Source organism: Antechinus flavipes, chromosome 3 (genome assembly GCF_016432865.1).
Source record: "Antechinus flavipes isolate AdamAnt ecotype Samford, QLD, Australia chromosome 3, AdamAnt_v2, whole genome shotgun sequence".
Classification (NCBI taxonomy): domain Eukaryota; kingdom Metazoa; phylum Chordata; class Mammalia; order Dasyuromorphia; family Dasyuridae; genus Antechinus; species Antechinus flavipes.
The window spans coordinates 554,563,774-554,635,862 of record NC_067400.1 but is presented as its reverse complement, the minus strand read 5'-3'; the positions used below and the strand labels follow the sequence as shown (position 1 = coordinate 554,635,862).

The following is a 72,089-nucleotide window of genomic DNA, read 5'->3' as shown; positions in this document are numbered from 1 at the left end:
TTTTATTCTACTACAACATGCCATTTTTATCTCATCTAATCTCAACTTGACATAGGAGGTGACTTTGCAAGGAGCAATTTGAGCAAAGCCCCACGAAGCTGTGCGGTTTTCAGGCTGTAGATGACAGGGTTGAGCACGGGTGGAAGGATTAAATAGACGTTGGACATCATTGTTTGTACAATTTTAGGAGCTGACTGGCCAAAGCGATGCACCAGGGACAGGATAATCATGGGAATGTAGAAGATGGCAACAGCTCCAATATGGGACACACAAGTGCTAAAGGCCTTGTGCTGCTCTGTGGGTGATGCAATACTGAGGACAGAACGGATGATCATGATGTAGGAGATGATAATACATGGTATATCTATCCCTGAAGTCAAGATGAGACCAGTTAGACCCCAGAAGCTGTTAGGTCTGGTATCTGAACATGATAATTTGAGCACATCAGGATGGTAACAGTAGGAATGGGAAAGCACATTCATTTTACAGAATGACAGGCGTTTCAGTAACAAAAGTGTGGGCACCAATAGCACTATCATTCTCAGGAGTATCACCAGAACAATCTGAAGGATTCTGGCATTAGTGAGAATGGTGTTGTATCTCAAAGGGTCACAGATAGCCACAAAACGATCAAAAGCCATGGCCACCAGGATACCAGTTTCTATGACTGTGAATCCATGTAGAAAGAACATTTGGACAATGCAACCATCTAAGGTGATTTCTCTCAAGTCAAACCAAAGAACAATCAATGTTGTTGACATTGTGGAAATAATTAAGCCCAGGTCAGTAGCGGATAACATAGAAAGGAAATAGTACATGGGCTCATGAAGACTCTGCTCTGTAATGATGACAAACAGGATCATGCTGTTTCCTGAAAGAGCAAGAGCATAGAGACAGCAGAAAGGGATGGAGATCCAGACATGGGCTGCTTCAAGTCCCGGGATGCCAACAAGGTGGAAGGTTGTAAATGGAGATGTCATGTTGCTTAAAGTCACCATTGTAGGTTAGGAAGACAGCATTTATTTTCATAGAGTTCAAGTTCTGCAGGAACACAAGAGAAATTCCTTCACAATGTTTAAAAATGATATCTTGGATTTTCCCTTCAAAATTACTCCCTTCAATAAGCCAACCCATAGTCTTCTTGCTTTAACAATAAAATAAATCTAAAGCTGAAGGTGTACTTCACTTATCATGCTAAAGCAATGATTCCTTGATGAAAGAGTGAATGACTGATTAAATTATTAAGTGTTGATATAAAGATAAAATTCTGTATTATTTGTTACTGTTGTTTTCTGTAAGTATTAAATCAAGTAGAAATGAAGTTGATTGCACTATTCACCTACTTTTGTCTCCACTCTTTATAAAAGAATGTATTCTTTTGTATATGTATATTCGCATTTACATCATGTGGTCATTTGGAAAACTAGAGATTTTTTACAAGGTTGAATGTGCCTAAATCAGTCACATTTGATTTTTGGATTAAAAGTATATATATTTTTGTTACTGTAAACCTTAGGGTAGAATAAAGCTTCAGGTTTGAGTGTTTACAGGAAATTAATCCTTGAGAAAGTAGTACAAGTATTAGCTTTAGTAGTATGTCCTATAGCAAGTAAGCTAAAAATGCATATACTTACAATTACCTACAGAGATTAAATCAAAGTAATTCATTCAGTGATTTAGGCTATATGAGATATGTACAGCTTCAAAATCTCAATAGGAGTATAAACTTAAAGGAGAGATCTGAGCATGGAACTTTTTTACATTAAAAATGGATGTGGTTACTACTAGGCTCATATCCCAAAAAGATATTAAAGAAGGGAAAGGGACCCGTATGGCAGAAATATTTGTGGCAGCCCTTTTCATAGTGGCTAGAAACTGGAAATTGGATGGATGCCCATCAGTTGACGAATGGCTGAATAAATTGTGGTGTATGAATGTTATGGAATATTATTTTTCTGTAAGAAATGACCAGAAGAATGAATACAAAGAGGATTGGACAGACATACATGAATTGATGCTGAGTGAAATGAGCAGAACCAGGAGATTATACACTTAAACAACAATACTATATGATGATCAATTCTGATAAACGTGACTCTCTTCAACAATGAGAGGATCCAAATCATTTCCAATTGATCTGTAATGAACAGAACCAGCTGCATCCAGAGAAAGAACACTGGGAAATGAGTATGGACCACAACGTAACAGTTCCACTCTTTCTTTTATTGTTTGCATTTTTGCTTTTTCTTCTCAGGTTATTTTTACCCTCTTTCTAAATCCGATCTTTCTTGTACAACAAGATAACTATATAGATATGTATACATATGTTGTATTTAACATATGCTTTTAACATATTTAACACGAATGGGACTACCTGCCATCTGGGGAGAGAGTGGTGGGAAGGAGGGGAAAAGTTGAAACAAAAGTTTTTGCAAGGGTCAATGTTGAAAAATTACCCATGAATATGCTTTGTATATAAAAAGCTACAATAAAAAAAATTTAAAAAAAAAAAAGAATGGATGTGGTTGAGAAGACGTAATTGCTACCCAAATTAGGAAAGAAAGGACACTGAGATGTACTGGGGAAAATCCTGAGTCAATTGTCAATACCAGACTGATTGGGGGAGAGGTTGACTTTCCCTATCGGGTCAAAATCTGAGTAAGGTTTTAAATATGGACTTCTTGGGCTTTGTGGGACCCACAACATTCTCAAGTGCTGCAAAACTCAATTAAAATTTGACTGGGAAACATTTCTAAATATAGATAATGTTAATGTGGTTTTCTATGTTATTGTGCAGCCTACAGGGATATTTATATACATTCTAGTGGTCTCTTTTTCTATTATGATTCAACAATCTTCTAAGACATCCTTGAAAAAATATCATCCATTTCCTAATTTAAGATTTATAGCTAAAGAATAGTCTGAAGACAGTTATGGAGATGGGAAGGTATAGAATGAGCTAAAGGACTGAGAGTGGCATAACTTGGCTGAAGTTTAGTATACTTTGGAGTAGTATGAGGAAAGGTAGATAATCTTAGCTAGTTCCATACAGTGAAGATTCTCTGGTACTAAGCACAAGAATTTAATATTCACTCAGGAAACAAAAGAAAAACACAAAATATTATTTTAATAAAAGAATATTTTCAATAGATCTTTCTATAACCAAGATGAGATTATAAGGTAGAATATGTTTAAGAAGAGAAATAATAGAGGAAACCAGTATTAGAATGACAGAGATAAGACTAAAGTGTGACAGTGAGATTTGAAAACTTTGGTTCAATACAAGAGATATATTGTATATAAGGGGAAAAATTAGACTTTGCCAATGACAATAAAAGAAAGAAAGAGCTACATAAAAACCACCAAGGTTTTGGTCACAAGAAACTTGGTGTGTAATGCTACTGGAATAAATGGGGCAGGCAGATGAAGGTAACTCATTTGGGGGGATGTGGACACTCAAAAATTATAAGCTCAGCTACAAGTAATAAGTATGAAAGGCTGGTGGGACATCCAGGCTTAAATGTCTGAAAATCAGGTATTCACAATTGTAAAGGGCTGAATCTCTGAGCAGATGCACTTGGATAACCTAGCACTTAAGGCTAATTACTTATTGGACAATACTCTATTAGTGTTTGCTTGGAAAATGGCCTGCCCCACCATTCTGTGTGAGCTCTATCTGTTGGTATATAGAGAGATTAGGAGGAGGGATTTGAGGTTGGAGTAAGAAAGCAGGTGACTCCTGGTCAGATTCGGGTGGTCATTCCTCTCATGTCCACAAAGAATAAAGATCAAGGAGTTTTGCTTATCCTGACTCTGGTTAATTCTAAAGTATCCAAGGTGCTAACACGGTCATCACACATAATCTATCTTTCAGAAGGCAATTCAAGGTTTCAGATAGAGATATTAAAATTAAAGATAGGAGAGAAAATGAATGTCTAAAAATAAAGTACAAAACTAAAAGATAAGAGACATGATGATGTAATCATTGAAATCTCCACTCTACTTCAAAATGTTTGGAAGAGTAAGAGAATATTCATTTTTAAAAATGACCTATAAAAGGATGACATCTTAGGAAGAGAGGATTTAATTATCATCTTCTTCCAGTTGGCTTTCAAATATTCATATGTCACCTTGATATCTCACCTGAACTCTAGTTCTGCCACACTAATTAAAATCCTAAGTAATCTTATCCTAAGTAATCCTTACTGCAAGGATCCATCTCTGAGGATCCTTGAGCTCATGTTGGATACAAGGAAAGTGCAACATCTTTTCCCACAGACATAAGTCCTTGTCTCCCAGACACATAGCACATAACAATAACCAAAGTTCAGAAGAACAGGTGTATACATAGTAACTGCCAATATTAGGAAAGTACAGCACCCAGTCAAAATAATTATATATCAACAAGAAATTATGCTATCCTTGCACAATTGCTTTTCCCATTTGAAAGAACAAGTTTTCTCTGTGATATATGGGTCTTATTTGCTTGAATAAATTAGTAAAGTCTAGTATTGCATTTGATTCACCTAAGCTAAGCTTTTTCTTAATCTACTTGTTTTTCTTCACTGTCTCTCCCTGCACCCCATGCTAGTTGATGGCAACTGGATAATTATATTTGGGTACTCTTAATAGTATCTCAAGATCAATTACTTCATTGCTTTCCACTTCTTTTCCCAAGCCATCAGTTCTCCATATATTTTCATGTTTATCTTGTCCTCCCAGCTACTGACGTTCATAAAGTAGGTTTCATCCTTAAATCTTCCCTCTCCCTTACATTTCACATCCATTTATTTTCCCAAGTTCTGAAAATCTTTTCATGCACACTTTAGTACTTATTTCCTTTTCTTTATTCATGCTTATTTTATTTCACACTTATTTCTATCACCTTAACTATGTTAATAACCTTAGTAGTATTCATATCTTCAATCTTTTTTCAATGCAAATGACTTCAAAAACCTCCAAATTCCTTCCTATTTTTCCTAGGAAAAGATATCAACTACCAAATTTGTATGACAATACCTCCATGACTGATCTTCTGATCTCATTCCACAATACTATCCTTCATGTATTCTATATCCCAACTTTATTTGGTTATTAACTCTTTGCTAAACTCAACAGGCCCACATCAACTTCCATGTATCTGTACAAATTGTCTTTTGTCATTGGAATGTACTATAATCTCACTTCTGTGACTTTTTAATCTTCTTTTAAGATACAAAACATTCCCTGATATCCCCTTTGTAGGTGGACTCTCGGGGTTGTGCAAAATTATTTGTTTTCTCACTGACACCACCTGAGGAGAGCATAAATTCTTTGAAGCTGAGCACTACATCATTTATTTCCCCCATTTATCCACAGGTGATTTGTATATTTGTCTTTGCTTAGTAAATATTTGTTGATTGAAATGTTTCACAGAATCAAAATCCTCACAATGCAAATGGATTTTATAATTGAGCATTAATGATATCTTTTGAGAGAGAAGTTTTGGATTAATGGGAAATGAAAAGCAAACTTCAATGGAATACAATGTGCATGGATGATGAAGAAATAGAAGTAATAGTGATTTTGATGAAGTTAAAGAAGAAAAGGCCCTTTTTTTCTGGAAGAAAAGTTAATAGCTCCTAAATATTTTTGTTGAGACTCTGAATGATTATCACCTGTACAATAATTATCACCTGTACCACAATACCCTGAAACTGTTCTGCTTTCTCTTACATATGTGGATCAAGGAAAGGACATTACATTGGAAATACAGAAGGAACATAACAAATTTTGAAGTCTCTAATCATCTCATTCCATATTCTGAAAATATGAGCGATTCATTACTGTATACTGAATAAAATTCTACTTTCTTTTGTTGCATTAAAAACTTTCCAATTTCTTAACTCACCTTAAGAGTTCCCATTTCTCAATACATATCATTGGCACTGGTCTAACAGGATTGACTTTTATCTTCTTAATATGTAATATACTTTTCTGCTTTCATGCCTTTCCCTATCCAATCCATTTCTCCTCTAATGACTTTTTCTAATGTGACCTTCAGAATCCAATCTATTCTTTTGAGTTGATGAAATATTATTCTTTCTAGGAAGATTTATCTAATATTTCTATTGTGTTTTCTTGCTCTTCTATAATGTCAAAATGCTTTATCATTTTCTTAAATTATGGTTGTGGCAGCTAGGTAGTATACACAGTGGGCAGAATCTCATGTCTACAGTCAAAAATGCTCATCTTCCTGAGTTCAAATCTGGCCTGAAACTCTTACTAGCTATGTGATTGTGGGAAAGTAATTTTTCCCTATTTGCCTCAGTTTCCTCATTCATAAAAAATGAGCTGGAGAGGGAAATGACAAACTGTTCTAGTACCTTTGCCAAAAAAAAATCTTTAAATGGAATCACAAAGAATCCAACACAACTGAAATAACTAAGCAACAGCAATAAATTGTAAAATCTTGGGGGTTTGGGATTATACTAGGCATCTTTCTTCCTTGTTAGATAATCACAGAGTTTATACTTAGCTTTGTTCTTGTTGTTTTTCTTCAGTCATTCAGTGATGTACAACTCTTCCTGATCTCATGGGTACTCCATTAGTTGTTTTTTTGGTTTGTTTGTTTTTGTTTTTTTTTTTTGTAAAAATACCAGAGTTGTTTACTGTTTCTTTCCCTGGTGTCTCCCCATTTTACAAAAAAAGAAACTGAGGATCATAGGAGTAAAGCCCAGGATCACATGGCTATCAAGTATTTGAGGCTAGATTTGAACTCAGATCTTCTCAACTCTGGACCTAGCACTCTATGCATGGCACCATTCCACTTAGCTTATCACTGCCAAATTTATTGAGTTAATTAATGAAGACAAAGTGAAAATGAATAAGAAACAAATAAAGGAGACAGATGAGTACTTTCTAGTTTAGTGATTTTAAGTGTTGTTGACAAGTATATAGTTTGAAATTGGGTTTTGGGGGAATAGACCTGGCATTAAATCATTCATGTCCTTTGTTCTAGTTTTACCTGAATAAGCATATATCCCAAAGAAGTCCAAAACAGAAAGAAAAATCTTATATATGACAAAGCACTCTTAAAAGTACTAGCAAAAAAAAAAGCTAGCTAAAAAATGAGTGTCCTTTCAGTAATATCTCAATAAATTTGGATATGTGAATGCAATAAAATATTATAACACATAACTAAAACAAGTATGAAGAAATGTAGAAAGTTTTACATAGATGAAAATAAGTAGCAATAGGAAAGCCATATATCACAAAAATTGTTTATAGAATAGTACAGTGACTATTGTAATATAAATTTAAAAGTGTACTAAAAGGAAGTCAAATAATGAGTTATCATAATGACTAATTTTGGATCCAAAAACAAATAATGAAACATACCTTCTTCCTTTGTATAAACAATTGGGAAACACAGATGAAAAACATAATGTATAATACTGTGAAATATGATTCATCATGTGGTTTGTTTCTCTTAATTGTTTTAATTTGTTACAAAGGAAAGAACAAGAAAGCAGAGGAGGTAAAAATATATAAAACAGTATCAGCAAAACTGATTTTTTAAGAATAAATTAATAGATGTCAACAATAAAAGCTAAGAAATAAAGGAGAATGTCCCAAACATAAAAGGCAATATCTAAAACTATGTAGAAGTACATTATCTTAACATTGTCTTAGTTCCCTATTTCTAATCCTATCACCCATATTGTTTTTGGTCAATTGTTTTTCTTATGCTCAGTTTGACATTCCTTTCCTCTGTTCGTTTTACAAATGAGGAAACTGACATAAATAGTGTTAAGTGACTTGCCCAGGTCACATGGCTAATAAGTATCTGACACCAGATTAGAACTCAAGAAGAATCATCTTCCTCACTTTACACTTGGCATTCTGTCCAGTTCCCTACCTAGCTGCCCCTAGTATTACCCATGCCTATTTGTTCATTCATGTTGCACAGTGATCTAAACCTAAATAGCTCCTTAAAGTAAGTAATCATGCCAAATAATTTTAAGGGTCTCAGTTAAGGCAACTACATGGATTCCTTTTTCTCCTCAAAAAGGTTTAAATTTACATTGAGAAGAATTGGATTTGAGAAGAATTAAGATATTAAATTTAAAAAAAAAACAACTTTACAGAGGCTTAACAATCTTAACAATTGAAGGTAGGGTCTTCCCATCCTCTTTCCTTGTTTCTGAATTTCTTCTACTTCTATTTTACTTATATGGTGATGATGTTCCTTCCCACTGCCCCACCTCTTTTATGGTCCCTAATTCAACTTAATTCCACAGACATATACTCAGTGACCAGTAAATATATATTTTCCCTGAGTCTGACATTGTGGAACAAACCTTGTTTCTACTCTCTGCTAGCTCAGATCCCATATAGAGAAACATACCTATAGCAACAAGAAAGCAAAATAGAGTCCAATGTGATTAAAAAAAAAAGCACATGAGTTAGTCATAGATAAAGATCTAGATGAGTATCCAAAAAAGTCTGAACTCAAGACCTATTTCTGAAAAATGTTCCTGTGTCACTCTGGTCACAAGTTGTTTATCATTATTACCAACTTTCTAAGACTTTAAGTTATATATAGGGCACATATTACTTTCATTTGTAGAGAATTTCTTCATTTGAAATTTCCATATACAGCACTAATGAAATCATAAGTACAGTTCTATTTCTGTTTCCTATATAATAGAGCAATTGTATCAATCTCAAGTATCAAAAGTCATGATAGAAAAAGTCAAACAAAATCCCTTCATCTTACCAGGCTCATGTGCAAGGAAGAAATGACTGCCTTTATTCACCACTAGAAAGAACATGCTCCTTTAATTGTGAATTTTAAGCCTATATATAAAAGTGGGACTGAATGATGTAGTCACCCCACAGATATGATTGTCCCTTAGAGAACTGCCAATTAACAACAGATCTAATCTTTGGCTTTCTATGGGGATGATTTTCTTTGCTGACATGGGCATAAAAATACAGCAATGTTGCCGATGTACTATCATATCATGCCTAATTAACTGAGGTGTCAAAGGAGTTTAAAAGTAAATCAAACCGAATTATATCACCAACTTTTTCTGAGTAGATATGGTGGTATGGAGGCTAGAGTTGTAGTGCAGGATTAGAGAAACTGGAAGTATACTAGTATAACTGGATTAGAGAATGCAAGGAAAACAGCAAAAAAAAAAAAAAAAAGAAAAAAGAAAAAAGCTATTAAGGGGCCATGTTATAAAATGATTTGCATATCAGAAAAATTTGCTATTGAACAGGAGAGTGAATTTAAGAAAGGCACATTGGTAGCTGAGTGGAGAATGGATTAGGGTGGGAAGAAATTTAAGCCTAGGAGACTAGATGGAAGATTATTGCAGTAATATAGATGACAGTTTTGGAGGCCTGAATGAGTGTTGTTCCTGTCTGAATAAAGAAAAAGTAATAAAGGTGATTTTATATACATACATACTTATGTATTATATATGTGTGTGTTGTGAAGAATGAAACAATACAATATGGCAAGGAATTAAACACGTGGGATGAGTACCAACTAGTAAGGAATAATGGATTATATCAAAGTTTTAAGTTTTTGGAGGGTGGTGGTGTGTTCAAAAGCAATGAGGAAGAAAAAAGGAAGAATTGGAGGGCAGAGTGAAAATAATGGGTTCTGTTTTGTACATGTTGAATTTGGGATACTCAAGGAATATCCAATTAAGAGAATCAAAAGGCAATTTGCATTGTCAGACCGGAGATAATGTTGCGATTATCAGTTCAAGAGAAAGGTTAAGGCTAAATATATACATGTAATAATTATCTGCAGAAAGATGATAATTGAATTCAAATTTCAAGAGATAGCATCACTCCAATAATATTTAATGAAAATGAACTGGGAACCTCAATTAGTCTTCCTTTCTTAATGTTCTCCTGTTTCTTATTTTTAATAGCGTTTGGAAGTAAAATATCTAGCAGATTTCTATTTAGATTTCATCACCATTTTCTTGGATAGTATCATCTCTAGATTTTCATGATACCCCAGATCATGTCCACAAAGTGTTAGTGTTCCCTAAGCTTTATTCTGGGTTCTCCTCTCAATTTCTCTTGTGCTATCTCCCTTAGAAATCATCAGCTCTCATGGATTCAATTATCTCTCTGCTAAGTATTCCCAGATCTATTAATTCCCCCTTAATCTTTCTCCTAAAGATTATTCTGACCCTGTCCAAATGCTTCTACAATGTTTAGAAATGAATTTTGGCTATGTATCTCAAACCCACCGAAACAGAACTCATTATCTTTTACTTCCCAACCCTGCCTTCTTATCAACTCTATTATTACATTTAAAATATCTTGAACCTGCCAGTCATTCACAATTACAATGTACTAACAGAAATCATATAATTATTTCAATAGATTCAGAAAATGCTTGGGACAAAAAACAGCATCAATTCCTATGAAAAACAGAGACCATAGGAATTAATGGCATTTTCCTTAAAATGATAAGTATCATCTATCTAAAACCATCAGCAAATATATATATATAATGGGGATAAGATAGAAGTACTCTCAAAAGATCAAGGATGAAACAAGGATGTCTGATTTCATCAGTATTATTCAATATTGTATTTAAAATATTAGCTTCACCAATAATAGAAGAAAAAGAAATTGAAGAAATTAGAGTCGGCAATGAGGAAACAGTCTTTGCAGATGATATTATGGTATACTTAAAGAATCCTAGAGAATCAACTAAAAAATCTCTTGAAACAATAAAAACTTTTGCAAAGTAACAAGATATAAAATAAACCCATAACAATCAGCATTTCTATACCAACAAAGACCAGCAGCAAGACATATAAAGAGAAATCACATTTAAAATAAGTATAGACAATACAAAATATTTGAGAGTCTATCTGCCAAGACAAATATAGGAACTGTATTGACACAATTATAAAACACTTTTTGCACAAATAGAGTTATAACTAAACAATTAGAAACATACCAATCATTCATGAGTAGGTGGAGCTAATATAATATAAATGATAGTTCTACCTAAATTAATGTCCTTATTCAATGTCATATCAAACTGCCAAAAATTAATTTTATAGAGCTAGGAAAAAATATCAAAATTAATTTTGAAAAACAAAAGATCAGGAATATCAAGAGAATTCACAAAAAAATGCAAAGTAAGATGGCCTAGCCACACCAGACCTAAAGTGGTAATTATCAAAAATTTGGTACTGGCTTAGAAATGAAATGCTGGCTCAGTGAACTAGATTAGAAACACAAGACACTATAGTCAATGACTATAATAATCTATTATTTAATATACCCAAAGACTCCAACTTCCAAAAATTGCTGAGAAAACTGAAAAATAGTATGGCTAGAACCAGGCATAGACCAAAATCTCACCCCCTATATCAAAAATAAGATTTAAATGGGTTCATGATTTAGACAGAAAGGATGATGCTATAAGTAAATTAGGAGAAGAAGGGAAAGTTTGTCTGTCAGATCTTTGGAGAAGGGAGGAATTTATGACCAAACAAGAGAGAACATTAAGAAAGGCAAAATAGTAATATTTTTACATTAAATTTAAAAAAAGTTTTTACACAAAGCCAACCATTCAAAATTAAAAGGGAAGCAAAAAGCTGGGGAACATTTTACAACCACTTTTTCTATTAAAGGCCTCATTTGTCAAATATATAAGAACACAAGTTATGCCCCAAATGATAAATGGGCAAAGGATATGAACAGACAATTTTCAGTTGAAGAAATTAAAGCCATTTATCGTCACATGAAAAAAAATGCTCTAAATCATTGTTGATTAGAGAAATACAAATTACACTACTCTGACATACCACTTTACACCTCTCAAATTGACTAAGATGACAGGAAAAGACAATGAGTGTTGGAGGGGAAAAACTGGAACATTACCAATGTAGAGAGAAATTTAGAACTATTTCCCAAAGTTTATAAAACTGTGCATACCCTTTGATCCAGCAGTGTCACTATCGAGTCTGTATCTCTAAGAGATCATAAAAGAGAAAAGGACCCATATATGCAAAAAATGTTTGTAGCAGCCCTTTTTATGGTGGCAAGGAATTGGAAATTGAGTAGATACTCATAACTAGAGGAATGGCTAGATAAGTCGTAGCATTTGAATGTAATGGAATATTATCGTTGTACAAGAAATGATGAGTAGGCAGATTTCAGAAAAGCCTGGAAAGATTTATGTAAACTGATGCTGAGTTAAGTGATCAGAACCAGGAAAACATTGTACAACATAATAATAGCAAGATTGTGTGATGATCAATTATAAAAGACTTAACTCTTCACAGTTCTACAGTGATTCCAATAGATATAGGATGGAAAATGCTATCTGAAGGAAGAGAAAAAGCAATAAAAACTTAATATAGTTTGAAGCATGCTATTTTCACTTTATTATTGTTTTTTTCCTTGTGGTTTTGCCTTTTTATTTTGATTTTTTTCATAACATGACTAATAGGGAAATATATTTAAAATGATTATACATTTATAGATGTTGGAATCCTTACAAAGTGTTAACTCATTAGAGTTGATAGAGACAATAATTATCTAATTTAGCATGGTTCAGTATGATTGAAATGATCTTACAAGGAGATATTATGGGCCAGAACTTGAAACAAGGTACTAAGTGGAATTGAGGAGACAGTGGTTAAATCTACTTTAGCATTGATTTAATCCTACAACAAATAATGGTTTCCCAGTGATATAATGATTGGTGTGTACTCAGTGAACAGCATATAAGCAAGAAGCATCTGGAAGCAGGTTTCTTGGAGGGCTTCTGGAGGCAGCCCTGTGTAATCATACCAAATGCAGCCAGGAGTTAAAGTCCAAATCCTTTATTTTCTCTTTCCAAGTCTTGTCTCCTTCCTTGGGCCTGGTTAACTTTAATAGAGGCCTCTCTCTCTCCTTGGTTTTGAGAGCTTAAACTGCCTTCTCTGGCTTGTGAATCTCCTCGACTGAATCCCGGCTGAGGCTCAGAGCTTCCAGTGGGCTTGTCTTCTAGTGTCTTGTTTGCTAACTTGGGGAGAGAGCAGGTAAGAGAATGAAAGATAAAAAATTGGGGGAACTCAAAATCTCACAAAAGGGAAGGTTGAAAAGTAGCTTTACATGTAATTAGATTCTAAGACCTAAATCAAAGCTGTTTCCTCCCTATAGACTTTACTATATACTAGAAATCAACCAGATTTCCATACCACAATATACCTAGGGTATAGAGACTCCAGTATAGGAGATGATAATGAAAAATTGGTGAAAGAGAGAGAAACATACACACAGAGAGAGACAGACAAAGAGAGACAGATAGAAAGAGAAAGACAGAGATACAGAGAGAGAGAGAGAGAGAGAGAGAGAGAGAGAGAGAGAGAGAGAGAGGCGCCAAGACATTAGTAATTCAAGAATACATGTAAGAGGAAAAAAAGCTCCCCCCCAAAGAGTGTTTACATTGGCAGTTATTATGAAATTAAATAAACAGTGAGATTCATAGCTATAAAAGGAAAAATGTGTAAAAATTCAAAGGAAAATCATAAATCAAGTCAAGTCAAATTAAATCAATATGCACTATTAAGTGCTTACCAGATGCCAGGGACTGTGGTAAGTTATGATAATATTAAAAGTTGTCTTTTGTTCTTAAAGAGAATCAAAACAAAATCCTTATATTAGAATCATGTAAGAGTGTATTTAACTGTAATTAATTAGATCAGTGTGACCTTAGAATGTTCTGCCACAGATCAGACACAAGTAGTTCGTGTGAACATTTGGGGAAATTCTCAAATTTACACATCTCTAATTTTTTTTGAGCTACTTCAATTTTGTTTTGCTCATAAAACACAGTGTCTTCTTTAATGCTGGTCCATCATGCTGGGTGGTCCCAGCCAGTGTCTTTACCAATGTCTCCCACATCATGCAATCATTTCCAAAGTACTTCAGAGAGACCTTGCAAGTGTCCTATCATTTAACTTTAATCAAGTATACATTTGGCATTTTCACAATGTGGCCAATTCATAGGAGTCTGAATGCTTGTCAGTTTCATGTGAAAAAAGGACCTTAGTATCTGGTATCTTATTCTGCCAGGAATTTAAAGCAATTCAAATGGAAAAGATTTTGTTTCTTGATATGGCTCTAGTATACTGTTCAGGTTTCACAAGCATACAACTATGAAGTCAACACAATGGATCTGTAGACCTTAAAAAAATTGGTATACAGCCTAATACCTCTTTTTTCACACACTTTCCTTCAGGGTCTTCAAAGCACTAAGCTAACTCTGACAATATGTGCATCAACTTCATTATCAGTGATCCCTGGCTAGTGATCACATCAGTGATGTCTGCCTATGCATGCCAACTTATTCACAGTATTCAAAAATTCTAAGAGAATTCATTAGCATTTTGATGATGTGATCAGCAATTGTGTCATTTACAATTATCTTTTCACGGTTGTTTTCCTTCTCAAAGTTGCAGTCATTGTAAAAATTGTTTCATTGATTCTGTTCATGTCACCAAAGACACAATTTTTGAAATACCACACAAATTCTGAATCAACTGATTTTGAAGTTAAATTACAAATGATTTAAAGATTATAGGTCTACCAAAAGAACATTTTTTTCAAAATGCCATACTGCAAGAAATGATCAAAGAAAGCCCATCTGTAAATTCTGAATATAGAAACAAAGTTCTAATTTGTTACATTTACAGATTATCACTAGAGGAAAAATACCATTCATGAAACTGAAAGGGAGGCTAAATTTCACAATTTCAGTAACGATTAATTTTTCTAAAAACAGGGAAAGAGAAAGCCTATAAGTATAAAAGAGTATCAATTCAAAAGAAAAACCTAGAATCAGTCTGTAGCAACAAGAAAATCAGAGAAATGAATAGAATATAACACTCACCAAAAGCAAAAGAATTAAAAGTACAATCTCAAATAACATCAGTCAAAGCACCATCAATCTTTTTTTTTAAAGATGTTTAAAGGTCTTTAAAATATGGTTGTGAGTTACATCTTTAAACAAATTGAGTAAAGTATTGTACTTGCATTTATACTAGCAAAATGGAAAAAAGTAACTATGCATGCAAAAGATCTAGAAAGAAAATAATTTGACACTTATTTATAACTCAGCTCATTAAACTGTCTTCTTTCCCCAACATTACTGAAACTACTTTTTTCTTTTTTTAATCAAAACATATGCATAGAAAATTTTGAACATTCCTTCATATATATATATATATATATATATATATATATCTTTTTATTTATAAGTAATAGCATGGGTAATTTTACAGCATTGACAATTGTCAAACCTTTTGTTCCAATTTTTCCCCTCTTTCCCCCCACCCCCTCCCCCAGATGGCAGGTTGACCAATACATGTTAAATATCAACATTTATTCTTGCAAAAACTTGTGTTCCAAATTTTTTTCCTCCCTCCCTTATCCCTACCCTCACTTAGAAGGCAAGTAATCCAATATATGTCAAAAATGCAATTCTTCTGTGAGTATTTCCACAATTATCATGCTGCACAAGAAAAATCAGATCAAAAAGGGAAAAAAATGAGAAAGAAAACAAAATGCAAGCAAGCAACACACAAAAAAAGTGAAAGTATTCTGTTGTGATCCACAGCCCTCACAGTAGTATTTCTGGGTGCAAATGGCTCCCTTTATTAAAAGATCATTGGAACTGGCCTGAATTATCTCACTGTTGAGAAGAGTTACTTCCAGCATAATTGATCATCATATAATCTTGTTGTTGTGTACAATATTCTCTTGGTTCTACTCACTTCATTTAGCATCAGTTCATATAAGTTTCTCTAGACCTCTCTGTAATCATCCTGCTGATTATTTCTTAGAGAACAATAATATTCCATAAAATGCATATACTTTGACTTAGTCAGCCATTCTCTAGTTGATGAGAATCCATTTAGTGAAACTACTTTTTCTAAGGCCAATAAAATTATTTTCTTTTTAACACAAAACCCAATGGCATTTTCTCAGAATGTATTTCTCTTAATCTCTTTATTGCTTTTAATACTGTTGATTAACTTTATTCCTTTTGTTTGAATTTTTAAAAATTTATTTAATATTTTCTCCCAGTTACATTCAAAACAATTTTTTTTACATTTGTTAAGCTTTTTGAGTTTTAGTTTCTTTCCCTCATTCCCATCCGCAATTGAGAAACCACTTGTGAAGTTATGCAAAACATTTCCATGAAAGTCAAGTTGTAAAAAACAAATATAGATCTCCCATCCAAATGAAAATAAAAACCCTCAAGAAAAATTAACTTTAAAAAATGAGAGAAAGAGAGAATGCTTCAATCTGTATTTGGACACAATCATTTCTTTCTCTGGGAATGGATGGAATTTTTTATCATAAATTCTTCAGATTTCTTTCTCTAGGAATGGATAGGATTTTTTATTATAAATCCTTCAGATTCGTGGATGATTTTACTACTGAGAATAGCAAAGTCATTCATGCTGATCATCCCAGAACATTGTTAATATTTTGTATACATTATATTTCCCTTTGCTTGAATTCATGAAGGACATTATAAGTTTTTTTTTTTTCCCTGAGAGCATCGTGCTCATCATTTTCTATAAAACATTAACACACAAGTTTATTGAGCCATTCCCCAATTGATGGGCATCCCTTCAATTTCTTTTTTTCCCCTGAAATAGAGTTGCTAAGAATATTATTTTTGTACATTTTTTGAATCTCTTTTGGTACTGATGCCAAGTACTGATATTGGTAGGTCAAAGAATATGCATAAATTTATAGCCCTTTGAACACAGATCATATCTTTTGATCATTTATCAATTGGGGAATAGTTCTTATTTTTTATAAATTGGACTCAGTTCCCTCAATGTTTGAGAAATGAGGGTTTATCAAAGAAACTTGCTTCAAAATTCCTTTTATAACTGCTATTGCTAACTATGTTCCCCCCCATTTGTATATCCTCCCCCCTCTCTCCTCTTTCACTCTGTTCCTCCTCAAAAGTGTTTTGGTACTGACCACTCCTTCTAGCAATATAGCCTCTCTTTTATCACTCTCCCCACTTCCCATATTCTATTCCACTCCTATTTTCCTGCAGGATAAATTTCTATATTTTTCTGAGCCAAATCTCTCTGAGCCAATTCTGATAACAGTAAGATTCACTCTCACTCTCTTCTACTTTTCTTCCTCTCAATTGTAAAACCTTTTTCTTGCCTCTTTTTTTATGGTAGATAATTTGTACCATTTCACTTCTCCCTCTTAGTTTCTCCTAGTACATTCCTCACTCACTCCTTAATTTTATCATTTTAAAAAAGATATCATCCCTTCATATTCATGTGCCCTCTGTCTATATATGCTTCCTCTAACTGTCATAATAATGAGAAAGTTCCAATGGTATCAAGTACCATCCTCCCATGGACTATCTTTCTTCCTGAATCCTTAATTTTCTTGCCTCTCTGATGACTCCACCATTTCATATACTAAATAACTTTTCTTTTCCCATGCCAGAAACGTAAACATCTGAGATTATTTCCTTGTCCCTCATATCTGTCCTCTAAACACATTTCCCATAGTCAATCATAACAACAGCTATACAAGTAAAAAGGAGAAAAAAAATTTGTATATGAAGTCACCAGAGAATGTATTTCCAGGGACAGAGAGGCTTAAAATGACACTGATTCATAGAGTTCTCTCATAGGAATAGATTTCTCTGTAGACTACTTCAACATACTCAAAAATAATGGCTCCATATAAAAATTCTTCCATTAATTAGCCAGTACTCCTCCTCCAAGCTGTTTTGCTATTTGGCTAGATCTTTTTCCTTTATCTTGAGATCTTTCTGAAGCAGGAAGTTATTTACAGATGCAGGCCTGTATTTTTATTTATGTGTCCTACAATGTTTCAGATGAGCTTAAATTACAACAAAAGAAATTTAAGTTAGATATAAGAAAAAAATTGTTGGCAGTGAATATTGAGACACTGGTTGTTTTTATTTTTAAGCAGTCCTCCATTTCTCACTGACTACTTTCCAAATAATCTAAAGGTGAGTAATTAGTCCCTTCTCTAATAATATCCTTTCATTTTGTAATTCTCTAATGTATAGGGCAATTATTATAATGGTGTATTGATAAATCTATTGCTGATTGATATATGAGATAAAAGAATTTTCCTTTAAGCAGCAAATTATCAAATTTTGAATGATTCTTTAATAATTTTCTTGTCACTCATCTCCATGACTTTATCATTAACAGATAAAAACCCTTTTCCTGGTCTCTATACCCTAATCTGTGGATGCATTTGGAATTACATGAACTTCCATGTGAATATTTAGAAAGGAGAAGTTAAGTCTTGTAGTAGATACAATTCTGGGCTAGAAGTAAAAAAAAACAAAAAAAAAAACCTCAGCTCAAATGTAGCTCAGACATTTTAGCAACAGAGTGGGGCAAGTTAGTTAGCCTCTTTTTGCCTCAGTTTCCTCAACCGTCAAATGGGAATAAAAGTAATACTTGCTTCTCAGAGTTATTATAAAGATCAAATAAGGTAATATTTGGAAAATGCCTAGCACTGTGCCTAACACATAATAAGCATTATGTAAAAGATATTATCATTCTTTATTATTATTACAAGTAAAGTCCAATGGAAAAAGCAAAAAGAATAAAGAAAATTTTAGTATCAGCATGCTTGGTTTTGCCTGATACCTAGTTTTTAAATCAAGCCAAAATCTCAGTTCCTGAATCCTGTTATATATTCCTATAAGTTTTACTTTTGTGGTGCTGAATTCAAATTATAAAGGATCATGAAATAATTGCTGTCTTCTCAAAAAATTCAAAAATTCATAGGATCTATGTTATGGCAATGCTTATTTTATTCCATAAATTAAAAATGAAAAAAATTTAAAACTAAGAAACTGTATGGTCTAAGGGGATTAGACCATATCTATCTTTATTATTATTATTATTATTATTATTATTATTATATTATATAATTATTATTAAAATCCCCTTACTTTACAGATTATAGTACTGAGACCTAATGATGTTAATTTACTTACTCATGGTCACAGACAACAGAGGTATGATTTGAATCTAAATCCTTTGATTAAGGTCAGTATTCTTTCCACTATATCATGCTTCTTTTCAAATTATGAGATAATAGATGTAAAATGCTTGATGAAGTTTTTGGCATAATAGGCACTTAAAAATGCTTATTTACTTTTCTTTTTCTGAACTTTAATTGGTAGAGGGAAATGTCCTGCTAGATTCTCCACATGTTGGTGAAACCACAGGTCCTGCCAAAAATAATACATTAGATCATTACAATTATGATTTACATTAAGTTACCTCTTTCCTCACAGCCACTTCCTAACAATTAGAACTATTGAATGGGATATGGAACACTTTACAAAAAGTGAATTCTAGATTTGTCTGTTGGAGGTCACTTATCAGTCAGTCAGACAATTTATTACTACATGCTAAACATTCTGTCTTATCAGGAATATTATAATGGGGATTTATATGTAAAAAAGTGGTGGATCTAGGCAAACAATGGGAATTCTTCTAATTTCCAGAATGTTTGATTTTTTAATTATTGCAAAGGTTTATTGAAGGGGTCACTGATACTGTAGGGATAGACACAGAGTGGAATAATTAACAATATTTTAAACAAGAAGTATTTATTGAAGATCACATGATTTGTAGTTTGGTATAAAGTGATTGGGGTGTGGAGAAAAGAGATTTAACTTTGGTCACAATAAGAAAGATAATCTGCTTCTCTTTTGCTTTAGAGTGAACAACGCACTACTATCCACAGTCTCAGTATTACAGAATTAGAGGAATGGAGAAATCACTGAATATGTTACTTCATTCAATATTCTATAAAGTATCCCCTGTAATACAAATAGTGTGATTCTAAGTCTGCAGATCTCAAAGAGTGCTCCAGGAATGCCTAGGAATCTCTGAGGTCCTTTCAGAGTCAATGAAGTCAAATATATTTTCATAATGATACAAAATATTTTAAATTTGAATACCATAAATATTGATAGATATAACTCACATAAATAAAAACTTTTAAGCTTGTCCTCAATAATTTTTAAGAGTGAAAAGTACTCCTGGGACCATGAAATTTGAAAACTGCTGCTCTAATTAAATAGACTTGCTTTTTCTTTTCTTACCAAATGTCCCAGAATGCACCTATTCAAATGAGTATTGCTCTTTATAGTTACCCCTTTGGGATGCCTGAGAAAATGAAAAAGGAATTTAGTCTGGAATCACAGAAAAAACAGAATTTTAGTCATGGCTCTTTTAACTTATAAGTTGTAAGTCAATTACCTAGTTATTTAGCATCCCTAGGTTTCTTCTTTTATAAAATGGAGTCAATAAATTTTCAGTAACTATCCAATAGCATTACTTTGAGGATCAAATGAGATAAACCATGTGAAGGGCTATGAAAATATTAGAATACTTTAAAAATATCAATCATAATTGTCATTTTTTATAGTAATGGAGAATAAGACATATGGAACTGATCTTGGAGTCAAAAATCCCTGAGTTTTATATTTATCAGTTGTGGAGACATGTGCAAACTCCTTAAATTCTTTATCATTCAAGGTACCTCTATAAATTTATAAACATATTGACAAAGAATCAATATGAATAGGTGAAAGCAATTCCCACAAATATCTTCCTCCAAAAATGAAGTGACAGGTACTGATAAAACTTTTTTTAAATCAATATAATCATCACTGTTATTTATTTGATCATTTATTCATCCTTTTATTTATGATCTGTTTATTTCAGTGATAATGCCAATACTTAACCATTTTGGGATGTGCTCTCAGACCATGCAACAATTTTTTTTTTTAATATCATGAAAGCTGTTGAATAAGGTGAGTGAAGAAGCTGGATAACATCTTTTAGGCAATGACAAGATGTTACAATACACAAGATATAAGAAGATTGGTTTTTTTATATAGTTCATAACTATACTCTGAAGATTATTTTTATTCTTTTGTTGATGATCAATGACAATGTCATTGGATATTAAGAGAATGTCTTTAAAAGATAATATTCACTTGCATGATAAGTTTTGAGACATTTCAAACAAAATAATTCTTGTTGCATTACAATCAATAAATAGTCTCTTGAAACATGTTAAACATTAGGAGTACTAGAAATAATATTGCTAATAATATGTATATATGTATATATACATGTAAATAATAATATGTATGTATATATATAATATACAAATATAAATCATATATAATTATTAATGTACATATTTTCAGATAAACCTACATACATTATTAATATGAAGAGCGGAAAATAAAGATATATAAGTACAGGGAGTTAGAGGAAGGAGGGAGAAAAGGACAGAAAAACAGAGGGAAGAAGAAAGAGGAAGAAGGAGAGGAACGAGGCCACCAAAAATGTCTTATGGGTTTTAAGGGCAATCCTGTAACCAATCAAATGATATAATGTGAGTGTGTTGTTGTTTTAACATCTGGATGTTAAAAAGTTTTTCTTTCAGAATTGTTTTAATGAACTAATGACTTAATTATAAACTATAAAGTACTATCTAAATTCCAGGTATTATCATGATTTTCATGATTTTCTTTACTTAGCTGAACATATGTATCTTTTCAGATCTATTTCATAATTAGCACAAATTTGAAGACAACATCTTTGAAGTTTCTGACAATGTTATAGTAAAGGAAATAATTTTCTTCCTTTAGAGGGTATTGATGGGATATAAAAAATTGTGGAACTGATTCTCCGTCTATTGAATAAGTCCTTGATATTTAGCAAAGTCAATTCTGCTCCTGCTTTCCTCATTTCTAAACAAGAGATAATATAAGAATATAAAAATAAATCCAATTTCATTTCTGAAACACCTACAATGTTTCATTCACTCTGTCAAGTTCTGGGGGCAGAAGTAAAAAGAATGAAACAATTCCTGCTACCTAGGAACTTATATTCTGATAGGGGAGACAATTTATACACATTATACAATACAGTCTAAATATATGTAATATACACATTAAAATAAATAAAAATATATACAAAGTAGTTCAATTTAAAGTAATTTGATAGGAAAGCTTCACCAGTTGTGAGAATAAAAAAGGGCTTCCTTCAGAAGATGGTGTAGAAATGCATCTTACAGGAAGAAAAGAACTCTACAAAGAAGAGATAAGGAGAGATTTATTCTAGTTTGTTAGATGGCCAGTGCAAAGGCATGGAGATAGTAAATATAGAGTCTTGTATATAAGAAATGTAGAGGATGCTAGGTTTACTGGATCCTAGAGTAAGTAGGGTGCTACTAACACCAAGAATTCATATAGAATCTGCAAACACATCACACATTATCTCAAATGTTCTACTTTTATTTGAATACCAGCTCTTTGAAGTAAGTCATTAAAATATGGAATTATTTTCAGATGAGCAAAGGTTCACAAAGGTGAGATGTCTTATCTAAAAATAAAGAGCTGGCATGTGGAAGAAATGCCATACAATCCTGACATCAACTTCAGTGAAACTATACTTTAGTCCATCAAGAGAATAAGCATGTACTCCTTAACATTTCAATATTTAGGCCCAAGATGCCCCATTCCAGAAGATAGTGTGGATGGAATATTCCGGGATATACTCTTAAATCATGTTTCCTACTTCAGTGAGGAGCCAGATAAAAATAAGTAAATTTCTCATCATCTTTGTCTCACCAGATTATGGTTCCTGGGAATAAAATTAATTCCTGCCTTTTCCTAAAAGCACAGCTTATTAAAATTAATAACACACAAAAGGGAAGAAAAAAGAGAAATTGCATTTGAATATTAATGCTTAATAGTTAACATTTTTTTTTAGTGCTTTCACTGTGCCAGGTACTGTGCTAAGTGCTTTACTGAGGCAAATAAAGGTTAAATGGCCTGCTAAGGGTTATATAGCTCATCGGAATCCACATTTGATCTCAGATCTTTCTGACTCCAGACCCTGTGCTCTAATCATAGTACCACCCATTTGTCCCTCAAAATATTGAGGGACAAAAATATTGAGAAACTGCTACATGGAACCTTCTAAGGCAGAGAAGGTAATATTAAAGAATTAGGAATACTCCATTAAACTGAGGGATTTTATACTCTAATTAGTGCTGCTTGGTCATTTAGTCACATTGGACTCTTCACAACCCTATATGGAGTTTTCTTGTCATAATAGAGTGGTTTGCTATTTGTGTTTTCAGATCTTTTGTTAGAACTTTCCCTATGATGGGTTTATTTTTAGAAACCTTGCATGACATAGTTCACTGTTTCATTGAGCTATACAAGTCCCTCTACCATGACAATCAATGATAGAAGAGGTTCATATTCTAGCTAACATGAATTAAATATTTTATTTTAGGATATTAACCTCTTGTAAGGAAAAAAAAATCTTCATCCCATCATGCCCGCTTTACCTAACAGCACATCACTACCATCTTTGACCTTCTTTCTGACCGGTGTTCCTGGATTAGAATATGCTCATACTTGGATCTCTATCCCTTTTTTCTGTCTGTACATAACAGCCCTCTCTGGAAACGGTATGATCCTGTTTGTCATCATCACTGAATCAAGCCTTCATGAGCCCATGTACTATTTCCTCTCTATGCTCTCCACCACTGATCTAGGTTTATGCATTTCCACACTCGTGACTATGCTGCGAATATTCTGGTTCAATGCCAGAGAAATCAGTTTTAATGCTTGCCTAGCTCAGATGTTCTTTATTCATTTATTCACTATTATGGAGTCTTCAGTACTCTTAGCTATGGCCTTTGATCGATTTGTGGCCATCTCCAACCCCTTGAGATATGCGACTATCCTCACAAACTCCAGAATCACCCAAATTGGAATTGCAATTGTCACAGTTGCAACAGCAATCTTAATACCCCTTATCCTGCTACTTAGACGCCTCTCTTTCTGTCACAGTCATGTGCTTCGTCATTCTTATTGCTTCCATCCAGATGTGATGAAACTCTCCTGTTCAGACACCAAGATCAATAGTGCATTTGGGCTAACTGCAACAATCTTAGTTGCTGGAGTGGATTCCACATTAATCCTACTCTCCTATATACTGATCATCCGCTCAATCCTCAACATTGCATCCCCAGAGGAACGCAAGAAAGCCTTCAGCACCTGCATCTCCCACATCACTGCTGTTGCTATTTTCTATATTCCATTGGTCAGCCTGTCTTTTGTCCATAGATTTGGGAAACAAGCTCCTCCCTACCTGCCTACACTCATTGCCAATATTTATCTTCTTATTCCCCCAGTGATGAACCCAATAATTTATAGTGTAAAGACTAAAGAGATCCGTAAAGCTTTACTCAAAATTCTTTGTCCCAAGGCAGTCTGAGTCTAACCATCACCAACTCCAGGCATAGAAAAATATCACCCAATAAGATTTTTATTTTTATGGCATAATTTTATAATTTAAAATAAACTTACAAATTATATAATCAACCAAACCCCCATTCAAGAACAATCTGCAATATCCACATCAGAAGATTATCTTTTCTCCTTTTGAACTTTGCCAATCCAAATAGCAACATCTTCTATGAAGTCTCATCAAATTGAAGATAGTTCTAGTTGTTACAAATATGATAAATTTGTCATTTTCTCCAATTATAACTATCTCTACCTTCAACAGCAGGATAATGTCTAGATTTATTTGTGTTGAATCTTAATTTAATATGAAAACAATGTATAATTGAATTTTTTTCCTCTTGTGATATGGGAGCAACCTACTAGTGACTGCTGGAGGTCTAACTCGGACCTGTACAATGGATTTCTTCATGTGAGAGGATGATGATGATACAAGATTATAGAAGGAGACTGAGAGGCAGTTACTGTTCTCTGACCTTTCTCCTGAGAAGCAATTGTGTTGTATGATCTCTCTCCTTTTCCCTCTGCTTCCAATTTATTTCATTCCCAGTCCACAAGTAACACCTGTGTCAGTAAAGGCTGCTTTGCAACGCTTTCAGATGTTATGATTCACAGCTGTAGAGGATCTCAGAGAACTGACCTGCCCTTCACCCAGGCATTGTCATTAACATTTTCCTCTGAACTTTTAGTTCCTTCTTATTTGAGAAGAAAACATCTCATATTCTTTCCAGAAGAATATTAATGATCACACTGATCTCTGTAAAGTACAAATGGTAATAAATCATTTCAATTTTTACTTAACATATTTTAATCCATCAATGAATGCATTGTTCTCCTGAAATAATTGCTTACTTTTGAATTCTGCAAACTCATGATCAAGACTTTTGTTTGTTACATCCCTAAGTACAAAGTACCATGATACACACCTATTTGACTAAATATTATATATACCAATATTTACCATCTTCTGAAAAGATTTTCTTCAAATAACTTTTAAAAGCCTAATCTGTGATAGATAACTTAATTATATTTTTCCCATTTAAATCTTTTTTTATTTGCTAAGGCATAAAATTTCTAGTTTTAGAAACTCAGAAATAAATGCACTTTAGAAGTTATTTAATCCAACATCCCCCTTAATTCAGAGTTCCTTAATTTTTCATACTCATCAAATCAAAGCCTCTCTGATCATTTTGTTACTCATATGGTTTTTCCTTATCAAGTATCTTGATATTTGATAAGCCTTATAGTTGCCATTCTATGTATTCTATATTCAAAATCAAACCTAAGAAAAGTAATCAACCTGTGTCACCTTGACTTTATCACCTATCATTGAATTGTCAGCCTCATACAAGACTGTTTCTACTCCTACAACTTGAATAAAACTGATCTCTCCAATATAAGCAATGATCAGTTTTTATAAATCTAAAAATATTTTTTCATTCCTGTTTCTTTTTGACTTATCTATTGAGTTCCCTCTTTTCTTATTTCCTTGCTAAAATTTTGTGAAAATGATCCTGCCCTACAATTTTATTGAACTATCATCCATAACCAATTCTTGGTTGTAGTCCAGGAATCTCTTATTGTTCTCATTATTTCCCACATGTTCAAGCATCCTCTATATGTAGATTACTTCCAAATCCACATATCTAGCACTCATTTCTCTACTGAACTCCTGTCTCATATCTCCAACTGTCTCATTAGATGTCGACACCTGAATCACTCTTTGGCAACTCAAATACATCCAAAACTTACTTAATCTTCTTTCCCTTTAAATTATTCCTTTATCCTAGCTTTTATATTTTTGTCAAAAACAAACAATTCTTTCAGGTAGCTAGATTTGAAACCTAAAATGTATCATCCTTACTCATTACTCATATTAATTATTCAATCAATAAATATTTATTAAGAGCTTGCTATATACCAGGCATTGTGCTACCTAAGTACAAGCGATAGGAAAAGAAAAAAAAGTGTAGTCTCCATCTTTAAAGACTCTATAATCTAATGGGAGCAACAATATACAAATATATACAAAATATATGATATGTGGAAAAATAGGAAATAATTAATACAAGGAACACACTAGAATTAAGAGGAATTGAGGAAGAATTCTATTGAAAGATGGAATTTTCTTTAAGACTTAAAGAAATACAGGGAGATTCACAGTCAGAGGGTAAGAAGTAGAGCATCGCAGACATGGGAAACAGCCAAAGAACATTCCCAGAGTCAAAAAATGTAATGTCTTGTTCATGGAACAGCCAATAGTTCAGTATCACAGGATCAGAACTGGGAAGTGAGGTAAAAGTAGACTGGAAAGGTAGAAGGTAGGAAAAAAATGTAGTCTCCATCTTTAAAGACTATAATCTAATGGGAGCAACAATATACAAATATATACAAAATATATGATATGTGGATAAATAGTAAATAATTAAAACAAGAAAAACACTAGAATTAAGAGGAATTGAGGAAAAATTCTATTGAAAGATATATTTTATTAAACAATTTTTAATTCTAATTCCCTTTTCTTCATTCACATTGTAACCACTTTAGTCTAGCACTTCTCCCTAAACTTCAATCCCTTTAACCAGAGGTATCAAACATCTCTGGCCAGCAGCACTTCTGTGTACAATCTGAATCAGATTAAATGTGATATTTAACAAAACAAAATAGAATAGAATATGTATAACATTAATAGGTGGTTTTTCTAAGACAATATGTAGCCCAGATGAATCTTTATGCACAGTTTAGCTTCTGAGTTTGACATCAATGTCCTAGACTAATGTAATAGTTTCACAACTAGTATCCTTTTCTCAAGTCTCTGTTCTTTTTAACTCATGCTCCACAGAGTTGCTAAGTTGATATTTCAAAGACCTAGATCTGACTATGTCACTTTACTGCTCAAGAAGCTTTGTTTGCTACTTATTGACTGGAATTATGTAGAAGCTCCTCTGTTGATCTTCAAAGTCCTTCAGAAGTCTTCAGAGATAATCTTTCAGACTGACACCATTCCTCCTTTTTTATGTTCTCTGCTTTCTAACCAAAAAACATATTTGTTTTTTCCCACATATGGTATAATCTCTCTTACCTCTATATCTCTTCAGAGTCCCATTCTCTTTTCCATACTCCACTTCTCACTCCTCTACTTCTGCCACTCTTCTCTGTTTGTAATGCCTTGCCTCCAAAAATCTATCTCAAAACCTTATTTTAATGTTCAATTCATCTGCTACCTCCTGCAAGAGACCCTTCCTCATTCCCCTAGTTTTTAGCATCTCCTTCCTGGTAAAATATTTTATGCTTGAACATATCATATTCATTCATCTGGGATCATATTTTATCTTCTGCCAAGGAAATAATTTTTTAAGGTTAGCAACTATTTTGTTTGTGAATCATATCTTCAAAATCAAACATAACTATCACCTTAGGGCACTCACAAATTCTTGTAAAATCAAAAGCAGGGAGGTACACCTAAGTATTTAATATGTATCTCAACAGAAGGAAAAAAAGTTTTATAGTGCATAAACTTTATTTTGATCCTTATTTCCTATATCACTTTCTTAAGTCTAGACAATCAAGAGTCTAAAAAAAACTCTGATTTGTTTTAAGTGTTTAAGTATTTATGAGTAAATATTGCCCTGCAATTTAAACAATTACCTCTTCTTAATCATTATGAGAAAGCTCCAGATTTCTCAGAGATTTGAGTAAATAGTATAGTCTTCATTCTTACACTCTTTTTTAAATTATTATTTTTATAGCTTTTTTTATTTACAAGATATATGCATAGGTAATTTTTCAGCATTGACTGTTGCAAATCCTTTTGTTCCAACTTTTTCCCCCATTCCCTCCCACCCCTTCCTCCAGATGGCAGGTTGACCAATACATGTTAAATATATTAAAGTATAAATTAAACATTTGTATAAATTAAACGAAGTATAAACAATATATGTATACATGTCCAAACAGTTAATTTGCTGTATAAAAAGAGTCGGACTTTGAAATAGTGTACAATTAGCCTGTGAAGGAAATCAAAAATGCAGTCAGACAAAAATAGCGGGATTGGGAATTCTATGTAGTGGTTCATAGTCATCTCCCAGAGTTCTTTCGCTGGATGTAGCTGGTTCAGTTCATTACTGCTCTATTGGAACCACTCTTACACTCTTGAAGTTTATGTATAAATCATCAATCCACATTATAGGCTTTGAACTCTTTTCTAAGTTGCAGTCATGGATTTCCAACTGCTGACTTGAATTCACTACTGAGATGTCCCATGGATACTTTTCATTAGATATATTTAAAATTAACTTGTCCATACAATAAATCCCCTGGTTTTGGTATTCATATCAGAGTCCCATCAATCTGACAGTTATCTGAGCTGGAATTTTTACTCCATTTTCTATTTCTTCTCCTGCTTCAAAGCATCATTGAGTCTTTCTTCCCAATATTTCTCACATAAATATTTTTCTTTTTATTATCACTGTCAGCAACTTAGTACAAATCTTTATCACAACTAATCTGGGTTATTCTAACAGCCTTCATACAGTTCTTCTTCCTGGACTGAAATTTATCTTCCTTCTATTTCAGGAAAGTTCAAATGTAGTAGTCTCACTTAACCTGATTGACTTGGGTAATTCATTTAATTTCTATTTTCCTCAATCCCTTCAACTGTAAAATTGGGATAATAATAGAACCCGTCTTCAACAAGAATTGTGAAGATGAAGAGGATAATATTGTAAAGCATTTAGTAAAGTGTTTGCAGTTAATAGGCACTTTGTTGTTGTTATGATTGTGATGATAATATACATACTTACTAGATTAATCTTCCTGGTGCACAGTACTTTTCACATCACTCAATTACTCAAAAAATAAATAAACCTTTCTAATTGATTGTTATGTGAAAGCTTGTTATATGGAAATGAGATAAGTTTTATACAAATTGTTTTCAAAGATTAGAAACAAGATTATAGTAGTCTATAGCACACCAACTTAGAGTTGGAAGGGATATTATTTATGGGGACAACTAAGGCTCAGAGAGTTTAAGTGATTTGTCCCTGGCCAAATGATCAGAGCAAGGATGTGAAACTAATTCCTATGAGTTCAAACTAACTACAGCCAAATTTCCGACTGAGTCCAAGGCTTTATCCACCATGCTATTTTAATTGTTTTGGAGAGATTATGTAAAGGACAGTTTCTTGAGAAACTTGAGGTATATATAAAATGGTGGAGAGTGTGTTGAGAAAAGCCAGAAAAACACTTACATAATAACAACTTTATAAATATATACAACTTTGAATGATACTAGATCTGTAATGTGCAATGACCAACTTTGATTCCAGAAGACCAATGTTATTCATGTTATCCAATTCCTGAGAGAGAACTAATGGAATCATGAGGAATGAGACAATTTTTTTTAATGGATATGGTCAATGCAGAAAAGTGTTTTGATCAATTATATATATTTTTGGATTTTTCTTTTCTCTTCCCAATGTGGGAGAGAGAGTTAGGAGGAAGAAAAAAATGAGTTTGTTTAATAATAATAATTGTTGCCTTAGAAATTAATGGATTCTTCATGAAAATTTATCATTCAGAGACTGGATAAGCATTTATGAAGAATTTGATAAGATTCATTGATGGGCTCTAAAGTATAATTGAACTCTGAGGTTTTATGGCCCTAAATAGTGTTTATTACCCACCCCACCTCCAAATTGAATATGATGGGGACAATCTGCCCTAAAGAGCTAAAAAGTATTTGACCTTTGTGCCTAATCATTCCTATCTCCAGATAGAGGAAAACAGAAAATTTCCTTTTTCTTGAGTCAGCAGGGAAATGCTCTCAAGAGATACAGATTTAATAGGGAACAAATGCACAAAGCTCTCTCTTTGGAATAGCTTGTGCTGGTGTTCAAAAGACTGTGGCAACCAAGGGCTCCTTATAAAGACACTCAAGTGAGGGAAACAGTGGGATTTCCCCAAAAATTCCTACTTCATGCTGACAGACCAATCAGCTTTTCTTTCCTATGCTAGGAACTTTATCAAGAGATAACATTTAGGTTCAGTATTTACTTTTTCATCTGATCAGATATTTAAATTGAAAAGAGGAAATTTAGATTAGTCAATTTATAAGAAATTTTTAAGCTTCTTTATAAATATTTTTCAGTGGATTCTTCAACTTCCCAGAATAAAAGGTAAGTGTTCATTCAGTGAGAACTCTACTCATTTTTTGTGATGCCCTATCAGATCTCCCATCCTGATTTCAAATTCTGATTTTGCACTGCCTATGTGGTACATCTCAGATGTCCCTTCCACTGAGTAACTATATTTTTGCCTTAGTATCTGCAATGCCTAATACCAAACTAGCACATATTGATTTCTAATAAATTCTTATTGATTTTATTGAATCAAATTAAAATACTGAGTCAGAAGAAATCTCAGGGGCCATCTAAACCTCTATTCATATAGGAATCTTTTAAAAATACTGTGTAGAAGAACTCCTCCAAACTATGTACAATATTTTCTAACAGAAGAAGTACATTAATGCATCCCTTTCTACTTATGGATAATTTTCATTCATAGGACATTTTCCCCCCAGACATCAAGCCTAAGATTTATTCTGAAAATTCTGTTTATTACCTTTTTCTGAATGACATAATTCAGGTCCAACCTACTTCTATGTAAGTCTTTCATGTATTTTCCACTATTCTCCCTTATTCCTTCATCCCATTCTCATTTGTTGTGTACCTGATGCCATTCACAATCTCAACTGCTATCTTCTCAAAACTCTCCAGTTAATCAATGTGCTTAACTTGTAACATTCATATATAAAAGTAAAAGTTTGGATGAGTCTTACTAGAGTAGATTACAGAGGTACTGTCACTTCTTTATTCCAGGAAGTGATTTTCCCAAAAGATATAAATTAGAAGTTATGGGAAGGCAATATTTTGGTTTTGCATGTTAAAATAACAATAATTACAACAATAATAGATATTTATGTAACATTGTCTACAGGAGTCTGAAATGAGTGGCATAAGGTAACAGAAAAAGAACTTCTTAAAAAATGAAGTTGATCAAATATGGAATGAAATACCTCATGTAATAGTGACTTTATAGTAATGTGAATTTTTCAAGTAAAGTTTGGATGGTCAATTGTGAGAGACAATTTAAGAGAGTCAAATTTTTGAAAAAATTTCGCTAGATAATATATGAGGTTTCTTACAAAACTCAGGTCCAATAATTTTATGACTCTGGACTCTCAAAGATCATTTGTCAAGGATCAACATATATCAGATGAACAATGGCATAATATATCAGTTAATATCAAAAGAAGCAATTATCCTATCCCACTTTCAAAGTCAATTACATATATACACACATAGATGTAATCCATGATTTAAAAAACAAAACAGCAATTTGTTTCTCTTTAAGTTTACAGTGAATATTGAATATTGAATAGTCTTTTAATGTAATTACTGTTTATAATCTCATAGCATCATGAAATATCAGAGATAAGATGGAACTTCAACACAATCTGGTCTAATATTCTTCAAATACACAGTTACTCTATAGATATATGTATTTTTATTTGAACAATTCAAAAGTTCCATGTTCAAATTAGGGTTGCCATCAAAAGAATTTTCCTAAAATAGCTGGTATAGTGGGAAGGTTCCAAGGACTTGGAGAAATTTGAGTTCAAATAATTTATTTAATACTAACTGGTCATGTATTAATGAGCATATCATTTGAGGGGGCAGAACAGTTGGGGTTAAATGACTTGCTCAGGAACACACAGCTAAGTGTTATGTGTCTGAGGTCAGGTTTTAACTAAGAGCCTCCTGACTCCAGGAGGAGTCCACTGTTTCATCTAGCTTTCCCTAAGGCATATCATTTAAATTCATCAAACCTGAATTACCTCATCTTTCAAATGAAAGTTCCTTTTTTATGATATTAGTTTGATGATATATGTAAAGTTCATTTCAAACAGTAAATTCTTATATATATATATATATACATATACACACACACACACACACACACACACACACACACACACACATATATATATATATATATATTTTTTTTTACCCAGCCTTTGCTTTCAATAACATAGGAAACTCCCATCAGTGAACTACCTCTACAGTGTAAATATATATCTGCTGTGAATCTAAGAGTCTTGGAGAAGTGCCCAGGACCTTAAAGATTAAATGATATATTTAGCGTCAGGGAACTAGGAGATGTCAGAACTAGGACTTGAATGTGATTTTTTTCCTATAAGTTCTTCTTTCTATTTACTACTTCACATTTTACTAAATGACTATGAGCAAGTCATTTAATTTCTCAGCTCTAAATAACTATCTAAAATTCAATGGCGCAGAATAGTTGCAGTTTTATGATTATATCAAAGCTGTCAAGTTTGATAAACTTTCTGGATATAATCTTGTACAAGCACCAAAAATATGATAAATAAGGTGAGAACTGAAGGCTAATATCAGCAATTAGGGTCAAAATCAAGTCATAATTAGGAGGTAGCAGAACTGTCTTTTCTTGGTTGGCCCCTAAACTAACTCTGAAAGTAATTCCTTAAGGGTAGTCATTTCCATATGTAATTATTAGTATTTTTAAAATAAAGGTTCGATTTTCAAGAGAATGCTTTCCAAAATGGACATTTATTACAATTATATTATAGAACTTTCTTATGAAATAACTTTTTGTTTCATAGTCATACCTCATATATTGAAACCTCAAAAGTCCCTTGAGACATGATATTAAAGATTAAGAACACTGTTTCTATAAAGGTAGATCAGAAAAGAGACAAAGTGTGTGTGTGTGTGCGTGTGTGTGTGTGTGTGTGCGTGTGTGTGTGTGTGAAAGAGAGAGAGAGAGAGAGAGAGAGAGAGAGAGAGAGAGAGAGAGAGAGAGAGAGAGAAAGAGAGAGAGAGAGAAGCAGAGAAAGACAAGAGAGAGACAGAGGCAGAGAAAGAGACAGACACTTAGCAGATGAAGAATATTGGCAACAGGCTAAGCTTGGTTGATGTCATATGACTAAAGGATACCATTTGTCTAAGAATGGACAAGTTGCATAACTTCTCTGTGACTCCAGGAAACTCTTAAGGACTATAAACTACAAGCAACTTGCTGATTTCCACTAAGTTTCCAAACTGGTTGTCTGGAAGTTCTCTACAAAAGAAGAGATGAGGGGAAGAAAGAACAGAAGAGGATAGGAGAAAGGTAGAAAGAATCTGCCATATAACTAGAAGAAACTTTGTGGTAAGAACTCAGGTTCCGGTCTTTACTTATCTCAACATACAAGTGATCCGGGACTAAACATTTAAGCTCGTTGAGCCTCAGTTTAACTGCACAACTTGATTGTAATACTGTTCCAGTTCACCTCAGACAGATGTTCTGAGCATCAAACAAAATGATAGTGTAAACTCTATTGCTATAATTGATTATTCTGACTCAGGTATATTGCCATGTCTTATTTGAAATACTGGTTAGAAAGCTAAAAGTAAATTTTCAAATTTACTTGGCTACCTTCTTCTATAGTATTCAATGTCTAAAATTCAAACAAAGGTCTAGGAGGCATGTGTTACTGAGAGAAATGAATTCTCTTCTACTTCTGAGGCACTTGACATTGAAATTCATTTCCTACTGATACATCCTCTACCAGCAGCCCTTTATTTCAGGGCCTCTTAATATTTACCAAAGTATTTTAACACTGATTTTCTGACTAGGGTGGTAGGGAACTAATACAATATTATAAAGTGATAATCATGATAATAATGATGATGATTATGATAGTGATAATGATGAAAACATAATGCTATTTATATGATAATTTAGATTTACAAAGTATATGGCTTATATCTTTTCATTTACTCCCGTTAACAAAACTTTGAAATAGTCATAAAATAACTACATTTTTCCACATTTCACAGGTAAACTGAAATTCCTAGAGGTGAAATACTTTCTTCAGTGTAAATAATCTACTTATTCCAAGTCTAGTCAGTCAATAAGCTTTTACAAAGCAATTACTATGTGTAATGCATTGTCCAAAGAACTAGGGATAGAAAAAAGAAAAAATATTGTCTCTTCCTCTGAATAAACTCATATCTTAATAGGAGAAACAATGCATAAACAAATATGTAAATAGAAATATATTCAGATTAAATGGAATTACATTTTCCCTCAGAAACCACTATTAGCGATTAGGATTGGGAGAGAAGTCTTGTAGATCATGAAATTTGAGATAATTCATAATTTAATTCTTAAAAGAAGCCAAAGAAGCAAGGCAGGTGGGTATGAAGAGGGAGAACATTTCAGACGACAGGAACAATCAATCAAAAGACATGGAGATGGGAGTGAAGTGCTCTTTCCACCTGCAATACTGCTGAAGAACTATTACTTTTTATTAACTAACAGCAAACCATTCTGTGAAGGCTACTCCTCTGGTGCACTGCCCCTAGTAAGCACATGCTTGGATGGACAAGAATACTTCATAGTATTCTTTGGTTAATAATCTATATCCCATTGAAGAGAGTTGTCCTCCTAATTAGACATCCCAGAAAGTTTCTGTACTGAATCATATCATCCCTTCTCTCCCGCAAAGTGAGCAAATGTCCTTTTTATGAAATTTGTTGTCATTCACTTGTGCCTAACTTTTCTTGTTTCCTTGGATTTTTGCTTTGTTTTTTGATTTTGTGGTGGGGTTTTTTGTTGTTGTTCATTTGTTTTTATTTTGGTTTGATATGGTGAATTTTTTGGTCAAAGAACTGTCATTTCCTTCTCCAGCTTATTTTACAGATAAGGAAGTGAGTTCAACAAGGTTAAGTAACTTGCCCAGGATCACACACTACTGAGGATCTGAAGCTTAATTTGAACTCAGATCTTACTAACACTAGGTTTGACACTCTATACTCTTGCCACTTCACTGCTTGTATCAAATACCTAGAAAGAGAAAATGAAGAGTTCATATTGCTTATAATTTATATTTACTGAGCTTCTACCTATTATGTGCAAAGAATTACACACATTATGGGGACTATTGAAGAAAAATAAAATAGCCCTTGAATTTAGGAAGTTTATGCTCCAGTTGTAATGTACTGACTTTACTGTTTCAGGATGCCAATTCTCTCATAAGAAAATTTTGCCTCTTCACTCCATCATGTCAGTTCTCTTTAACAACACTTCACCAACATCTCTGACTTTCTTTCTGACTGGTGTTCCTGGGCTAGAAGCTGCTCATACCTGGATCTCCATTCCCTTTTGTTGTCTCTACATAGTAGCCCTTTCTGGTAATGGTATGATTTTGTTTGTGATTGTTACTGAGCCAAGCCTCCATGAGCCAATGTACTATTTCCTTTCTATGCTCTCTTCCACTGACTTGGGATTGTGTATTTCCACCTTATTTACTGTGTTGGGAATATTCTGGTTCAATGCCAGAGAAATCAGTTTTAATGCCTGTTTGGCTCAGATGTTTTTTATTCATCTCTTCACATTCATGGAGTCTTCAGTACTCTTGGCCATGGCCTTTGATCGCTTTGTGGCCATCTCTAACCCACTGAGGTATGCCACCATTCTCACACACTCAAGAATAACCCAGATCGGGGCAGCAATTGTTATCAGAGGTACAGTCATCCTGATACCCCTTGTCTTGCTTCTCAAACGCCTCTCTTTCTGCCGGAGTCTTGTTCTTCACCATTCTTATTGTTTTCATCCTGATGTTATGAAACTCTCATGTTCAGATACCAAAGTCAACAGTGCATTTGGTCTCACTGCAATAATTTCTACTGCTGGAGTGGATTCAGTCTTCATCCTCCTCTCCTATATTCTAATCATCTGCTCTATCCTCAGCATTGCATCACCAAAGGAACGAAAAAAAGCCTTCAGTACTTGTATCTCCCATGTAACTGCTGTAGCTATCTTCTATATTCCTCTGATCAGCCTGTCTTTTGTCCATAGATTTGGAAAACGAGCCCCTCCTTATGTCCCCACCCTCATTGCCAATATTTACCTGCTTATTCCCCCTGCAATGAACCCCATCATTTATAGTGTAAAGACCAAACAAATCCGAAAAGCTATTCTCAAAGCCTTTCATCCCAAGGGAATCCTGATCTGACATTTGCTGTTTCCTTAAAGTTTTGAGATAGAAAAGTATTCTTCACTGACATTAGGATTTTTCATGATAGAATTATAGAATCTTAGAAACAGAAAGAATCTTAGAGGTCATAAAATCAGTTTGTTCATATCTAATAAAAAGACATTCTTTTTTGCATCATCTCTTAAAGATGCTAATCTACTCTTTGAACTCCTTCAGTTACAGATATGTTACTGCCTCTCCAGATAATCCACTTCAATTTCAGATAAGTTTTTTTTTTCTTCTTCAAGAAATAACTCCTCTGAAAGGGACCCACATGTGCAAAAATGTTTGTAGCAGCCCTTTTTGTAGTGGCAAGAAACTGGAAACTGAATGAATGCCCATCAATTGGAGAATGGCTGAATAAGTTCAGGCATATATGAAATATTATTGTTCTATAAGAAACCATCAGCAAGATGATTTCAGAGAAGCCTGGAGAGACTTACACGAACTGATCCTAAGTGAAATGAGCAGAACCAGAAAATCATCGTACACAGCAACAACAAGATTATATAATGAGCAATTCTGATGGACATGGCTCTCTTCAACAATGGGGTGATTCAGATCAGTTCCAATGATCTTGTGATGAAGAGAGCCATCTATACCCAGAGAGAAAATTGTGGGAACTGAGTGTGGATCATAACATAGCATTTTCACTCTTTTTGTTGTTGTTTGCTTGCATTTTATTTTCTTTCTCAATTATTTTCCTTTTTGACCTGATTTTTCTTGGACAGCAGGATAATTTTTTATTAAAGCTTTTTATTTTCAAAACACATGCATGGATAATTTTTCAACATTAACCCTTGCAAAACCTTGCATTCCAATTTTTCTCCTCCTTCCTCCCACCCACTCTCCTAGATGGCAAATAATCCAATATATGTTGAGCATGGCAAAAATATATGTTAAATCCAATATGTGTTTACATATTTATACAATTATCTGCAGCAAGATAATTGTATAATTATGTTGGATTTAACATATATTTTTAACATGTTTTAAAAAAAGAGATGACTCCTCTGCAATTCCTCCCCAATTTGTCTGAATTCTCATCTCTACCACAAGAAAGACAGTCTTTGAGTTCTATCTCAGTTTAATACAACATCCCAATTAATTTAATTGCTCCTGGAGCTGTGGCTCTCTCCTGATGTAGATGGAAATGTTTCTCATGTTATTTTCAACAAAAATGCAATGGTTCCAGATATCTATGAATCTTCAAATATAAATAAATCATTTCAGTGAAAACCATTACTGAATTTCAGTTCTTGGCTCAATCTGATGTTTACCAAAGATTCCCATCCAGTTCTGAATTCCATATTTCAAGAGCTACTGATTTCTTCACTATAAAATAATTTTTTATGCTCTACATTGATTTTCACACTTATAAATATATATATACATATATTTTCATATATATGTATATATTGCTGAGGCTAGGAAATTTTAAGTATCTGAGATCAAATTTGAACTCAGATCCTCCTATCTTCAGACTGGTGCTCTATCCACTGTGCCACCTAGCTGCCCCAGTTGTAAAAATATTAAGATATTATAAAATTAACCTTAAAGTGCTATATAAATGCTAGCTATTATTTTAATATAGTAGATTTCTTACTGATTCTTTTCAAAACTTGATAATTTAAAAATATTTTGCATCCAAATGTAATTATTCTATAGTGTTTTAGGTATCTGATACCTAGAATCCTACAACCACAAAAAGTGAAAGGGATTTTAAGGGTGACCTAGTAGATCCTCCTATTTCAAAAAGGATTCTCTATATAATATCCCTTAATTAAGGTAATATGGAACAGGGTGAAAATGGGGAGCAATGGTTTAAGTATTATAAGTTGAGTATATGCCAACATTGTCATGGGGCAATGAAAGAAGAAAATATAACTATAAAATATAAGTTTCATTAAAAGATATTCTGTGACAGAAAGGAAAAAAAGGGAAGAAAAAGACTTTTATGTGCTAAAATATTCATAGCAGAACTTTTTAATAAATGAAAGAGAGGATTATATGCCTATTATTTGGGGAATGACTAAACAAATTGTGAAAAATGAGTGTAATGATGATATGAAGACTTCAAATAAGATTGGCACAATTTATAGTAATTGATTCAAGATGAAGTATTCAAAATTATATATACAAAAACAAAAATGATATACATAAAAAGAAAAAGATATACATAAGGGGGGGAAAGAGTCTGCACATTATGATTATAATGATTAAATTTTCACTTAATGAAGACATGAAAAAAAAGGAACCAATTTACCTTTTTTTAAAAAGGTGGCACACTAATGGATGGGTAACATTATATATATTGTGAGACTTGGATGATATCATGATTTCCTCTTCTGAATTCCTTCCTGTCTCCCTCTCTCTGTTTTATTCTTTTTTGGGGGCTGACTCTTTTGGTAAAGGATTAGGGTGGAATATATTTGTAAATGACATATAAATATAAAATATAGCAAGTTTTTAAAAATTGTATTTATACAAAAGTATCTAAAAGTAATATATTTATTTAGAATCTATTTCTTCATAAAATTTCACTTGAAAACTAGATATGACTTCTAAGGGATTTTGTACAAGGGACACTTATTCTGGATTGTGTGGGCTTAATGGTCTCTGACGTCTTTTTTATTTCTGAAATTCTTAATTTTCTGTGATAGTCTGCAGATCTTTAATCGGGCTGTTTCTTTCCTAAAAATCTATTAAAAGTCACAATTCAGTAAAGTCTCAGGCTAGATTCAAACTCATAAAAATGAATCTTCCTGATTCCAAGCCAGCACCCTACCCAATGTGCCACCCAACTCTAAGAAAGTCATTTGCACTACAAAGGTGGCTTCATATTTAGAGCTATTCCTTTCCATATTTTAAAACATTTTGCTACAGAGCTGATATGCTAGAAGTCATTAACAGATTTTCTAAATTAAATTGTGAATAGTCTTTTTTTAAATCAAAAGTTAATGCAACTTTTCTGGTATGGTATATTGCATGTGACAGAGTTTAAATTGTGATCATTGAATCAAATTAAATAAAATGGAATAGAATAGAATATCTATACTGGCTTACAAAGACTATAAAGAAGCATGAGACAAATATATGAACTGATGCAAGAAGTCTGCACAAGCTTGAGGAGGCAGCACTATTGAATCACAAATGAAAGAAACTCTCATTATCTTGGCAAAACTTTGCCTGAATATTACTATCTCTCTATGGTATTTGAGTCAAATGGTTGTCTAGTGGCTTATCCAACTAGAATATTTTCAAAAAAAAGAATCATCCAATATATTCCACTTTTGGGGTAATTCTAATTGTTATTAATTGCATACAAAAATGCAGAAGAGGACAAAGACAAATGGACCATATTTGTAACATGATTTATGTATATGTTTATATATACATATACATATGTCTGTTTATATATACCTATGAATATGCATATAAACAGATATATGAATATATATGTCCCAGTAGTCCTAGTGCTATTTTAAGCTTTTAAAATTTAAAAGTATACCTAGATTTTTCACCATGTTATATACACATAGATATGTATATATTTGTATGTGTGTATATATATACACACATATACATATGAATATGTATGTGAACAAATATATGAATATATAATGTGTTCTTGAAGTCTCAGTCCTATTTTAGACTTTTAATATTTAAAACTACATTTATACTTTTCACCATGTTATATACATATATATGTATATATTTGTATGTATATATATATATATATTTGTATTTAGATGTGAACAAGAATATGTAAATATTCCTACAATGCAAATTTCTTTAAAATAAAATGGTACACCACAGGGCATATTCTTATATAAAACATCTTATAATATATATATATATATATATATATATATATATATATATAATATATATATATATATATATATATGTCTACATACACATATATATTTATTAATGATTATATTCAAAATAAAAATAAAAATTATTTTAAAATTAAATTCTTTCTTTTCAACAAAAATAGATTTTTAAAAGAAAGTCAACCAGTATTTATAAAATACCTACTATGTGCCAGGTGCTGTACTAAACCCTGGGAGTTAGTATCAAAGTTGGATTGGTGGGGATAAGAGAAAGTTTAGTGCTGATGGTGTTGCTTAAGTTGACTTAACAAAACAAAACAAGGATTCTAAGAGGGAAAAAGGAGGAAGTAGAACTTTTCTGGTTTGTGGGAAATCTAGTGGAAGGACACTGAGAGGTAAGATTAACCATACCATATAAACAACAAAAAACAGGCCAGTAAGATTACAGAGAATTGTGGAGGAGTATAATCTCTAAGAAAGTAAAAAGGGACCTTTGAAATGAACAGAATTCTCAGGATTTGCTTACTTGTTGAATTTATGTTTCAAATTTCCTTCTCTCACATCTACAAGGATGGAGGCCTGGAATATCAATCACTGCAGGTAAGACAGAAAAGATTCATAATTAGTTTAATTTATGAACACTCACAGAATAAAGAAATACAGAAAATAGAACAAAGCTTTCCCTACAGAATAAATTATGAGGTTTTAAAGAGCTACTAAGGCACAATTGCACAGAGAATTCCCTTAGTATTAAAGCATCCCCTGGGAAAATAACTCCAGCCAGGCTGGCTCATGGATCTTTATAAATGCTCACCATTCTGGCAATCCAATGGGATTTCCATCCCCATTTTTGTGCCCACCACTCTGTGAAGAAGTGTCCCTCTTATCTCCCCTCCTACTGGATGATCAGGGTAAGTACACTAGAGTGCCAAGACCTAAAAAACCTAGATTAACATTGGAAGATTGAACATACTTGCCAACATTAAAAAATCTTGAAGTTAGATATGACATGAAGATTTTTTTATAAGAAAATTTTAAATCAACCAATGTTTTAATTGTATTAAAGAAGGTTAGGAGAAGAAACAAAAGACTATGCAAGAAACACTGAATCTAATATCAGAAGAGTTGAATTCACATGCGACTCTGCTACTTACTAACTTACTTTGGACAAATTTAACTTCTCTATGCCTTTGCTTCTTCACCTATTAAATCAGGCATTGCAATTAGAATTCAATTAGAAAAAAAATAATATTATCCCCTTCTAAATCTGTGGATCTCCTCTTTTAACTCCTTGAAAAGGAAGAGAGTTTCATTTGTCGGTTATGGTTTCCAAGGGTTCTCTTAGAGTCAAATGATAAACTACATACTCTCCCATGTTATTTGATTCTACATTTAAAGAAAATATCAAAAGATTAGAGGGTAGACTTTGGTTAAATAGAATGGTGAATAGTCTATTATTAACAATTTTCTGATATATAAATGACCTTCCTTATGAAGAGAAAAGGGAAGAAAAAGTTAACATTTAATATGTGCTAGATAATGTGTTAATCACTTTTTATATATGTTAAGCTGGTTTATTAAAAATATACCACTGTTATATAATGTCAAAATTCAGAAACAAGTGTATTTTTTAATATAGAAAATTTGGAAATGCATTCAATTGGACTGGAATTTGATGAAATTGTTATGTTACATATTTTATATTTCATTAAATGTTCATACTTTGCTTACATTGATGTTGCTTTCTTTTAAAATATATTTTAATAATATTTTATTTTTCCAAATACATGAAAAGATAGTTTTCAGCATTCATCTTTGCAAAATCTCGTGTTTCAAATTTATCTTCCTCTCTCCCCACTCCCCGGCTCCTAGACTGAAAGCAATCCCCTATGGGTTAAACATGTGCAAATTTAAACACATTACCATATTCATCATGATATGCAAGAAACAGCAGCTCAAAAGGAGAAAAACGTAAGAAAAAAATCTAACAAGAAAAAATGTGAAAATACTGTGCTTTGATCAACATTCAGTTTCCATGGTTCTTTCTCTGGATGTGATTAACATTTTCCATCACAAGTCTATTGGAATTGCCTTGAATCACCTCAATGTTGAAAAAAGTCAAGTCCATCAGATTTGCTCATCACATAATGTTATTATTACTGTGTAAAATGTTCTCTTGGCTCTGCTCACTTCATTGTGTTAATTACTTTTACAAAAAATATCTCTGATTCTCACAACAAACTAGGAAGATAGGTAGTATTATTATCTCTATTTCAGAGTTGAGGAAAAGTGAGGTACACATAAGTTAAGTGCCTTGACCACAGTCATAGAGTCTGTAAATATTCTAGGCCTGGTTTGAACTCAGATCTCCCTGATTCTAGGCTAAAATTTCTATACATGTTACTATAGAATTGTCCAAAGCTGTTATTCATTTCTTTTATAGGCTTAAAAGATTATATGAAATTGCCACATGTTCAGATGAATAAATTGAAGCCCAGAAAAAGGAAGGATCTTGCCCAATGTCTCACAATGCAGACATTAAGCATACAGAATTCTAAATTAGGTTTTCTGGGGATTTGAGTGATCTTTTCACAAGATAACCAAATATCACAGAATCTTAGAGTTGGGAGGAAGTTTAAATCTGTATTTGAAGAGCAATCACTTTCTAAGTGGTCAATTCCCATGAAATGGTCATCCAGATTCTGTTTGAAGGTCTCTGTTAAAAAGAGAGATTCATTCTCTCTTTCAAGGCATTCCATTTTTGGACACCTCTAACTGTTAGAAAGTTTTTCTTCATTTTTAAGGCAAAATTTCCTGTTTGCATTTTATTTTGATTTGCCCTCTAATAAGGGAGGAAAATAAATATAACTTCTTTCCTATATAGCAACTCTTCAAATATAAAAATCTATGAATAAGCTAGAAGGGCCCTCAAAATTTTAAATACCTTAAGGATCAAAACTGCATAAATTCTTATGCTTTTAATGCTTTTAATTTTTACAATGTCGTTGAAGAATAAGACATACATTTTCAGACAGCTTAATGTGGGAATTAATTTTTCTTAACTATACAAGAGATTTTTTGTTTTTGATTTTTTTTTGTTTTGTTATTTATAACTATTTTGCGAGTTATATTATTATTTTATTAATTATTACAAGAGTGTTTTTCCATTTTTTCAAGGGGAATAAAATGGGGGAGGAATAGATAAATACTTGTTCATTTTAAAATGAAAAATTAATAAATAAAAATGAGGAAACACTAGAGAAATTAAGTGACATTCAAAATTACATAGGAAGTGTAAAGGGCTGAAACTATTGAATCAATGCACTGAGGTCAGGACTGCTGAGCACTTGAGGCTAACTACTGATTGGACAATACTCTATGGGCATATGCTTGGAAAATGGTCCTTTCCATTATCCATACTGGCTCAATGATTGGTGTATAGAGGATTGTAGGAGGGACTAGGGGGTGGAGTAAAGCTAGCCAGGGATACACTCTCGGTGGTAGATGAGGGAGAAGACAGTGGCAGAGAATCTTCTTCCATCCTGTTCAATCCTGCATCTGGGCACCGAGAATAAAGATTAAGGACTTTTGCTTATCCTGACTCCGGCTGATTCTGGGGTGTCCTGGGTGCTAGCGCAGTTGCGGTCAGTTGTTACAAGGAAGTAAATAGCAGCTTCAGTATTCTTGGCTCCAATCCAGCATTTCTTCCATACCACACAGTTAACAGACCTCATCTATTTTTTATATTGCTAGTGTAAAAATCCCTACTTCCTTCAATCATTGCTTAAATAATATATTGCTAATTTTCTGAGTTACTCCAGAGAGTATCTTCTAGTTTGTGAATATCTCCTCCAAATTGCAATACCCAGAATTAAATATAGATAGAGCATCTAGATGGCCTAGTGGGAGAGTATCAGATCTATAGCCAGGAAGATGAGTCATCCTGAATTCAAATCTAGACTGACATTTAACTAGCTGTATGATCTTGGGCAAATAACTTAATGCTTTTTGCCTCAGTTTCCTAATCTGTAAAATAGGCTAGAGAAGAAAAGAGCAAACCACTGCAATATCTTTGCCAAGAAAATCTCAAATGAGGTCACAAAGAGTCAGATAAGATTGAAATGATCAAATAACAAAAATCAACAAACTTTAGATGTTATTGTTTATGTATACATATATCCCAGATGTTTAAGATATGACTTTATCCTTCATGCTGGATCAATGAAAAATCATCCCAAGCTTCATTTTCTTATTGTTCTTAAAATCAGAAGGTTGTAGTGAGGACATTAGTAGACACTAAATGCCATTCCTATTTTCTCTATGTCTCCCCTTCCATGTAATATAGAGGAATAAAAGAAAAAGGAACCCTTACCATCTAGATGAGGAGAGAAGAGATATAGAGGAAGGAAGAAAAAAGAATTTCTGGGAGAAAAAAACTTATCTTAATTTGGCAATAAGTTCGAGGCCAGAAGGTCAATTAGGAATGCTTCATGGGGGAAGCAAAGAAATTCCAAAAGGGCCTGAGTATGTGTGATGTACCATACACACATGTACACACATATACTGATGGGGAGGAGAGTAGGATTGAAACATGTAATTCTCTATTTGCTGTTGTTGTTGTTGTTGAGGCAATTGGGATTAAATTGCCCAGGGTTACAAGCTAGAAAGTGTTAAGTGCCTGAGACCAGATTTGAACTCTGGTCTTCTGACTTTAGGGCTGGTGTTCTATCCACTGCACCACCTAGATGCCCCAGCAACCATGTAATTGTCATAAATGCACTCATCATAAATCGGATGTATTTCTATTTTTACTGTATTAAAAGTAAACTTCTCTTTCTAGGACATCCTGTCATAAAAGAATTTTCTCTCCAGAATCATCATGTCCTACTCTCCTAATGGCACTTCCTCATCTTTGATTTTCCTCTTGACTGGTGTTCCTGGGCTTGAAAGTGCCCATGCCTGGATCTCTATCCCTTTTTGTTGTCTCTACCTAACAGCCCTCTCTGGGAATGGCATGATCTTGTTTGTGATTATCACGGAGTCAAACCTCCATGAACCGATGTATTATTTCCTTTCCATGCTGTCTACTACTGACCTGGGCTTGTGCATTTCTACAATGGTCACTATGCTGGGCATATTCTGGTTTAACACCAGAGAGATAAGTTTCAATGCCTGTGTGTCCCAGACGTTCTTCATTCAACTCTTCACTGTGATGGAATCCTCAGTGCTTCTGGCCATGGCTTTTGATCGGTTTGTTGCCATCTGCAACCCTCTGAGATACGCCACTATTTTAACAGACTCCCGCATCCTCAAAGTTTGGTTGATGATCCTCTTTAGAGGGACAATAATACTAATGCCTTTGGTATTGCTTCTGAAACGACTATCCTTTTGTCGCAGCCGTGTGCTACACCATTCCTACTGCTTCCACCCGGACATCATTCAGTTATCTTGTTCAGACAATAAAATCAACAGTGTGCTTGGACTAACTGCCCTCATCATCACTGCAGGGGTGGATTCTATCTTTATCCTGCTCTCTTATGTCCTAATCATTAGAACTGTCCTAAGCATTGCATCTCCAGAAGAGAGGCACAAGGCTTTCAGCACATGCATATCCCATATTGGTGCTGTAGCCATCTTCTACATTCCCCTAATCAGCTTGTGCTTTGTGCACAGATTTGGGAAATGGGCCCCTCCATATGTACACACGCTCATGGCAAATGTGTACCTGCTCATTCCCCCTGTTATGAATCCTATTATCTATAGCGTGAAAACGAAGCAGATTCGCAAAGCCATCCACAAAGTTCTCTTTCCCAAGGGAGCCAGGTTAGAAATTAATTTCTCCTCACATCACCAAAGAAATTTCAGCTTCAAAGACAATTGAGTATATTTGCTCAGTTACAAATTTTCATTATCTAAGAATTCTGGGGAAATATCATTTAAATTCTATTCTGAAATGAGGCTTCAATGTAATATGGAGTACAATATTATTAGATATTTTCTCCTGTAGCTGACAATGTTTTTATAAGGGATAAGCAAAGAAAAATTATGCTTGAATAACAAAACTTATAATAAAGATTTGTACACAGAATGACACAAAGTTAACATATTTACTCTAAGATAACATCCAAATTCATTGAGCTAACATTAAAAAGCCAGCATTTAATGCAATGGCTGGTATAAAGTAAGTACTTTATAAATGCTATTTGAATGACAAATTCATTCATTTTCCAGCTATCTAGTATGTCTCTATGTGAGATAATTGTTCATTAGGAAAATACCAAGACCTGTCCTAGTTATAACCTTCTTGGCTTATTCATACTCATTCCTTTCTGTTTCTCTTTCCCTCTGTCCTCCCTCTCTCTCTCTCTCTCTCTCTCTCTCTCTCTCTCTCTCTCTCTCTCTCTCTCTCTCTCTCTCTCGCTGTTTCTGTCTCTGTCTCTGTCTCTCTCTGCCTCTATCTCTCTCTGTCTCTTTGTGTTTTTCTTTATTTCTCTCTCCAGAGGACTGTGCACAGAGTCAGAAAGACCTGAATATACATCTAGCCTAAGACACTTAGTTGTTGAGTAACTCTGGATAAGTCTTTTAACCTCTGTGTTACTTCTGTTTCCTCAACTCTAAAATATGATAACAATAATACTAATTTCCCAGTCATTATAGGGATCATATGAGATAATATTTGTAAAAATGCCCAGTGAAGTATATGGCATATAATATCTGTTTTATAAATCCTTGTTTTCTTCTTTCCTTCCTTCCTCTACCTACCACACAAGGCAGCCCTTTGTAAATTTTAGAGTGCTATTTAAATATGACTTTCTACTACATGGCATAGAGTTTAACAAGAAATTGCATCTGGTATCAGAAACCTGCTTCAAATCCCTTCAAATCCCTTCTAAATCAATTCTATTTATGAGCTGTCACAACTTTTTTTGATTTCAATTTCCAAATAAGGTAAATGAGGGATATGAATTAATCAGCTGATCAATAAGCATTTATTAAGCATCTTTGTGTCAGGCACTATGAAGTGCTAAGGACAACAGAGACAAAAGTTCAAACATTCTCTGCTATGAAAAAACTTACATTTTTTCTTCCTAATTATCAAGAAATATCTGCCTTTTCACGTTCCTCCAACTGAAAGGGCAAAAAAGAAGGATAGAAGGAAGGAGAGAAGAAAGGAAGGAAAGAAGGAAGGAAGGAGAAAAGGAAGGTAAGAGAGAAGAAAGGAGGGAAGTAATGAAGGAAGGAACTGTTGTTAAGTCTTCTGTCATCCACTTTTAGCTCTTCTCAGCTTTTGTAACTTGTTAATTTCAAAACCATAGTATCTACACTTTTAATGAAATTATTTATTAGAACATAAAGGAAAAAAATTTAATCTCCAAATCACCCCACTAGAAACTTCCTTCTAAGTTTATATAAAATCTTTTAATAACTATATTTGTATATGTCTGTTAGAATCCTTACTAACTGCTAAGTAATTAGAGTTGATCTAATCTTACAAGAAGATGTTTTGGGCAGAACCTGAAACAAGGTACTAAGTAGAACTACCCATAATCCCTCTCTCTGGAAGGAGCATAAATAGGCCAATGGGCCAGACGGAGAGTGCTCTAGAGAGGAAGACGCTACAAGTCGAGATTGCAGCGGAATGACATGAAGAGTTGGAGCTGGCTGGAGGCTGAAGAAAGCAGAGGAAGAGGCTGAAGGACCAGACCTTTGGATTTGGTGACATTCGGAGAGAGCTCTTGGAACCAAGCAGAGAGATTGGCCTCTAAGTTAACCGGGCTATATTGGAAATAATAAAAGATCTGAACTTTTATCACCTGGCTGCGTTTTGAGAAGAAAAAGCTCACCACATTTTGGCGCCCAACGTGGGGCTTTGGGTTTTCTCTCACCCTGTCTTCTCACTCTATCTTGTTTTCACAAAAATAGAGCAAGGTCCCAATGAACCTTTTGCAGATTTTGTGGGACGTTTACAAACAGCTGTAATAAGAACCATTGGAGACAATGCAGCAACAGAAATAATGACTAGACATTTGGCTAAGGAAAATGCCAATGAGATTTGCAAGAGAATTATATGGGGGCTAGACAAAAATGCTCCTTTAGAAGAAATCATTAGACGCTGTGCCACAGTAGGCACAAATGCTTATTATGCCCAGACTATGATGAACATGGAAAGACAAGGTCTTTGGCAGAGGAATTCTAGAGAAACTCGTCGATGTTTTCAGTGCGGAAAAATTGGACATTTGAGAGCTCATTGTAGATATGGAGATAGAGTGAGAAGACAGGGTGAGAGAAAACCCAAAACCCCATGTCCAAAATGTGGTGAGCTTTTTCTTCTCAAAACGCAGCCAGGTGATAAAAGTTCAGATCTTTTATTATTTCCAATATAGCCCGGTTAACTTAGAGGTCAATCTCTCTGCTTGGTTCCAAGAGCTCTCTCCGAATGTCACCAAATCCAAAGGTCTGGTCCTTCAGCCTCTTCCTCTGCTTTCTTCAGCCTCCAGCCAGCTCCAACTCTTCATGTCATTCCGCTGCAATCTCGACTTGTAGCGTCTTCCTCTCTAGAGCACTCTCCGTCTGGCCCATTGGCCTATTTATGCTCCTTCCAGAGAGAGGGATTATGGGTAGTTCTACTTAGTACCTTGTTTCAGGTTCTGCCCAAAACATCTTCTTGTAAGATTAGATCAACTCTAATTACTTAGCAGTTAGTAAGGATTCTAACATATGTCCATTCAATTAATTCTGTATCTATTTAATTGCACTATCATTCAGCTTACAGCCTTTAATCATTTTGATACATATAGAATAAAAAAAAATTTATAAAGTACAAAATTTAGGTAAATTATAGCTATAGGAATGTCCTATTTTACCAGTATGATAATTTGGTAATCTAATCTAAATGATAATTAAAAAAATGTAATCTGACATATTGTCTTTTGCTGTTTTCTCCCTTTCCAATTGAGTTTTTCATTTGCTTGTATTTGTAGCTCTCAATGCTTCACACAGTAGACTGGTTCATGCTATCTCTCATATAGTATGTAGGTAATAAAAAGTTTATTCCTTTTTTCATTTTTATATTGTTTTCCTAGATATTCATTTATCATCTCTTAAATAAAACAAACTAGAATTTCACAAGGAATCGAAGTCATGCTCAAGAGCCTAAATATTTTCACTCCATTCTTTTCCTTTCTTGAGAATAAAAATGGAATTTGCTTTTCCTGAATATTGAAGTATCTATCCTAACCTCTATGTTTCTTCCAACTTAATAGCTGTATGATCTTAATAAATCCATGGCTGAAACTAAATTTCCTTACATATAAAATAGGAATAGAGGAGTATAGTTAATGGAAGCATAGTCATTCCTACCTTATTCAATATAGAGGGTTCTTATAGGACTCATGTCACATAATGAATATTAAGCTATTTTTTGTTTGTTTTGGGGAAATATTTAAGTACTTTGCCAATACTATATACTATAGGTTATTGGCCTTTTTGTTTTAGAAGTTCCCATTTTTCTAACACTTTTTAGTTCCTATACCATTATTTGTGTTTTCTCATCTAATTCTAAAAACTATCCTGAGTGGACAGAGCCAGTATTGTGTTACTGATTTTCAGAAAGATGACTAGAGAAATGTGTAACTCATTCAAAATCTGTCAGAATATTTTCTGACAACTTGCATTACATTGAAGATCTACTGACTTCAGTTAAATGTAACTTTCTGATAAAACTACTACCTCAATTCCCTTCTCTATTTAAAAGATTCCATCCTGAACTTCATGTGTAAAATGATGATAATATTTCTTCATTACTTTCATCATTTCATTCATTTACCTTAAAATCTTTGTATGTACATTTTTTCCCCTTAACTCCTGCATAACAGTGTGAACTTCTTGAAGAAGTTCCATGTTTTTGCTTTTCTTTGTATTCTCGGTGCGTTAGCAGAGTATCTAGCACAAAAATAAATGCTTCATAAATTCTTTGGACTACTCAAAAAACACTTATTTTTTTATCATTTAAACTATTTATTTTAAACTTAAATATCAAATTGGAAAAGAAAAAAAAACATTGCCAGATACATAGTGTAAGAGGATTCAAAATATACAGCAATAAATACTACACATTAGGTGCAGAATTGTCTGTGTTTGCTTTGTTGTATTCTTTTTTATTAAAGCTTTTTATTTTCAAACCATATATATAGATAATTTTCAACATTCATGCATGCAAAATCTTGTATTCAAGTTATTTTCCCATCTTCACCTCACCTCCTCCTTCCATAGATGGCAAGTAGTCCAATATATGTTAACCATATGAATTATTCTATATATATTTCCACAATCATCATGCTGCAAAAGAAAAATCAGACCAAAAAGAAAAAAATTGAGAAAGAAAACAAAATACAACCAAACAACAACAAAAAGAGTGAAAATACTATATTGTTCCACACTCAGTTCCCACAGTCTTCTCTCTGGGTACAGATGATTATCTTCATCACAAGACCATTTGGAGCTAATCTGAATCATCTCACTGTTGAAAAGAGCCAAATCCATCAGAACTGACCATTGTATAATTTTGCTGCTGTGTACAATGATCTCCTGATTCTACTCACTTTACTTAACATAGATTCATATAACTCTCTCAAGGCCTCTCTGAAATCATCCTGCTGATCATTTCTTATAGAACAATAATATTCCATAACATTTATATACCATAACTTATTCAGTCATTCTCCAACAGATGGAAATCTACTCAGTTTTCAGTTTCTTGCCACTACAAAAAGGACTGCCACAAACATTTTTGTACATGTAAGTCCATTTTCCTCCTTTTGATTTCTGTGGGATACATTTCCCTCCTTTATGCTGTCTTTGGGATACAAGCCCAGTAGAGCCACCGACAGATCAAAGTGTATGCATAGTTTGATAGCCCTTGGGCACAGTTCCAAATTGCCTTCAGAATGGTTGAATGAGTTTACAACATCACCACATCCTCTTCAACATTCATCATTATCTTTTTCAGTCATCTTAACCAATCTGAGAGCTCTGTAGTCGTATCTCAGAGTTCTTAGTTTGCATTTTTCTGATCAATTGTAATTCAAAGCATCTTTCCATATGACAAGAAATGGTTTCAATTTCTTCGTCTAAAAACTGTTCATCTTCTTTGATCATTTATTAATTGGAGAAAGCTTGAATTCTTATAAATTTGAGTCACTTCTCTGTGTTTTAGAAATGAGGCCTTTATCAGAATCCTTGATGTATTTTCCCCTGTTTACTGCATCCCTTCCAATTTTATCTGCCTTGGTTTTGTTTATATGAAAACTTTGTAACTTAATATAATCAAAATTATCCATTTTGTATTGAATAACATACTCCAGTTTGTCTTTGGCTACAAATTCCTTTGTTCTTCACAAATGTAAGAGGTAAACTATCCTTTGTTCTTCTGATTTGTTTATGATAGCATGCTTTATGTCTAAATTATGAACTCATTTCAATCTTATCTTGGTATAGAAGTTAAGTATGGGTCAATGCCTAGTTTCTGCCACGTTACTTTCCAATTTTCTCAGCAATTTTTGTCAGATACTGAGTTCTTATCTCTAAAGCTGGGATCTTTGGGTTTGTCAAATATTATAATACTATATATAGTAATTGATTATTGTGTCTTGTGAACCTAACCTATTCCACTGATTAACTTCTCTGTTTTTTAGCCAATACCAATTGGTTTTGATGACCACTGCTTTATAAGATAGTTCTAAGTTTGGCCTTTTCTCTTTTGATTAAAGCCTGCACCTTTTCTCTTTTGATTAAAGATATTTTAGCTTTAGCTTTATCTGAAATCATGATTGTCATCCCTTCTTTTTTACATAATAAATACTACTGATCTTTATTTTATGTTTGTATCTCTTATTTTCTATCCCTCTTAACTTCTCTACTTTATTTCTACCCTTTATCTTGCCTTTCTATTACTTGACGTATCCTGCCCCCCCCCCCACCAAGGATCCCACTCTTATCTTCTCCTACTCTTTTCCTTTGCCCTCTTTTTTCTATCTGAATTTAGAAGCTTTTTTATAATCTTTCATATATATGTATACATATATATGTATATTATATATGTTGTTTCCTCTTCCATTCCAATTTATCTACACACCTTATTCTCTTCATGTTATCTATACACCCTTTATCCTCCCCTTATCCTATTTCCTCACCCACCTATTTCCTTATAAATTTAGATTTCTATCCATCAAAAATATTAAATAAGATTGTAACACAATAGACATTGGTAGCTAGGTAGCACAGTTGACAGAGTGCTGGACCTGAAATCAGGAAAACTTATTTCCAAAGTCTGAATTTGGCCTCAGACACTTAATAGGTGTGTGACTCTGGACAGGTCATTTAAACTTGGTTGCCTCCAAAAAAAAAAAAAACGAGCAAGAGAAGGAAATAATAATAAATTATTTCAGTGTCTTTGCAAAGAAAATCCTAAATTAGTCAGAAATGAGTGAAAAGATAAAAAGAACAAAAACAACAGGGTAGAGACACCATTAGGTATAATGATATAAAGATAATAGTAGCCAAGTCCATTTCTATAAGGAATTTATCAACTAGTAGGGGTAGTAGGTAAGGTGAGATGGCATAACTATAATACAAGTTGCTATTGTTGCTCAATCATGTCTAATTCTTCATGACCCCATTTGAGTTTTTTTGGAAATATACTAGAATTGTTTTTCATTTCCTTCTCCAGCTCATTTTAGGAAGGAGGAACTGTAGTAAACAGAGTTAAATAACTTGCCAAGGGTCAAATGGTAAATCTGAGGCTAGATATGAATTCATGAATATGTCATGCCTTGTACTTTATTCACTGAATAACCTATCTACCCTAATCAATAATACAAGTTAGCCTGTTAAATTTGTAAAAAAAAAAAAAAAATTCTAACAAAAATATTATGGAAGATTAAAAAAGGGGGAATTTCTCCTACTTGGCATGATTATGTTAGTCAGTTAGAGGAAATGGTAGCTAAGTTAGGCCTTGAGCAAGGGAAAGCTTGAGATAAAGTACAGGTAGAAAAAGATCATTCCACGACTGAGAAAGAGAGCAAAATCCAGAATGACGGTAAAGTGCAGAGTGAGATTGAAGAGCAGTCTATTCAACTTATCTGAACTGTAGAACATGTGAAGGAATAAAGACTATGATAGATTTGAAAGTCACATTGCATTCGAAGCATGAAGCATCTTGAATGTCAGAGTCAGTTTTATTCTATAGACAAGCGCTACTAGAAGTTTTATTTGTTTTTAGTACTGTAGTGAAAAGGCTATACATATGATTTAGATTGCTTTTGTCAAGTACAGTTCCTTAGGTGATTAATAATACTTGATGAATGGATAAGCAGCAAATTTTTAGTTAAATTTTGAAAAAAGGGAAGTATACAAGCTATTATATAGAAGTTTTTATATCTGAGGTCAATATACCCTCAGCAGCTTCATAAAGAGATTTCAGAAGTCTATGAATGTGAAGGAGGAAATGAAGTTTTTCTAACCTCAAACTGTGATTTAGTGATTTCTTCAATCATTTAAAAACATCATTGTAAGAAATGGTTCAGTGGTTTTATCAGATTAACAAAGAGATCCATGACATACCAAAAGTTTAAAACACTTCTGTAAAGCAACTCTTTACTAGATCATAAGTTTCTTGAAGGCATATTTGCTTTTTATTTAATTTTGTGTATATTTAAGTCTCAGCACAGGGTATTACAACTTTTTTTTTATTTTAAGAACTTCAAAAACATCAAAAAACAGGGAGGAGAAGACAGAGAACAGGCATTCATATAATGCCTGCTATGTCACAGGAAATATGCTAAAAGGTTTTGCAAATATTATCCTATTTGATACTCACAACAAGCCTGTGAAGGAGGTTCTATAATGCCTATTTTATGGTTGAGAAAACTAAGGCAAAAAAAGAGGTAATATGACTTCTCTAGAGTAACATGCTAATGAGTACCTGAAGCTTGTTTTTAACTTATGTCTTTCTGACTTGAAGCTATAAGTTCTAAACACTGCTTCACAAGCTGCCTCTAAATAGAGAGAATATTTCCATATAGAAAATAGAACATAAAAAGAGAAATTATATATAAAACTACAAATTCCTATTATGTATAACTTAATTATACACACACATGTGGTTGTCTCTCTATATGAATGTGTACATGTATATATGCTCATATAAACTTAAATAAGCATGTAACTATATATATACTTACATACATGTTGAAAACATGCTACTTTCAAAACTGTCCTGTTTATCTGTCTCTTTTTAAACTTCCTTCTGTGCATTTTGAAATGTTTCAATGACTTTCTTTTTCTTTTTTTTTTTTAATATAGAAACATCACTACTTTCCCTCTCCCTATCAAGTCCTCCAATGAAATAAATTACACATATGTGCGTGTGCTTATAGATCACTATCCTTGTAACAAATAAGCAAATCACTGATTTGTCATGTCAAAAAACCAAGGTGTCATTTTGAATTTCAAGTCATTCATCTCTCTAGGGGAAGAGTCCTCTGGAATTGTGATTGATTGCTACCTTGATCATTATAAGTCTCTCAAAGCTATTTTCTCCTACAATGTTGCTAGGGCATCATTATTTTCTCTCCTGGTCCTTTTCATTTCTCTCTACTTTAAATCATACAAGTTTCCTTGTTTCTCTGAAACTATCTACCACTTTCAAAGATGTTCATATCATTATAATACTCTATTTCATTCACATACCATAGTATTTTTTTTTAGCCATATCATAGATAGATATCTCCCAGTTCTTTATCACAATAAAAAGAAGCTTCTGTAATTTTTGTCCACATGAGTTATTTTGCTTTCATCTCTTTCAAGTACAGACTGAGAAGATGTATCAGTGTATCAATGAATTGACATATTTTAGGAATTTCTCCCCCAAAATTCCTTTACTAAATATATGGACCTATATATCCTACTTATATACTACCTTCCTACAGTGCCTCCAACAATTGCGATTTTCCCCTTTTTGTGGTTTTTGCCATTATGCCAATATAATAAGTAGAAGATAGACTTTCAGAAATTTTTCTTTATTAGTAATTTAGACCATTCTCCTAAATGTCTACCAAATAACTTGAATTGCTTTTTTTGAGAACTAGAGTCTGATCCTTTAACCATTTATCAGAAAAGTTCAATGTATATTGAACACACTTAATAAATGTTAGTTAAATTCTGATATTTACCAGCTTTATGACCTTAGCTAGAAAAGTGAAGTATAGTAGGCACAACACTGGATCAAGTTTCAAGAGATACTAATTTTAAAATTCTGAGCAAGTCATTTAAAGTTAAACATTATCAATAAAATATGGATAATATTACTTATGTGAGGTGACTCTTAAGATGTTTAGGAATAGTCCTATAACGTTAACAGTGCTGGATAGATATGATCTTTTACCAACAAGTGAATAGATAGATGGTTGGATAATCTGAGAAAAGTCTGATTGTCAGTAAGATCAATAAAAACTAATAGATTGGACTTCAAGACATAGAAAATAAGGAAGTATTTCTTTAACAAAAAAAGAAAAAGAAAAAAGAAAAACAGTATAATCATTCTAAATCTATACTTTGAACTTAATATAATAGGAAATGTATATAGGTACAATTCAGTCTTCATAAATGTAAAGCTGGAAGGGACCACAGAAGTCATATAGTTCATCCCTCTTATTTTATAGATGTCAAAACTACAAAAAAGATTGACTAAGAACTTGATTAGCAGTGTCACATTGTCTTTTTACAGGGTGCAACTAACTAGCCAAGTGAAAGTGAGATTTTTCATTCCCCATCTCACTTTGAGATATTGCTGATGCTCCAGAAAGAAAATGAATTGACTTCCATTATCCCCCAAATGTATGAGAAAAGTTAATCTTAATTGATTGCACAAATTGAATCTCTCACATAAGGAGAAAAAATGGAGGGTCTGGATCCACCATCAGAACTAGGACCCTTTGGGAAGTAGGATTTTGAGCACCACTCTGCGGATTTGCTTGGTCTTCACACTATAGATGATTGGATTCATCACCGGGGGTATGAGTAGGTAGGCATTGGCAATGAGTGTGTGCACATAAGGAGGAGCTTGCTTCCCAAATCGGTGGACAAAGGACAAACTGATGAGAGGGATGTAAAAGATAGCCACGGCTCCAATGTGAGAGATGCATGTGCTGAAAGCCTTATGCCGCTCCTCCGGAGAGGCAATGCTGAGAACAGTTTTAATGATCAAGACATAGGAGAGAAGAATAAAGATGGAATCCACCCCAGCAGTACTGATTAAGGCAGCTAATCCTACTGCACTGTTGATTTTGGTATCTGTACATGACAGTTTCATCACATCAGGATGGAAGCAGTACGAGTGATGGAGCACATGGCTGCGGCAATAGGATAGGCGTTTAAGAAGAAGTACCATTGGTGTAAGTATGACTGTCCCCCTTGTGACAATTGCCACTCCAATTTGAGCAATTCTGGATTCTGTTAAAATGGTGGCATATCGCAGTGGGTTAGAAATGGCCACAAAGCGATCAAAGGCCATGGCCAAAAGGACTGAGGACTCCATGACAGTGAAGAGTTGAATGAAGAACATTTGAGCCAGGCAGGCATTAAAACTGATCTCTCTGGAATTGAACCAGAATATGCCTAGCATGGTGACTAAGGTAGAGATAGACAAACCCAGGTCTGTGGTGGATAACATGGAAAGAAAATAGTACATGGGCTCATGGAGGCTTGGTTCAGTGATGATCACAAAGAGGATCATGCTATTCCCTGAAAGAGCAGTTATGTACAGACAACAGAAGGGAATGGAGATCCAGTTGTGGAAGGCTTCTAGTCCAGGAACACCAGTAAGAAGGAAGGTGAGGGAAGTAGTGTTTATAAACATAATGAGCAGAAAAGGCAAAATTCCAAATCCTGGAGGGAAAAAAAAGAGAAACTATTCACTGAATCCCTACAATGCAATTGTTCTCATGTAATTGTTCTGGGTATTGAAAAAAATTATAAAGAGCATATCCTTGATCTGCTCCCAATGAGGTTCCTCCAAAAGTACCATGTGTACTGTGCTCTGTAGAAAAGTGGTTAGCAATTATTTAGTGGGACACCCAAAAGAAATGGAAGAGTTTATTGTTGTTTTGTTGGAAGAAATGGAAATCTTTTTGGAAGAGTTCCTTATGGTGAAGGACAATAGTACACCAAACTCTACCTACTAATCCCAAATCTGTGTTATTCTTTCTCCACAAACCTGGCAAAATATGCAGCATGTAACAGAAAGTATGCAGCAAGAATCAGCCCTTTTCTGGATTCTAGTCTGGTTCTCTAGTATACAAGACTATCTCTCTTGCCTACTCATACTGATAACAAAGTTCTCCCTTTTCACCAAAATTTTACTCTCAGCTCTCACCAAGTCATTTACATCTCACTTTAGTTTAAATTCCAAGACAGAATATGAATCTATGGTCAGAGTCCCATATGTGGACTTGCTGATCAGAAATAAATCATCTTCTATCTTCCCCCTTCCCAATACTCATTTTGAGGCATTGGTAGTCATATTAACTTTGACTGATTCTGCCCTAAGTTGTATAAATAGGGAATTCCACCTAAAAAAAACCTAGCCAAAGAACAGCTTCTCCTAAGTCTATCCAAGATCCTAATTCATTCTATTTCTATCTTATAGGCAGTAGGGCTGCTTCATGGATAGAGTACAGAATTTCAAGTAAGATAAACCTGAATGTGAATAATTTCTCAGATTGCTTATCAGCTGTGTACCCATGGGCAAGTCATTTAGCCTTTTTTTACCCTTAATTTGCTCATCCTCAAATTGAGGATAATGATAGCATATCCCTCCTGGGGTTGTTGTGAGAGGCAGCTGTGATAACATGTATAAAATATTTTGCAAATTCAAAATGCCATATACATGGTAGCCATTATTACCTTTTCTCCAACCTATTTTTACATGTTTTACTATGTTAAAGTATATACCCATAAATTCAAATATTTAATAACCAGTGCACATGCATATCTTACATCCAGGGATGCTCAGTATGACTAAAACTATGATGACTAAAATTTATTTCTCTCCCTTTGTGTTTTTCTCCTTTTATCCTGATCTTTTTAACATTCATCCCCCATAAGGGGCTCTTCAGCATTTTGTAGACTATTTGGTTCATAATGATGTCTATCAGAGAGAATTACCACTGAGCATTGCCAATTAGCGATCTCCCATGAGCAACTTTTAATATCTTAACTATCCATCATCTCAACTAGAAAAAAAATTAAAAAGATAAAAAGCACAAACCCAGAGGAAAAAATAAGAATCATTGCAGATTTCACCTTCCTTTGATAGCTGTTCTAGAGGGAAACAAGGAAAAATTGGATATTTTTAAAAAGGTAGACTTCAAACTACAGAGCTAGCAAAGCCATAAGGGATTGAGCAGAAGAGTAATAATACAAATCTTTCTGGTCTTGGCAGTCATCACTTCTGTTCTTTTATTTGTTTTCTTAATTATTTTCTAAAGTTGTACTCCAGTCATGCCTCTGACAGATCAGTTATTGAAAACTATTTATTACTTACCAGCCCAGAGAGTTGAGAGAATTCCAGAGGACTAAGTAAGAAGAGCATTATTAAAGCCAAGAGAATAGTCCTTAGTAGCTTGAAGCTGTCAGAGAGTTAGTTAGTGAAATGACTATTGAATTTCAAGGTATAATGTTCCTGCATTGATTCTCATCTCTGACTCTTATAAACTATGTAACCATAAATAATGAAATTTATATTTCTTGGTCTCATTCTCCTATAAAATGAGGTAATAAGACATAATATTATAACAATACAAATAACATTGTAAATAAAATCTTTTATAAATAGGAAAGCATATACATACATATAAACTCTCACTTTCTAAATATATATATGTATATATACAGATGAAAAGTGTGAGTGAGAGGTGGCAGTGTTCATATCTATATACATATAGGTATAACTATAAAATATTGGGTCATTTGACTCTTATAAATAGGAAACCATAAACACACACACACATACACACACATACACACATACACACAGATAGAGAGACAGAGACAGAGACAGATATAGAAAGACAGAGACAGAGAGAGAAAGAGAGAGAAGAGAGAGGATATATATAATCCCCCCCTCTCCATATATGTATGCGTATATAAATATGAAGATATATTAAGTAATAGTAGCAGTATTAATAGAAAACCTTCACAGAGATTTTGGACTCATCTATAACAACATCTTCCCTTGTAACAATAATGTTCCCAATAACAACTCTTCCCATATGATGTATGTCTTTATACATACCCTCCCCCAAAAGATCTCCTGATACTTTTGAAGCCTATTTAAGTTGTCTTTCATTCCTTTCATTCAAATAAAGATCTCACCTTAAACTACTAAATCTTCTTGACATTCACTTTCCTATATAAAACTGATATGCCTACTCCACTAATAACAGAACTTTCGCTCTGAGTTTCATCTCTAGAAGTGGAGATGGATTATACTAAGACACCTACAATTTCTCCTAACTTTTTTGATCAGTGAGGCATACTAATGAAATAGGTGAAACTACATGTTAATCTATCATTGTGGAGCAGGGGAAAAACCTACATAGTATAAAGTTATTACCATTAGGATGAAAACTTATTAGGATTGTAAATAACTGAATTACCATGATACAGGGTACCAGGACAGTGACCTACAGATGAAGATGACCAATGTTTGTTCAGACTTCCAAAGAAGACAAGACTCTAAAAACGAATTCAATTGCTCATTCCTAGTTCTGAAGTCCACCCTATCAAGTATATCTTCCTTACAGTTAGTAAGATTCTATGTATCTTAAATTCAACACTCTCTCTCTACACAACATTCCAGCAATAATCTAACTGCATCTGCACCTGTTTTACTTACAGAATCTACAGGGTATGAAGGAAACAACAATCCTGTCTTGTCTTGTCATAACTGTGGCACTAGAGAATCTAAGATTAGCCCATTTGGCTCCTGAGGTAGGAAGTATTAATAAAAGTCCAGGACTTATTCTGGTGGGGATCACTTATTAAGGAAACCTGATCCAGGGGAAGAGCTCATTATGTCCATAATTGATCTGTATGTTAAATAACTCAAGGGACCTAGAATCCCAATGGCCTTTTTCTACCAATAAGCTTTGTTTCTCTTTATGTCATCACTTTCTCCATAGGAAATGTAAAAGTGATGAAAGGCCTTTATAAATTTATTGATTCTGTCTCATATGTTTTCCATTCCATGAGTGATTATTTTGAGGGGAGGATTTCTCTCCTGAGGGCCACATGTAAGAAGAGACATTTAAAGCAATTATAGAATTGTACAGGAGAGACTTTAAACAATTGCAACTGACATTATATATCTTTTTAAGGCTTGCAGGGTGCTTTTAATTTGTTAACTCATTTGATTCTCATAGCAATTCTGTGCAGCTGGTGCTATTACTATCACTATTTCACAGAAAAGGAAACTGAGGCTGAAGGAGTTTAGAAGAAGTTTAGAAGCCAAGATTATATACTTACTAAGTGTATGAGGCAAGATTTCAACTTAGTCCTTCCTTAATTCCAATCCAGCTCTCTACCTGCCTTCCTCTTTATACAAAATTCTCTTCTAATTAATTTGATCAGTTGCTGAGAACTTTCCTTTTATATTCTCTCCTCTACTTCAAAATAAGAAGCATGAGCAAAGAGGGTATATTGAAAACATGGCTGCTCATAATAACTGTGGAATATGTATAGAATAATTTCACATTTACCATACTGGATTGCTTGCCATCTAGGGAAGAGAGTGGAAGGAAGGGAAGGAGAAAAAAAAATGGAACACAAGGTTTTGCAAGGTGAATGTTTAAAATTATCTATGCATATATTTTGAAAATAAAAATCTTTTTAAAAAAACAAGGCTGCTTCAAAAGCTGGGGGAAATGGGTTTTTATTGTGCTTCAGACACTCACTTCTTTATTTGCTCACAGATTCAGTTACCTTATCTGTAAAGTGGGAATAATAATAGTACTTTTATTAAATACCTCGCAATGATATTGTGAGGAAAATGGTTTACAAGTCCTAAAACATTGTATAAATGGGAATTACAATCTTGGTATGCTACTTTGAATATAAACTTTTTAATGCCTTAAAATTTGCTCTTAATGCTTGAAAACAGAATTAAAATGAGATGGATAATCAATTATATGGCAATGGCGAATTTTCAAATCTATAGATCATTTTTGGCTTGGAACTTAAATCCTCTTTCTTTTTTCCAATCTTATTCAAAATTTTTTCTAGGTCCTGCTACACTCTAAAGTCTTCCCTGACATATCAGAAAGTTCTTTGTTCAAATACTGTTATGTGTGTATTTATAATTCATTCACTCCCTAGCATTTATGGAGCTTTAAAAGGCAAAAAGTAGTATGGTGACGGGAGCTAGAGATACAAAAACAAAATGAAAAAGATCCCCTATGCTTACAAATTACCTTACAGATAACTGACTGAATCTACAAATACATATATTATACATTCATATTATATAATTGTATATTCATGTCCTATGTTTCATATATTACTGATTATAAACATTTTTATTTTATCATTTGTATATATGATATCTCATTAGGACATTGAAACTTAGAAGATATTAGACTTCACCATTTCTTCTGCCACACTGTTCTATTGACCCTTTAGCACTGATATTTACTCTACTTTCCTACTTTAAGGACTCCTGAGTCTTTCTATTTGCTCTGTTTTTGTACCTTAAAATATATCTTATATATGACATATATAAAAGGCTTATGTATAAGTCTTTTAAACTGTCTTGGAGTTAAAGCCTCTTATATGAGTTGTCTCTATATATAAGAATATAGACTTTAAGTGATATTTAATCTATGAAGAAAGAACATATGTCATTATCTTTTTCAAACTCCCTTGTGCTAGGAACCATTTTTGGATCACTACTTTGTTGTAGAAGGGATTGAGTTGCTCACTGAAATTATGAGCTATGTCATGCAAGAATCCTACCCAAGATGGTTCATAAGGGAGAGTTCTGACAAAAGGCAATTAACTGGAAAAGAAAATAGCAACCTATTTTAGCATAAAAATGATATCAGCTACAATACTGAAAGATGAGCCCCTCAGGTTTATTAGTAACACTTCACCATCTATCATAACAGTGCTACCTCTACAATACTGAATTTTAAATTTTTCTTTGTTCATAATTTCCTATCCTTCTATTTTTATCTTTGTGTCATTCCTTGCAAATGCATTTTTTATCATCACCACAATTGTCAATGCATCTCTTCCTTTTCTTTCAATCTATCACTCCTGCTCAGATCTAACTTTTCCATGTTCAGAGTCTTCAACATATAATTGACAATTTCCATCAAATTCTTATAGTTTATTCTCTCCTACTTTTTAAAAATAGTCAACAGCAGACTTCTCATTCTTTCTCTCTTTGTTCTCATCCATGAAAGTAGTATGACCTTTCTCTTTGTGCAAATCAAGACTTCCATTTGCAGTTTGGATATAATTCATTCCCATCTCTTCCAGTAGCTTATTTTCTTTATGACTTTCTCTTTTTTCTTATCTACTACTTCTTTACCTGATGCTCTGGTTTCCCCCAAACTTCAACAAATTTTACTTCACTTTGCATTCTCTATCCACCACCCTTAAACTATAACCCCTCATTTCTTCTATATTTCATAGCAAAACTGCTAGAAAAAGTCATTTATGTTGATCACCCATGATATCTCATCTTGTATTCACTCTTAACCCTTCTTACGCTATCTTCTAGAGGCCACCAAAACATTGACTATGCTCTCTCCAAGATTATCAACAATCTCTTAAACACTAAATCTAATGGTATTTTCTCAGTTGTCTTTCTGCTGGATCTCTCTACAATTTTAACACTGCCAATCATCCCTCTCTCCCTAGATATTCTTGCTTCCTTGGTTTTAAGGACCTTGACTTTCCTACTATCTATTCAGATATTCAAATATTTATTAATGTATTTACTACCTATGTCCTATGTCATCTGTTGTTATTTCTTTATACTCTTTTTCTCCATGATCTCATCAACTCCAGTAAGTACAATTATCATTTATACAAAAGTGATTCCAAAATCTACAAATTTCATGCTAATATCTGTTCTGAACTCCCGGACTGGCAATAGGCAAATTTATTGTTATTGTATCAGCTCTTTAAGGAACTGCAAGAGAGAAAACTTCAAGTGAGGAAACATCCAAGTAAGAGTTATATCTTGCATGTCCACTCTTATAGTGGACTTCCAGGTCCTATTTTTGATGGTAATTCAAAGGCAGATAGTCTTCTAACCATGTTGGCCAACACTCCTTTATTTCAGGAAGCCAAGAATCTCATTCTAAATATCATCAGGCTGCTCAAGCTTTACTTTTACAATTTGGGAGAACTAGAGAGGTAGCTAGGAGCATAGTAAAAGCCTATACAGCTTGCCTTCCTTTCCACGCTCCTACGCTCCCTCCAGGGAAGAATCCTCATGGTTTGAGACTCAGTTAAATTTGGCAAATGAATGTGACCCATTATAAATCTTTTATTCGTCTATCTTTTATCCATGTTGTAGTAGACATCTTTACAGGACTCACTTTTGCAATACCAGCAGCAAAAGAGACAGCCCGAGTGGTCACTGAATTCCTTTTACAAGCATTTGCAATTATGGATGTGCCAGAAGCAATAAAAACAGATAATGAACTTGCATATACTTCTAAACATTTTGCACACTTTTGTGCACAGTGTAAGATTTTACACACCACTGGCATATCCTTTAATCCTCAAAGACAGGCAATATTAGAGAGGAGAAACAGAAACATTAAGATGCTCCTCCAAAAACAAAAGAAAGAGGGAGCCACAGGTAACCCTAGAGAACATCTAAATTTAGCTCTTTATACTATTAACTTCTTGATTTTTGACAAAGATGCATTGACTCCGGCAGACAGGTTTTGTAACCCACCAGAAGGGCTGTCTCCAGTGCGAGCAGCTCCATTCTCTTTAGATAATGGCCAGGTGATGTGGTGAGACCCAGAAAGTGGTGAATGGAAAGAATCAGATAGGTTAACTGCTTGGGGGAGAGGGTTTGCTTGTATCGCTACAGATGGAGAAGGAATCAGATGGGTGCCAATGAGCCATATTCTCTTGTCCATCAGAAAGAGACAGAGCAGACCCTTGAAATGAAGGAGAAGACCCAAGAAACATTGGGTGGTTCCATTGCTGATTGTGCCTACCACTGAAAGAGCATGGCAGTTATGGCAATTGACTCATGGACATCAAAAATTGTTGGACTTCAAAACCTTCAGGAATCATTGGATTCTCTGAGACAAGATAATATTATTGTAGGACTTGAAAACTCTCAGGAATCATTGGATTCTCTGAGACATGATAAGACTGTTGCAGGACTTCAAAATCTGCAGGAATCATTTTTCACTAACACATAAAAATATTGTTGCAGGACTTCAAAAACTTGCAGGGATCATTGGATTCCCTGACACATAAAGCAATAGACAATAGATTGGTTTTGGACTATCTCTTGGCTGCTGAAGGAGGCCTATGTGTGATTGTTTTTTATATACCCTCCTTCCTGGACTTCAGGAAATCTTTTACAACACCATGTTGATTCATATTGTTTGTTATAGCACTACTTGTGTATACAATTCATGTTTGTTACACCACATTGAGCCTGCACCAGATGTGAGGAGTCATCACTAATAGCTTGTGCTTTATTGCTATGTGCTTGTGTAAAACCTCCCATGCTGATGGGTTTATGCATACCTGTTTGTAGTAAGACCTTTCAGCCCAGAAACCTGCTAACAATATCTGGCTTGACTCCCCATTTCCTTTTGGTGTTTTTCATCTCTTTTCCTGAGAAGTTAGGGAGAGCATGATCACCTCCTTTTTGGTATTTTCACCTCCTTTCCTGAGAAATCAGGGAGGGCATGATCACCTCCTTTTTGGGGTTCTCACCTCTCTGAGAAGTCAGGGATGGTGTGACTACCTGTGTTCTAAAACAAAAGAAAGCAGGAGATGTAAAGGGCTGAAACTCTTTAAAGGTGTGCTTTAATCAGACAACCAAGCACTTAAGGCTAATTACCTATTGGACAATAACTCTATTAGCATATGTTTGGAATTTCTCTTCTCACAGTTGATGCTGGCTCAATATTTGGGGTTAAGAGAATTGTAGGTAAGAATTGGAGGTGGAGTGAGAGAGGTGAGAGAACACTTGGCCTCAGGAGGAGAAGGAGAAAAATGTGGAAACTCTGGACTCTAGAATCAAGGAAGGATCCTTAGCAAAACTCCTGGCAGTTTTGTCCATTTACTTCACTTTTCCTCCTAAAGACCAAGGACTTTTGCTTATCCTGACTCTGGCTGATCCTGAGGCTTCCAGGGAGTTAGCCCGGACTTTACAACTTTGAGATAAGATAGTGACAAAAAGGGACAGTTATTTCCACCATTCCCCAAATATATTCTGTCATTAGAAAGAGAGGTAGAATTTCAGATTGTGGCAAGGAACACATTTCCTTTGGGGTGGGGAACAGAGAGATTAGATTCATTATGTTTCTTTAAAGTAAATTTACATACAACTTGAAGGAAATTTTTTCTGCAAAGTAAGTCACAGGGGTCTAAAGCTTCTGAAAGCATCCACATGAATAACTGTCTTCCCAAGAAACATGATCTCCCTTGAGAAAATTATTTCAATTGGGTTGAAGAACAGTATCTTATAAATATTTCATTCCTACTGGTAAATGGTAGTCATTATTATCTTTTCTCCAACCTATTTTTTACATGTTTTACTATGTTAAAGTACATACTCATAATAAAAATATTTAATAACCAGTGCACATGCATATCTTACATCCAGGGATGCTCAATATGACTAAAACAATGATGACTGAAATTTACTTCTATCCCTTTGTGTTTTTCTCCTTTTATCCTGATCTTTTTAACATTCATCCCCCAGAAAGGTCTGTTCAACATTTTCTAGGGTATTTGGTTTATAACAATGTCTGTCAGAGAGAATTACCACTGAGCATTACTGATTAGAGATCTCCCACAAACAATTTTTGATATATTAACTATCTATCATCTCAACTAGAAAAAAATAAAAAAGATAAAAAGCACAAACCCAGAGGAAAAAATAAGAATCATTCCAGATTTCACCTTCCTTTGATAACTATTCTAGAGGGAAACAAATTTTTAAAAAGATGGACTTAAAGCTACAAAGCTAGCAAGGCCAGAAGGAATTGAGCAGAAGAGAAATACAAACCTTTCTGGTCTTGGTAATCATCACTTCTGTTCCTTTATTTATTTTTTTCATTATTTTATAAAGTTCTTAATTATTTTATAAACTGATCTGACAGACCAGTTGTTGAAAATTATTTATTACTCACCAGCTCAGAGAGTTGAGAAAATTCCAGAGGACTAGTTAAGAATAGCATTATTGAAGCCAAGAGGATAGTCCTCAGTAGATTGAAGCTGTCAAAGAGTTAGGCAGTGGAAAGACTATTGAATTTTGTAATATTCTTCTCTAAAATTTAATCTTCTCTGGGAGTAGGTTTCTTAGGGGCTTCTGGAGGCAGCCTTCCTTTGAGTTCAGTAATCACAAGTACAGCCAGGGATTAAAATCCAAATCCTTTAGTGTCTCTTTCAAAATCTTGTCTCTTTTACTTGGGGCTCGGCTAGTTTTTCTGGAGGCCTCCCGGATCTTGGTTTCAGTGTTCTCCACAGGACAACCTGCCACCACTTCTCTGTTTTTCTTAGTTCTCCTCAACTGCCTTCTCTGGCTTCTGAATTTCCCCAACTGAATCCTGGCTGAGGCTCCGAGAGCTTCTAGTGGGCTAGTCCTTTCTGGCCCTGACAACTCCTCCTTATATGTTCCACACTGAGTCTACATCAATCATTATATCACTAGGAAACCTTATTTGTTGTAGGATTAAATCAATGTTAAACTAGATTTAACCACTGTCTCCTCAATTCCACTGATTTAGCACCTTGTTTCAAGTTCTGGCCCATAACAGAATTTCAAGGCATAATGCCCCTGCATTGATTCTCTTCTCTGACTCTTATAAACAATGCAATTTACCTTTCTTGATAAATAGGCAACTTTTATAAAATGAGGATAATAAGACTTATAATACTACTATTTCAGAAGTATTATAAATAAAGTCTTTTATGAATAAGAAAGCATATAATACATACATATAAACTCTTGCTTTCTCTAAATATATGTGTGTGTGTATGTGTGTGTGTATGTGTGTGTAAGTATGAATGATAGGTGGTAGTGTATATATCTATATACACATAGCTATAACTATAAAATATTGGGGCATTTGACTTTTTGTAAATAGGAAACCATATACATTTACATATACATATATATATATATATATATATATATATATATATATATATATAGAGAGAGAGAGAGAGAGAGAGAGAGAGAGAGAGAGAGAGAGAGAGAGAGAGAACAGACACATGGAGAAACAGATACAGAGACTCAGGGAGAGAGAAGAGAGATTTTATATATATATATATATATATATAAGGGGTGGGGATGGGATCAGGGAGGGCTTTGTATATATCTATATAGATATAAGTATAAAATCTTTTGGCTACTGAGTGACAATGTAAATAGATTTCCTGGCCTAGAGTTAGGAAAATCCATCTTCCTGAATTGAAATCTGATCTCAGAAACTTACTAGTGTGACCCTGGGCAAGTCACTTAATCTTATTTGCCTCAGCTCCTCATTGGTAAAATGAGTTAGAGAAGCAAATGTTAAAACCTTGCCAGTATCTTTGCCAAAACAAAACAAAACAAAAAACATAAATGGAGTTACATCCCCAGGCCCAACTGAAACTACTGAATAGCAAAAAAATCACAAAACTATTATGAGAAAAGCCCTTTGTAAATGATAAGCGCACACACACACACACACACACACACACATGTGTGTATATATAAATATAGATAGAGATTAGATAATAGTAGTAGCAATAGTAATAGAAACCTTCACAGAGATTTTGGACTCATCTATAACTATCCCCTTTCTTCCCCTCTGATGTATTTCTTATACATCCCCTACACCAAAGGACCTCTTGATATCTTTGAAGCCTACATAAGTTGTCTTTCATTCCTTTTATAGAGAGGGATTTAGTTGTTCATTGAAACTGTGAGCTATGCCATGCAAGAATCATACCCAAGATAGTTCATAAGGGAAAGTTCTGATAAGAAGCAATCTGTTGGAAAAGAAAATACCAATCTATTTTAGCATCTTTGCAAGGAAAACCCTATGGAAAGCATGCAAATGATGAAAATTATGACACTAAAAGATGAGCCCCTCAGGTTTGTTAATAACACCTCACCACTCACCATTAATCATAATTGTGCTACCCCCACAATCTAAATTTTTTCTTTGTTCATAATTTCCTGTCCTGCCTTTATCTGTCTCATTTCTTCCAAATGCATTCTTCATCATCACCACAATTATCTTTTTTTAAATAACTTTTTTATTGATAGAACTCATGCCAAGGTAATTTTTTACAACATTATCCCTTGCATTCACTTCTGTTCCGATTTTTCCCCTCCCTTCCTCCACCGCCTACCCAAGATGGCAAGCAGTCCTTTACATGTTAAATAGGTTACAATATATCCTAGATACAATATATGTGTGCAGAACTGAACAGTTTTCTTGTTGCACAGGGAGAATTGGACTCAGAAGGTATAAATAACCCGGGAAGAAAACAAAAATGCAAGCAGTTTATATTCATTTCCCAGTGTTCTTTCTTTGGGTGTAGCTGCTTCTGTCCATCCTTGATCAATTGAAACTGAATTAGCTCTCTTTATTGAACAGATCCACTTCCATCAGAATACATCCTCAAACAGTATCATTGTTGAGGTATATAATGATCTCCTGGTTCTGCTCATTTCACTTAGCATCAGTTCATGTAAGTTTTGCCAGTCCTCTCTGTATTCATCCTGCTGGTCATTTCTTACAGAACAATAATATTCCATAACGTTCATATACCATAATTTACTCAACCATTCTCCAATTGATGGGCATCCATTCATTTTCCAGCTTCTAGTCACTACAAACAGGCCTGCCACAAACATTTTGGCACATACAGGTCCCTTTCCCTTCTTTAGTATCTCTTTGGGGTATAAGCCCAGTAGAAACACTGCTGGATCAAAGGGTATGCACAGTTTGATAACTTTTTGAGCATAGTTCCAAATTCTCTCCAGAATGGCTGGATGTGTTCACAATTCCACCAACAATGTATCATGTCCCTGTTTTCCCACATCCCCTCCAACGTTCCACATTATCTTCCCCTGTCACTCTAGCCAATCTGACAGGCATCACCACAATTATCAATCCATCTTTCCCCTTTCTTTCAATCAATAATTCCTTCTCATTCTACCTTTTCTACTTTCAGAGTCTTGAACATATAATTGACAATTTCTATCATATTCTTGTAGTTCATTCTGCTTCTTTGTCCTCTCCTGTTCCTTAAAAACTGTCAACACATTCTTTTTCCCTTTTTTCTCATTCATGAATAGAATTACTTTTTTCCTTGTGCAAATCAAGACTTATGCTCGCAATATGGATCCAATTCACTTCCATCTGTTCCAGAAGCTTATTTTTGTGATGACAGCGTATTTAAAATCAGCCAGAGTCAGGAATTCAAGTTAAGGGGAAAATCTTCAATCTTTATTCTTTTTGAGATGAAGGGGGATTGCTATAGCAACATGGGCAGCTGTGACAGGAAGCCAGCCAGCAGAGATGAAGGGGGATTGCACGTGAAAGGGGGATCGGAGGTGAAGGACAGTCGCGATAGCAATGGGAGCAGCTGTGGCATGAAACCAGCCAGCAGCTTCTCTTTTTGCTTCCCTTTCCACTCCCCTGCCTCCACCCACCAAAATCATCATTTCCTATACAACACATCAGGATTGCATAAAGAGTGAGCGGGGGCCATTCTTTCTCCAAGCATATATATTAATAGAATATGGTCCAATTACTATTTAGCCTCATGTGCTTGGGACCTCAATGCATCAATTCAAGCCTCAGCCCATTACATATTTTACTTATTACTTTCTCTTTTTTCCTACCTTCTACCTGCTTACTGGATGTTCGGATTTCCTCCTTGCTCAAATTTTACTTCACCCTGCATTCTCTACCCAAAACCCTTAATCTGTCACCCCACATTTTTCTATATTTCATAGCAAGACTACTGGAAAAAAGTCATTTATAGTCATCACCCACAATATCTCACCTTGTATTCATTCTCAATCCCTCTTGTGCTATCTTCCAGATGCCACCAAAACACTGAATATGCTCTCTCCAAGATTATCACAATCTCTTAAACACTAAATCTCATGGTATTTTCTCAGTTCTCATTCTCCTTGATCTCTCTACAATTTTAATACTGCCAAATATCTCTCTAGGTATTTTTGCTTCCTTGGTTTCAATGATCTTGATTTTCCTACTGTCATTTCAGGCATTCTTAATATCTTTTCTACTCAAGTTTGTCCTATGGTATCTGTTCTTTTTTTTTTTTTTAATACTCTTCTTATCCATGATCTCATCAACTCCAGTGGGTACATTTACCATTTCTACACAAATGATTTTGAAATTTACAAATTTTATTCTGATATCTATTTTGAACTTCAGGACTGGCAATAGGCAAATGTCTGCTAAAAATCTCTATCTGGACATGGATATACATCCATGTATACCTTACAGTGATATACATATGTAAATATATATAGAAGCTATCATAATCTTTCAAGTAATCAAGAGTCATAGAGTAATCCTTGAATCTTCTTTAACAGTCATCAGCTGTCAAAGAATGACTTTTCTACTTCTATAACTTTATCATCCCTTTTCCAGACTACTAAAATAGCCTTCTAATTTGCCTTTCTGCTTCCAGTTTCATTTCTTCTATCCATTTTCCACACAAATGACAAAATAATCTTTCTAAGGTCCAGAGATGACTATGTTACTTTCCTTTTCAGAAAAACTTCAGTGGCTATCCATTGCTTCTTATAAATTCAGACTGGAATTTAAATTGTTCCACAATCTTGTTTCTACTGTACCTGCCTTTTTAATTAGATCTTATTCCCCTTCCCTAATTCTACTTTCTAACAAAATTAGACTATTTGCTGTTTTTTTTGTTTTATGAATCATTTTTAGTCTCTATACATTTTCATAAGTCAATTTCCATGCTATGGCTACTGTTAATAATATAATAGTGGTTATAAAATGAGCCTATGAAGTAATTCTGTTAAGGTTGCAAAATTTTTTACCATTATTATTTCTCTTGATTTTTCACAACAAATCTATATTCCCATTTTATAATTGACTAAACTGAGGATCAAAGAGGTTGTAACAGCAAATAGCTAATAAATACCTGAAGTGAGATTCTATTCATTTTCCTTCTATATCAATATCATTTACCATTATAATTTTTGGTCTACAATTTTATTTGGGAAATCAAAGCTTCTAACCAAGAAAATACTTCTGCCAGTGCAAATTTACTGTTACTGTTTTAATTTTCAGCTTCTAATAGCAATATAGTTACCTAGGCAAAATTTCTTCAACTGTGAGCTGCAACTCCACATGGAATTGTGTAACTAACTGTGGGT

The 72,089-nt window shown here is 33.8% G+C and overlaps 4 protein-coding genes and 1 pseudogene across 4 annotated transcripts; 3 read left to right on the top strand and 2 right to left on the bottom strand.

Moving 5' to 3' along the window:
• Positions 1-41: 41 nt before the first annotated feature.
• LOC127557414 (olfactory receptor 51F1-like) lies at positions 42-1,019 on the bottom strand (annotated as a pseudogene).
• A 22,419-nt stretch (positions 1,020-23,438) lies between these two features.
• On the top strand, positions 23,439-24,386 carry LOC127558096 (olfactory receptor 51F2-like). The gene has a single exon (XM_051991320.1). The coding sequence runs from the start codon at positions 23,439-23,441 to the stop codon at positions 24,384-24,386; it is 948 nt and encodes a 315-aa protein (XP_051847280.1).
• An 11,178-nt stretch (positions 24,387-35,564) lies between these two features.
• LOC127558095 (olfactory receptor 51F2-like) lies at positions 35,565-36,518 on the top strand. The gene has a single exon (XM_051991319.1). The coding sequence runs from the start codon at positions 35,565-35,567 to the stop codon at positions 36,516-36,518; it is 954 nt and encodes a 317-aa protein (XP_051847279.1).
• An 8,739-nt stretch (positions 36,519-45,257) lies between these two features.
• On the top strand, positions 45,258-46,259 carry LOC127557413 (olfactory receptor 51F1-like). The gene has a single exon (XM_051990743.1). It carries the CDS (start codon positions 45,258-45,260, stop codon positions 46,257-46,259), a length of 1,002 nt encoding a protein of 333 aa, XP_051846703.1.
• A 10,101-nt stretch (positions 46,260-56,360) lies between these two features.
• Positions 56,361-60,096, bottom strand: LOC127557412 (olfactory receptor 51F2-like). The gene is made up of 2 exons (XM_051990742.1): positions 60,042-60,096; positions 56,361-57,277 (listed from the first exon to the last, which is right to left on the bottom strand). The coding sequence occupies exons 1-2, from the start codon at positions 60,094-60,096 to the stop codon at positions 56,361-56,363; spliced, it is 972 nt and encodes a 323-aa protein (XP_051846702.1).
• Between the last annotated feature and the right edge of the window lie 11,993 nt (positions 60,097-72,089).

What these genes read in the sequence shown, in the direction of transcription:
- LOC127558095 (XM_051991319.1), top strand. Translation starts at nt 35,565, where the DNA reads ATGTCAGTTCTCTTTAACAACACTTCACCAACATCTCTGACTTTCTTT.
- LOC127557412 (XM_051990742.1), bottom strand. Translation starts at nt 60,096, where the DNA reads ATGGTAATTCAGTTATTTACAATCCTAATAAGTTTTCATCCTAATGGT. An exon ending in TCATCCTAATGGTAATAACT is followed by an intron (nt 57,278 to 60,041) that starts TTATACTATGTA and finishes TTATAAACACTA; the next exon opens with CTTCCCTCACCTTCCTTCTT.
- LOC127558096 (XM_051991320.1), top strand. Translation starts at nt 23,439, where the DNA reads ATGCCCGCTTTACCTAACAGCACATCACTACCATCTTTGACCTTCTTT.
- LOC127557413 (XM_051990743.1), top strand. Translation starts at nt 45,258, where the DNA reads ATGTCCTACTCTCCTAATGGCACTTCCTCATCTTTGATTTTCCTCTTG.